This window comes from Eurosta solidaginis, chromosome 1 (genome assembly GCF_040869045.1).
Source record: "Eurosta solidaginis isolate ZX-2024a chromosome 1, ASM4086904v1, whole genome shotgun sequence".
Lineage (NCBI taxonomy): Eukaryota > Metazoa > Arthropoda > Insecta > Diptera > Tephritidae > Eurosta > Eurosta solidaginis.
The window spans coordinates 394,183,535-394,244,482 of record NC_090319.1 but is presented as its reverse complement, the minus strand read 5'-3'; the positions used below and the strand labels follow the sequence as shown (position 1 = coordinate 394,244,482).

General features: G+C 36.2%; 3 protein-coding genes across 3 annotated transcripts; 1 reads left to right on the top strand and 2 right to left on the bottom strand.

Moving 5' to 3' along the window:
- The first annotated feature begins 256 nt into the window (after window positions 1–256).
- On the top strand, window positions 257–775 carry LOC137245782 (cecropin-A2-like). Its single transcript, XM_067776952.1, has 2 exons — window positions 257–451; window positions 534–775. The coding sequence occupies exons 1-2, from the start codon at window positions 353–355 to the stop codon at window positions 624–626; spliced, it is 192 nt and encodes a 63-aa protein (XP_067633053.1). The 5' UTR covers window positions 257–352; the 3' UTR covers window positions 627–775.
- Window positions 776–2,915: 2,140 nt separating this feature from the next.
- Window positions 2,916–3,487, bottom strand: LOC137238530 (cecropin-1-like). The gene is made up of 2 exons (XM_067763636.1): window positions 3,312–3,487; window positions 2,916–3,223 (listed from the first exon to the last, which is right to left on the bottom strand). Exons 1-2 carry the CDS (start codon window positions 3,408–3,410, stop codon window positions 3,131–3,133), a joined length of 192 nt encoding a protein of 63 aa, XP_067619737.1. The 5' UTR covers window positions 3,411–3,487; the 3' UTR covers window positions 2,916–3,130.
- Window positions 3,488–13,721: 10,234 nt separating this feature from the next.
- Window positions 13,722–14,350, bottom strand: LOC137238529 (cecropin-1). The gene is made up of 2 exons (XM_067763635.1): window positions 14,093–14,350; window positions 13,722–14,000 (listed from the first exon to the last, which is right to left on the bottom strand). The coding sequence occupies exons 1-2, from the start codon at window positions 14,189–14,191 to the stop codon at window positions 13,908–13,910; spliced, it is 192 nt and encodes a 63-aa protein (XP_067619736.1). The 5' UTR covers window positions 14,192–14,350; the 3' UTR covers window positions 13,722–13,907.
- Window positions 14,351–60,948: the final 46,598 nt, after the last annotated feature.

Sequence of the window (60,948 nt, the reverse complement as noted above, 5' to 3'; positions counted from 1 at the left end):
TACGAAAGCAAACTATATACCGAAAAAAGGTATTTTCTTTTCATTTTTGTTTATGATAAAACAGAAAATCATGAAATAAACTTTAGGACAAAGAACAAAATTTTTTTTGTAGAGTCGTGTTATTGAATACATTCACACTAACATTGTTTAATGTCATAGGTATTGGTTATCCCCCTATTCAAAGAAATAGTCATTTGTTTGTGTAGTTCACTCATCTTTGCTCAATATAAAAGTAGGAGCCGCTAAAAGTGTTGGTATCAAATCATATTTGAAGCGTTCTAACAAGAGCAATTAGTGAATCCAGCTAAATTTTATATTTTATGTACATAAAATAAAATTAGAACTACAAAAAATGAGCTTCAATCAAGTTTCCGTCTTCTTGGTTCTGTCTTTTGCCATTTTTGCTGGACAAACGGAGGCGGGGTGGCTTAAAAAGATTGGCAAGAAAATCGTAAGTGTTTTTAAAATCCCTAATATTTTATTCTTCTCGAATACCGAGCACTTATGTAAACTCGTTCAATATTTTTCTATAGGAACGTATTGGCCAGCACACGAGAGATGCCACCATCCAAGGGCTTGGCATAGCTCAACAGGCGGCTCAGGTTGCAGCCACAGCTCGCGGCTAGAACTGATTTGTTATTCGAAACCGATCTATTATTTTAGATTATCTATAGTTGTTTGGTTTATTTATTGCACTAAACTAATTATTTATTGTTTAAGAAATAAATGTATAACGAATACGTTTTTATTTATAATGATTAAACTAAAATATAAAACCATTACAATCATATTTTTCTGTTTTATAAGTCCATCAGACTTTGATTGAGCTACACCTTCGACCTTCATTTTTTCTTAACCCGTAACTAAAAATAAATAAATGTAAGGCGCGATAACCTCCGAAGAGATCTAAGGCCGAGCTTCTCTTCCAATTTGCGTCGTGCTCCTCTTGATTTTCCCTACAAATTGGCCGGACGGGACCTATATGTTTTATGCCGACTGCGAACGGCATCTGCAAGGCAGATGAGTTTTCACTGAGAGCTTTTCATGGCAGAAATACACTGGAAGCGCTTGCCAAACACTGCCAAGGGGCGACCCCGCTTAGAAAAATTTTCTTCTAATTGAAAAACCTTATTTCTAAAATTTTGATGTTGTTTTGCCCGGTGCGCGAACCCAGAGTATACGGTGTGGCATGCGGAGCTACCATCACACCACGGTGGCCGCCAACCCGTAACTATTTGGGTATAATAACAGAGCCTTGATGCTGCTTTGTCCTTGATGATGGTTTGCTCATTGCAATTTCTTAAAAAGGGGTGTATGAGTAACATTTGTTGGCTTTTTAAAAAATGTAAATTCTACATTCGTAAGATTTTAACGATTTTAAACACCTCCCGCAATAATTTTTTTCTTTTAGTATTTGCTTTATATAATGAAATAAATAAATGTAAATAATGTAAAAGAAATGACCTAAAGAAATTCCATTTGGTCATGGTGGAATAACCAGGTGAAATAATTCATCTTTGGTTCATCATTCGGGTATTTCAAAATTGTTTACGAATGTTGTTCCCAAACAGGTGTTGTTTGTTGCATTTTTCAGGAGTGATTTTCTGCCATGAAAAGCGTCTCAGTGATAACTCATCTGCCTTGCACATGCCGGTCTGAGTCGGTGTAAAACGTCGAGGTCCCGTTAAGCCAATTTGTAGAAAAAATTAAAAGGGGCATACACAAATTGCAAGAGAAGCTAAATTCTCTTCGGAGGTATATCGCGCCTAGTGCTTTATTTTTGGTTCAAGGCTCATACGATTTTCTCTCGGCAGCGTCTATTATTCGGAACTATAAATCGAATTGGAATGTTGAAAGATTGAAAGACCGGAATTTTTGTTCGAAGGGACAGTCTAAAGCGGCTCTTTCTGGCAACCGTCATTTTCGCTGTTAATGCTGGTTCGCAATTAGACAAAGACATTCACAGTTTCGAGTGGCGAGACTGCCAAAGGCAAAATGCGTTGATTATTTTTTTCATGATAACAAGAAATTTGTCTTGCGCTCATTCGTTTGGATTCGGTGAAGTACACATTAATTTCAGTCTGGCGGCATGGGCTGGTGTGATCTTGTTTTGCCTAAGAGCTGATACAGAGACAAACAGAATAAGTGGTATCTCCATAAGTTAAGCCAACTTTGTACGACGGCTACCAAGTTACATTGTCACACAAGAATTTTTTTCGGTCTTGAACCCTACCGTATTTTATGGTAAAATTTTCGGCCATAATTCCTAACAGACAGAAGATGAAGCTCGAGCGTGATAAATGTAACGAGCTTCGATTTTGAAAAGTTAACAACTGCCATTGTTTAAATATCATCCTTATCGGAACATTTCTAATCTATAGGGACTCTAAGTAATAAGCAACTCGGTGATGTGCGTTTCGCAAGATCTTCCATACTGCATTTTTTCCTGTGAATGCTAAGCTTTTTTATTTTTTTAATTCGTATTGTGGTTCCGAAATTTTTTCCCACACTGCAAATCGTAAACTCACCCTGAAGCTACTAGCATAATGTAGTTCGAGTAAACGACGACTTTCACCCAAATTTCCCGTGAATGAAATACACTCCTTATGCGATTTGGCATGTGTCGCCTGAAAAATTTCTTGGGAATTTTTTTATTTGGGATGATACATATAGCTTAGAAATCATGGGACCGAACTTCGAAATTGAAACTTCGTACTCTTTAGTGCTATTTATAAAATGAGTTTAAACCCAGTACCTGGGGAGAGTTGTTGTTCCTCAGCGCTACCAAGAAGGGGATGGATTTAAGTTGACTAAGGTTCTGCCCAGCTCCCTAAATAGTTTCCACACTACGGTTCCTTCCAAAGAGGAATTTGTATGAAAGTATTAGAATATCTTGGGCTGATTGAAGACACAAATTTCTCTCTTTACATTTTAGTTATTAAGTTCTTTATTAAATTTAAATTTAATTAGCTGCTTATTTTACTTAATTTTCTAAGTGAATACAAATATAAAGGATTTGATGGAAAAATAAATAATAAAATAATGATAATATTTAATACAGCATGTACAGGAAATAAGTTGGATACATCTGAAAAGTTTGATGATTTTTTAATGCCAGGAAATCAGCTCTCTAACCCCTGGCGGTGTCTGCAACATTGGCTGCTTGTTGAGCTATGCCAAGCCCTTGAATGGTCGCATCTCTTGTGTGCTGGCCAACGCGTTCCTATGAAAATACAAAAACCAAAATTAGTTTTGCAGAAATATTAAGGTTTTATTTAACTATTCGTAATATGAATATGAAAATTACTTACGATTTTCTTTCCGATCTTCTTCAGCCAACCGGCCTGAGTTTGTCCAGCGAAAATGGCAAGCACAACAGCCAATAAGATAAAAACTTGATTGAAGTTCATATTTATGTTTTTTTATTAAAAGGTCTTATTATTTCTATTGCTTGATTCCTCGGCGGCTCTTGAAATGAGTTTGATGAAAGTCGATTCATGCCGACTGTTTTATAGCGAGCAGAGGTGCAAATGATCCCCTAAGCGTAGCGAATATTTTCTTTGTGATACTGCACGGGGGATCACAATCATGTATGTATGTACATGGCATACGCTGATAATGCAATGGGTTTTTATTTCTTTTCGTCATTAATTTTTTTGTCTGAGTTGCTCATAATGTTATGGATAACAATCTTTATACATGTAAATATTTGTATGAATATGTATGAGATACAAACATTTGTATGTATCACACACATATTTAGCAGGTGAGGCTCTGGCGACCGCAAGTTACTCATGAAACTAGGGTGGGGGCGGGATGGCCTAGAAGCTTCAATGTGGTCATATTAAATCGTTACCGAGATGGTTGGACTGGTACCTTAATTGTGCTTGTTACCGCAACGTACCGGATCTATATCCGACAAAAGATCATCAACATCGATAACCCTCCCCAAAAACAACAACAACAAGGAAAGTTCTTTACAACCACCACCTCTTGCACCTGGGGCTAGGAGACTCTTTAATATTAACGTAGGATTACTCCATTAAAAGCACAAGTACATAAACAAACCTTATAGTCTGTGATTCCGGATACGCTTAGAGGCTCGAAGACACTTGAAAATCTGCTTCAATAAAATTAATTAGCGTCGACAAATTGTCATCAAACTAACTTAAAACGTCTGAGTAAGAGCAGCAATGGTCTCAGAGCAAAATTTTAGCTTCCGCTTTAATTAAAAAAATATATATAAATATGAACTTTAATAAAGTTTTTATCTTATTGGCTGTTGTGCTGGCTATTACAAGCCCTTATGCATGTAAAATTGTTTAACTTCATTTGAATCGAATTTATATGTGAGGGCATAAGGGAGTACTATGAACATTTTTTTTATATACAAAGTGTGAATTTGTATCTGTGCATATTCTTCAGGGCAAAACAAAAACAAAAGTGCTATAAGTGTATAGGAGTTGAGCAGCTCTGACATTTCACTTTATTTATACTTGCTAATAAACGAAGCTTATGAGTCAATATAGAACTTTTTACTAACTAATTAAGAATTTAGAAATAATAAGCGGTAAAACCACTTTCCACTTCACTTTCCTTAGTCATTCGTTTTTGGACATAAAATGTATGTATATCTTCAGGAAAACTGCATTGTGGCGTCACAAATTCTTTGCCTACAACTACAACAAAATAGCAGCTTCGCGTAAAACTTCTCTTCGATCTTACTTAGAGCGCTTTTTTTCCTGTGTTTTAAAAATTCAGATATCTCAACAAATATCAACCTGCCCAACACTTTTGCGCTGGATTAATTTGAAAGGAATACAAACGTTTTTGCAGTATTTGTCGTTTGCCTGCTTATTGTTTTGCTGGGATTCACACAAGCGGATTAGTTAGATACACTTGATGATGGCACTGTGGGTTGTTTTTTTTTATCCACGCTTCGCCTACTACACCGAATGTCCTGGGTTCAAGTCCCGGGAAAAGCAATATCAAAAATTTTGGACCAAGTTTTTCTAGTTAAAAAAGAATTTTTCAAAGCGGGGTCGCCCCTCGGCAGTGATTTGGCAAACACTCCGAGTGTACTTATGCCATAAAAAGCTTCGCACTGAAAATTCATCTGCTTTGAAGATGCTGTTCGGAGTTGGTATAAAACATGTAATCCCGTCCGGCCAATTCCTACGAAAAATTGAATAGGAGCACTACGCAAATTGGAAGAAAAGCTCGGCTTAAATCTCCTCGGAGGTGAATCGTGCCAAGTATTTTTTTATATCTTTGGGAAACTACGATAAACCTTATCCCAAAATCTCGTATGAATTTTCTAATTATTTCGACCCGTGAGTCATTTAGCGGACATTCCTCTTCTTTGACTATTTCACATTTCTTGTCAAAATTCAACTTGAGATTTATTTTTATTTTTTATTAGTCAAAACTAATAGGTAAAAATTCACAATTTTTTTGTTGAGCATATCAAATAACTATTTTTAATTATTTCCATTTGTGGTTGTCTCCATGAACCAATAAACAGATCCCGCATTAAAAAATGAGAGAGCAAAAAAATCATAGTTGGCTGGGAAATAAATTTCTCGGTGTGACGTCACGCTTTTGACAACATGTTTTATTGCTGACCCAGTGTTCATTTCACTTCACTTTATTCCAATCGGAGTATTTTGCTCCGCTCTTACCTCCTACTACATTTTTTATCTTAAAGGTTTATTTGAGTCGAGTTGAAAACTAAATAGTATTACTACCTAATATCTTTTGGTTGAAGTTTTCAATACATATGTACGTATGAAAAGCTGATTGTTTACAAGTGACGATTGGAAGAAATGATTGTTCGTGTCTTAAGACATGTTTGTTCACATTTTTCGAATGGAATCAGAATAGAATGTGTCCGGACGCGATCTGTAAATCCTGCCTAAATTCAACATACTGCTCTTCTTGAAATTTCATATAAAAATGAAGTACGTTGAGTCAGTGATGTCAGCTAACCCTGTTTTGCGATAACAGTCGCCAATTGGGAGCACCAAGCGAGGTCAAAGGTTCCTCCAACTGTCTTTTCAAACTCAGTGAAGGTCTTCTCTTTCCTATGTTTACAAATTGCCGGATCATATTCGTTCATCCGCATAACATGACCTAGCTAGCGAAGCTTTCTGTTTTTATTGGCTGCACTATCGTCATATCTGCGAAAAGCTCATATAGCTCATAATTATACCTCCTTCGATACTCGCCGTCGACATCACGGATAGGACTATAAATCCTCCGGAGAACTTTTCTCTCGAATACTCCAAGAGCCATCTCATCTTCTCTCAACACCTTCCATCATTCCGAGCCATACATCAGGACAGTTATGATGAGTGACTTATAGGGCGAGAATTTTGTTCGTCGAGACAGGACTTTACTTTTCAATTGCCTAAAGAAGCACTTGTTGGCAAGAGTTATTCTCCGTTTGATTTCTAGGCCGACAATGTTTTTGCTTTTGATGCTGCTTCCCAAATAGACGAAATCCTTCACAGTCTCCAATTTGTGGTTACAAACCACACGATGACAGCAAGTACTTCGTCTTGTCCACATTTACTGAAAGACCCACTTTTTTACTTCTTTATCTTATACCAGCTCTCCGCCTCCATGTTTGAACAGACCGGCGGGTATCCCGTCATTACTTGGCACCTTGTGATTTTTTAGCCGTAATATTGCCATTCTCACTTCGTCAAAGTTGGATGCCGAAGCGTGTTTTTCATCATCGGCAATCGGGGTATTGGGTTCGTCTTCCGCCACACTCTGTACGTCAGTTACCAGGTCGCCATTATCATTCCTACAGAAATCTGTCCCAGTCTTGAAACCTTCTGTCAGTAAAAGAGTATGAAAAATGTATGATAAACCAAAAATAATAATAATATTTTTCAAGGTTCGATTCGAGCTCAAGGCCAGAACAATAATTTTTTTAGAAAAATTTAAAAATAACAATAATTATCATTAGAAAAAAATTATTGTTCTGGCTTTGAGCTCAAATCGAACCTTGAATCATTTATCAATAGGCCGAAACAAAGAAACAATTGATAATATTCTTCGCGATATATATCCGGGGAGATAGAGCCCACTTTTCTTTCAGAATGTTGTGTGCTAATGGGAGCATTATTTGTTAATCCTACACATTTTAGGCCGACTCCATGTGCATCTGATAAGGTAGATAACTTTTTTGCTGAGAAACTTTTCATGACGAAGGATTGTCAAGCCACCAAATCAATTTGATGTTAGTTGTTCGTCCGCTTTTAAAAAGAAAAAAAATATACTCCGAAAATTTTATTTTTACTCCGCCGTAGTTGTCTACGCAGTACCCTGAATGCAAATAGTTCTAAAAATGTTCATTTGCAACGTGGCAGTTGTGATAGTTAGATAGTTTATTATGCAATAAAAAAATGCCCAAAAAACGTATAACTATATTTGTTGGCGCAGCCCCGATGTGCAAGATCTGGAAAACTAAAGATTGTATCCTTGATCATATTTATAAATCACACACTTAGATCAAGACAGCGATCAACTAAAAAAATCGTAATGTTCAGAAAATGAGAAAATTGACAGCCTCTTCCATATGCGCCAACGCAATTTTCAAATGAATCCTCCAAAAAGTCTTTTGTCGTTGATTATTAAAAGGTATTAAAAATCGAGGGTACAGTTCGGTAGGTATTGAATTGGGAACTCCGGAGATACTCAAAACTTCGAAACATCAGATTTTTGAGTTAGCTCCTTGTTTATTTAGGTGTACAATATATTTGGGCCTCTTCCCCTCTTTTGCTGTTGCCTACTCAGTTGCTGCATTGGATTTGCGATGTATTAGTGAAACGGTTTTTAACTTGGCAAAATGAGAATGGGCTATCCACAGCCCTACAAGTGTTCTGCTCTTCGTTGGACAAAACATGCTGAATGGGTTCCTTCAAGCTACACTTAAACGGGCCAAAATTTAAATGCTTATCTTGATAATTTTCCATACAAAGCCGTGTACAACAATATGTCAGTTAATCGAAATCAATAAAAATTTTCTTTTGACTTGACATTCTTCTGCACGGCGAATTGGTTGAATTGTGTGGTATGGATTCGCATTGGTTCAAACTAACCAAGCGTAAATTGCGTTGGACGATTATTGCTTGACCCCAATTGAGATTTCAGCATTTTCATAGCCAACACAAACAAATCATCGATTTACTTGTTTTATTCAAGCTAAAATAAAATAAGTAAGGAAGGCTAAGTTCGGGTGTAACCGAACATTACATACTCAGCTGAGAGCTTTGGAGACAAAATAAGAGAAAATCACCATGTAGGGAAATGAACCTAGGGTAACCCTGAAATGTGTTTGTATGACATGTGTATCAAATGAAAGGTGTTAATTAGTATTTCAAAATGGCGTGGGCTTAGTTCTATATGTGGACGCCATTTCGGGATATCGCCATAAAGGTGGACCAGGGGTGACTCTAGAATGTGTTTGTACGATATGGGTATCAAATTAAGGGTATTAATGAGGGTTTTAAAAGGGTATGAACCTTAGTTGTATATGTGAAGGTGTTTTAAAGATATCGGACCAGGGTGACCCAGAACATCATATGTCGGGTACCGCTAATCTCTTTATATATATAATACCATGAACAGTATTCCTGTCATGACTCCAAGGGCTTTGGATTTCGCCCTGCAGAACTTTTTCATTTCTTCTACTTAATATGGTAGGTGTCACGCCCATTTTACAAAGTTTTTTCTAAGGTTACATTTTGCGTCAATAAACCAATCCAGTTACCATGTTTCATCCCTTTTTTCATATTTGGTAAAGAATTATGGCATTTTTTTAATTTTTCGAAATTTTCGATATCGAAAAAGTCGGCGTGGTCATAGTCGGATTTCGCCCATTTTTAATACCAATATAAAGTGAGTTCAGATAAGTACGTGAACTAACTTTAGTAAAGAACTATGAATTTTTGGTCAAGTTATCGTGTTAATGGCCGAGCGGAAGGACAGACGGTCGGCAGTATATAAAAACTGGGCGTGGCTTCAAACCGATTTCGCCCATTTTCACAGAAAACAGTTGTCGTCATAGAAGCTATGGTAAATTTTGTTCGACTTATGGCATTAAAAGCATTCTAAACAAATTAAATGAAAAAAGGCGGAGCCACGCCCATTTTGAAATTTTTTTTTTTATTTATGTATTACCTTCTTTTAAATGTGGGCCGTGCCATGCCCATTGTGCAAAATTTTACTAATTTTCTATTCTGCGCCATAAGATCAACGCACCTACCAAGTTCCACCGCTTTATCCGTCCTTGGAATTTTCGATATTGAAAAAGTGGGCGTGGTTATAGTCCGATTTCGTTCATTTTAAATAGCGATCTGCCGTTACAGGGTACCGTTATACGAACAAAATTAATATACTCTGTGAGCTCTGCTCAGCTGAGTATAAAAATGGGTTTTCAAAGAGTTTTGCATTCATTCATTACATTCGCATATTTACACGTACATATAAATCCAGTGTATTTGCAAATATTGATTTAAGAATTTGTTGATTTGTGTCTTATTTGTACACATAGCTAATAAATTTTTCTAGGGCCAATTAGAGATGCTTCAGATTAAAGGACTTATAAATCTTCAAGTTACATATTTAATTCAGATATGAGAAACATTAATTGAATTACTTGCAATAAAACAGCAGATGTTGGTACTTTTTGTGATTTGAATAACCACAGAAGCTCAATTTTCATAAAAAAGTACCGAATATTAAAAAGTATGACAGCTTGCCAATAAGTTTTTCATTTTGTTTGATCGACTGACGATCATTAATCTAAATTGCAATCAATTTTGAAATCATCAACATTGATAATAATAACAATAAATATAGCAATCATAATGACAATACCAAATGCGAACATGTGGAGAACAATTAGTAAATTACAAATTTAGGTACAAACCTACATACAAACATGTTAATATATGTACTCTATGTGTATGAATGTACGTGCATCTAAAGAAGATCTTTTTATTGTCTTAATCACGTTTGATATTTTTATGAATGAAACTCGGCTTTGTAAATTGGGATTTTTATTGCTGATTGTATTTTGATGAAGCATCGTTCAAGCTAAGTAAAACAAAGCGACATTTGAATTTAGTGTAAACCACCGCACACCGCACACTCTCGCGACATTTGTCACAAAGCTGTAACAGTTGCTAGAAGCTAATTTATTTTGCAGTCAATAAAGACCTTACTTAGAGTGAATGTGTCAATTGCGGGGGTGCACAACGACAGTAGAGCTTCGACAACATTTTTGAAAGTACAGGAACAATGGTGAATGAAAGCTTGAGCTTAGAATTTCAGCATGACATGTTTACTTTTCTCGGCAACCCGCACTGCCTTGTGACGTCAGAATGCAGTGCTCTGTAATGACGACGTTCCTGAACCTCAACGTTTTATTTCTTTTTTGCGTTATTTGTGAAATGTATTTAATGTACTTTACAGAAAGTAAATACCACGACCGGCAGTCCTAGCAAATAGTACCCTAGTACCTTAAAACTTCCATCATATTGTAGTGAGTTTCCAGTAGAAGTTATCGTTATTTGGCAGCCCTAGGAATCACTTGAGGATAGGAACATAACTGGAAAGCGTACCTATCTTATTTGACAGTTAGATAGCAACAAAAGCGCTAACTGCGCTCCACTCTGACTAAAAGTTACTTATACATGCAAGCAATTTTAAACAACATTAATCGACACTCTAGAAATATTCATTGTGTAGGGCAACTCTGTCATAGGGTTGCCTGCACAATTTATAGCTTCTCCGACCCAATTGTCCACCTCGCCTATCGACGAAGACTGTCTTTTCAGCAGGTGAGGTTCTGGCGACCCCAAGTTACTAACAGAAGGATGGTATTGAATGACTTAGAAGGTCCAACGTGTTCGCATCAAATCGTTCCAAAAATATTTGGGCTAGTGCTGTAATGGTGCTATATTCCGGAAAATACCGGGCCAATAGCCAGCAAAGGGCCATAAAGCTCCACAAAACCTTGGGAAGTCTCTTTATCGCTTCAAGAAGGAGAGAAGAAGATGGCTGATCAGTTGATATGGAAGGTTCAACGGAAGGAAATTAAAAACTAACCAACATCGAAAATCAAAGTGACCCAAGGGCGGAATAATATTTAGATCCACATAGCTCTGTTGGTAGATCTATAGAGGATAATCATAAATTTCGCTTGTTTTAGCATATCCGGTTTGATATCGCATTAAACGTCGTGTTGTTGTTGTAGCAATGCTTGCCCCACCTAATAGCCGCGACCGATCACAAATTGTCATCAATATCCTCTAACGGGAGTCCAAGGAAACTTGCCGTTTCAACAGGGGTGGACCATAAGGAAAGGGGTGTTAGAGGCGTTGGTTCCACATTACAATTAAAGAGATGGTTGGTGTCATGTGGGGACACATTGCAAGCGGGGCATACATTTTGTATGTCGGGGTTGATTCTGGATAGGTAAGAGTTTAACCTGTTACAGTATCCAGAACGAAGTTGAGCAAGAGTGACACGCGTTTCCCTGGGGAGTATGCGTTCCTCTTCCGCGAGTTCTGGATATTTTTCTTCAAGTACTGGATTCACCGGGCAATTCCCGACATAAAGGTCCGACGCCTGTCTATGGAGTTCACCAAGGACCTGCTTGTGTTTTTTCGCTTCATACGGCTGGGTTCTCAGGTGCCGTATTTCCTCAAAATGCTTACGGAGATGACTCCTTAGGCCCCTAGGCGGTGCTGGTTCGTCAATCAGATGTCTGTTGGGATGCCCAGGTTTCTGGGTATTCAACAGAAACTGTTTGGTCAGCATCTCATTTCTCTCCCTGATGGAGAGTATTCTCGCCTCATTATGCAGATGGTGTTCTGGGGACATAAGAAGACAGCCCGTGGCGATTCTGAGAGCAGTATTTTGGCAGGCCTGTAGTTTCTTCCAGTGGGAAGTTTTTAGGCTTGGCGACCATATGGGTGACGCGTAGCACGTAATCGGCTGGCTAATTGCTTTGTATGTAGTCATGAGCGTTTCTTTATCTTTTCCCCAGGTGCTGCCAGCGAGGGATTTGAGGATTTTGTTACGGCTCTGAATTCTCGGAACAATTGCGGCTGCGTGCTCACCAAGATGTAGATCCTGATCAAACGTCACACCCAAGATTTTGGGGTGTAGGACAGTCGGTAGCGTAGTGCCATCTACGTGGATGTTCAATATGGTCGACATTTGGGGCGTCCATGTTGTAAATAAGGTCGCGGAAGATTTAGTCGGTGACAATGCCAGGTTTCGCGAGGCGAAAAAACTGGAGATATCAGGGAGACATCCGTGTATTTTATTGCATAGCTCATCGATCTCTGGGCCTGGGCCTGTGGCCATTATTGTGCAGTCATCGGCGTAGGAAACGATTGTGACTCCTTCCGGTGGTGAAGGTAGCTTAGATATGTAGAAATTAAACAAAAGTGGGGATAGGACACCACCCTGTGGCACCCCTTTTTTAATTCTCCTTGGTTTTGATGTTTCGTTTCTGAATTGCACCGATGCCTGCCGACCACCCAGATAATTTGCGGTCCACCTTTTAAGACATGGGGGAAGGGTAGACCCTTCCAGGTCTTGCAGTAATGAGCCATGGTTGACCGTATCAAAGGCTTTTGATAGGTCTAGCGCTACGAGTACTGTTCTATGGTGGGGGTATTGATTCAAACCGCAATTTATCTGGGGGCTAATGACATTTAGCGCGGAGGTAGTGCTATGGAGTTTTCTGAAGCCATGCTGATGAGGGGCTAGCAATGTGCTTGGAAATAAGGGAGCAAAATGGCTTCAAGCGTCTTTGCCACTGGCGATAGGAGAGATATCGGACGATATGACTCACCTACGTTAGCTGGTTTCCCAGGCTTTAGTAGCGGGACCACCTTGGCCATTTTCCATTTCTCGGGTATGGCAAAGGTGGAGAGAGACAGGTTGAAGACATGCGCTAAATATTTGAAACCCTCTTTCCCTAGGTTTTTAAGCATCGGCATGGCTATGCCGTCTGGGCCCACTGCTTTGGATGGTTTAGTGCGACCAATGGCGTCCTCAACCTCTCTAGCGGTGATGGTGATTGGTGACGCGCTGAATTTGTGTTTATGTGCGTGTCTATTGGCTCTCCGTATATCTTTGTCGACCGTAGGATGCATTATATATTGTCGGCAGAAAGCGCTCGCGCATTTTTTCGCATCCGACAGCACCTTATCGCCAAAGGCGATGGAAACTTTGTCTTTGTGCTTAGTCGGATTCGATAGGGACTTTACGGTGGACCAAAGTTTACCTACACCGGTAGAGAGGTTACAACCTCAAACGTCGTCCTAGGTCGCAGCCACTGTGCCTCCCTAATATCTTATAAACATGCGAGTCTAAGGTCGAGCTTCTCTTTAAATTTGTTATGTACAGGCCTTATAGTTTTTTTTTCAGCAAATTGGCGGATCCAAATGTTTTGTAACGCACGTTTTAACCCTGTATACCGAGGGATAATAAACAATTCATTTTTTAAAGTGAAATGAAAAAAATAGTAAAACTTGCTAATTAACCCGAACACAGTTAAGCAGCAGCCGAATGTAGGGCTAACAAAAATTTAGTGCTTGACCCGGGTTGTTATTCCTCGGAATATCCTGGGCTGACTCAAACCCCAAAAATTATTCCTTTTCAATAAATCATCACGTTCTCCATTGAAATTTAATTGAATAAGTGAGTTCACTTTATTTTAAATTAAGATTTAAATTATTTACATTTCTAAATTCTTACAAACATGAATGTATTGATGGTAAAATTAATAAGGAAATATTGATAATAATAAATGCACTAGGTACAGGAAATATGATGGATACAGCCCGAAAGCGTTTAGTATCAGCAAATAAGCTCTAGCCCCTTGCAGTGGCTGCAACATTGGCTGCTTGTTGAGCTACCCCAAGCCCTTGAATGGTGGCATCTCTTGTGTGCTGACCAACGCGTTCCTATAAAGAAAAATTAAAAAATATTACAAATATAAGTTGCTAAGGTTGGTTTTTGAGGAGACAAAAATAATGAGTGTGTGAAAAATACTAACAATTTTCTTTCCAATCTTCTTCAGCCAACCCGCTTCAGTTTGTCCGGCGAAAATGGCAAGCACAACAGCCAATAAGAAAAAAACTTTATTGAAGTTCATATTTATATATTTATGTATATATTTTTATTTCTTTAATTTTTTGTGATGCAATTAAAGTTCCGTTTGATTGATCTTAAGGTACGACTCTTGCTCTTATTCAGGCGCTACAAGTGAGTTTGACGACAATCTTTTGACGCCGATTGCTTTTATAGGAGCAGAGATTCGCGTGTCTACGAACCTCTAAGCCCATGCTGTAAGCGTAGCGAATATATTCTTTGTGATACGGTACGGGGAATCACAGTCATCGGTCATTTATTTCTGTGTGATTTTACACTCTAAAGTTTATTTACGTATGTATGTATGTATGTATGTACATGGCACAAGCTGATAATGCAATGGTTTTTATTTCTTTTCGTTATCATTTCATTCATCAGATTTTTTCATAATGTTGTGTGTCACACTGTACATACAGACATAAAAAAAATACTTACGAGCATATTAAAAAAGCATTTATAAGAAAAATAATCTGTAAGTTTGCTTTTGTGGAGTGTTATGGGGTGCGGTTGTACCGCTGGGCAAGCAGTTCCAAGAAAACGACACTTACGTCCCCGTTCGTAAATTCTGGACAACGTGAGGCGCTAGAAGGAGGGAAACTGAGAGCACTGCGAAATACTCAGCTTAAGGGCCCCCTGAGGCTACAAGCGGGTGTGAGGATAATTACTTAACAATAGGGCCGTATCGGAGGTCGTGGGCGCCCTTGTGCAAAATTCACAGGAGCCCCTTTTTCCAAAAAAAGGGGCTATACGGCACAAAAGGTTTTGCTTGTAAGATATTTTTATATTATGTTGCATTTTTATATTATGTTACATAATTTTTTACAGCCAAATTGTCGTACTACACACAAACGATTAGCGTTACACAAAAATAAATATTCGTATATCACTACATTTGACAAGTAAATGAATGACTAATACTCAATGTAAAATCTCAAAAATATTATAACTTCAAATTTTCTTGCACATATTGTGAGTTTCTTGTGTCTTGCATTCTAGAAAAGTTTTTTCTACTTTTCATATATTTTTCGGTGAAAATTTTGCGACTCGGGGGTTTGGGAGCCCCCGGAGTGGGGGCCCTGGTGCACCGCACCGCTTGCACCGGTCTCGAAACGGCTCTGCTTAAAAATATGCTGTCCGGGTTGCGCGCTGGTCTTGCTAACTGCCACGTAAAAACCAATTCGAAATCCAATGAAAATCAGGCATCGGATCAAGACTTCATTAAGTTTAAAGGAAAATGTTTTAAGCGTATGTAAGTGAAATTTCCGGACTCTTTTAATGCGTTGACTGCCCATGATCAGAATCAAGGCGGAGTTCTTCAAGACACTCTTTCTATAAGAAACTAGAAAACGCATTCAATGACTTTACCATCATGACCTCAAAATAATGCTGGTCGAATTTAGCACTATTAAGAAGCTAAGCACAAAGGTGATTTCTGTCCCACAGGAAGAAAACTTAGCTCCACAATATAACATCCCTCAACCGATGTTGGGCTGTAATATGGTCATATGAGGTAGTATAAAAGGATTCATCAAGATATGTATTTGACGGTCGTCTCTTCAAAGAACACAAAACCAAATTGATCATACCATCGTCAACGGAATGCCTAACTTGTGTGTACTGGATTCATCCTCAGAGGCACAAAGAAGGTTTGAGATGTTGAAAAGCTGTTCACGAAGCAGACGTCCAATGATTACTCTATTCGGCATACATATTGCAATAACTAAAACAATAACCAACCAACAATACACATGAGAGAAAAATATATTACCCTGCAAAATATTGTGCTACTAACCTCTAAAGAGAGTCATCCCAAACACCTTTTCATCCGGAATAATTGGGCAGCAATTAGCCTGCACTAACGCAGTTTAGGCGCAATTGAGGACTCTTGTTTCAATCTGCTTGAAAATATTTATCAATTAATTAGAAAGCTTTAGCCCTATCAAAAATTGGTTTTCAGTTTTTCTTATAAAAAATAATCCAATATATATAAAAATGAATTGCTGCGCGTCAGTCTTGCGAAAACTAAAACACGCCTTGAACGATTCCGATAATTTTTTTTGCTTCGTTCATTACGGCTCAACGATGGTTTTGGGGAAAAAGTTTGAAATTGTCACGCCTCCTATTAGGAAACTTTAATATCGGGTTATCTCCGCAAGAAGGTGTCTAACTAACATTTATAATAGTAGAGATTCCATTTATGGTTGGGGGTCGAGCTGGAGGGGGAGTGGGAGTAAGTAGTAGAGTAATAAAAAAGAAGATCTATGTGATAAAAAACGAGGTCCCTTAGTCTCTTCGCACTCGAAGAAAAGAGAACAGTTTATTCCGTTCAATCCATGCAACTAATTATAGACGCATGCCGCCCTAATCGCATTTTCTGTAGGGTAGGTAATTAGATAAATTTATGACTACAGGTGCTCCTGAAAATACTGCATATTATAGTTGTATCCACGTTTTATATTTTTTGGAATGAAACTCGATATAAGCTAATTAACACAAAGCGGCATTTGAATTGAGTGTAAACCACCGCACGCTGTACGTTCACATGACTTTCTTATCGCAATTGACACAGTTGCCAGAAGCTAAACAATTTGCTGACTGTGGTTTGAAAAAGGTTCCCCCCAAAAAGATGATAACAACAGCTACAGCTTATATTAATTAAGCTAAAGCTGCTATAGGTAGTCATCGATCATCTCATCGAAAGCTGTGTCAAACACCCACTGGGTTAGGGTGCTTAGAATATACCCCCGGCAGGTACGAGTATGCCTGTCGTAAGAGGCGAGCAAAATACCCAAATGTTTCATGGGGTTGTGTACACGGTTAGAAATTTGAGCCTTAATTTTAAACCATTCATTGGTTTAAGCCACTTTTTAAGCTTTTTTATACCAAAATTGAAACCTCTCAATTTACTACTGTGCTTTGTAATTTTACTCGGTTTCGGCATTTAAACAATAAGTATAAAATCTTAAAATGGTTTAAAAACAAAACCAAAATTGTTTTCAAAATCTATAAAAAGGAACTTGTGTGAAAGAAAAGTATCAAAAATCTAAAAATAGAAGCTTGTATACACGTCTGATTGTAAAGCAAGAGTTTAAACTTGATGCTGAAAATTTAATAATAAAAAATTTCATTTGTGAAAACTGCTGCAAGTCATAGATTCTTTTTCGAAACATTTTGTTTTACATATAAGGTATTATATGTTTTCTTACAAAGATGTGATAGCTCAGTAGGTAGAATCAGTGGCACGTCGGTTCGAAACCAGTTTACTGCTTATCCAAATCCAGGCGAGCCTCGGGGGCCCAAGTGCTTTATGTAACTAGGGAGTGGTGCGGTGGGATGGCCTAAAGGGTTCAATGTGATCATATGAAATCGTTCCCGAGTTGTTCGGGCTTGTACCATAATGGTGCTTGTTACCGGAAGGTATCGGATATATATCCGGCAAAGCACCATCAACATCTATAATACTCCCCAAAACCTTTAGGGAGTGTCTTTATCGAAAGCATAACACATACTGCCACACGTTTCGAAATATATAAGGAAGAGCACCTTTAAAATTCTTAGTAATCAAAACAACTGAACAACAATTTGTCTCATAAAACCAAGATATTAAATGAATAGAAATTCTCTCGCCTATAAAATGGATTCCAGCGTACTGAAGGCTTTTGAAGGTATTGCCTAATCTCTGAATATTTGTATTTGTATTTATAATCTGTAATTATCACAGTATCTACAAATTATCTACAAATTTTGCAGGAAAAGTTTTTCAAAAGCACGTAAAGTATACGCCCACTTGAAGCATTAATAAGGCGTGCCCGAAACTTCAAATGTGTGAGTAAGCCAAAGCTTGGACTTACAAGGATATAAAAATATAGATGAAGTGTCTATGTATGTAAATATGATTTCGTTGTAGTAGGTATTTCGCGCCTCCTGGGAAATAAACATATTGTCCCAGAATTTCTTTTTTTTACTTTTCGCTGTGCACTGACGTTCATACTGCAATGTAACTTTATTCATTACAGCCCGAGGCTTTGTTTGTTCTACTCAATTCGCCTCATTTGGTTTAATTTTTGGTACCATTTGTAAAACTCGCAAGCAGATTGAATGAATTATTGACAGCTTAAAAATGACTGAAAAGCGCGGAGATGATTACAAATGAAAGAATCAAGTTAGATTTTGAAATACAAAAAAACTCCATGAAGATATCAACCAGCCCAAGGGTGATAATTGACTGTAGATTTTGTGTGAAGCAGATAGAATATACATACATATAGAATACATAAAAACATATGCACCTTTCAATACCTCAATTGAGCTTTAGCTGACGTTTTTGGTTTGTGACTGTTGACAGACTGACAATTTTAAAAGCTTGCCTAATCTGGATTAAATTGACAAAATGCGCAGCCGAAAAAAAAATTGATTTGAATAATAATGAGGAAGCTGATAATGTTCATATATTATTAGTGCATAAATATGGTGGGTATCGGTAAAGTACAGTTAAAAATCGAGTGAATACTTAATTTCCAAAATGTTTTTTTTTTTTTTTGTATTTTGTTTCAAATCATCGAAGGAAGTTGAATTTTTCACAAATTTCCAATATCCGGCTGTAATAATTTCTTTTCATTATTAGCAACAATGTTAAATGAAATTCTTGCGTTTGTTCATACGTCCATTATGTATATTTATCGTGATGTATTGTAGTTGAATCCACGCATGTATGACCTCGTTCAGATTCATATTTTAATATTTTATTGGGGGTTAAACATTGATTTAAAGTAATAATGCTTAACACTTGAAAGTATGTCACATTTTTCATTTTCAAATAATTGTATTGACAAAGCAACCAATAAACAAATACGCATATTGACGTACGCAGGGAGGAGAGCTTAAAATGTAGGTATTTCACTTGAATGGAATGAGTTTCTGGAAAGATGTATGATTGAATATGTTCTCGATTCCCCGCAGTGAAAGGATATTATGACTCAGTAGGAGTTTAATAAATTCAGCTTAGAAGGTGTGAGCATTTTATATCCGTTCTTCGTGTTATCCTGCATAAAGGCCTTTATTTTATTATATTTATACATTCACTCACAAATACATACATACATACATACTTGCTGCCATATTTTTACTGAAGTGTTAATGCGTAATGTAAGCATTACTTAGTAAAACAGTATAGCCTTGGGCTTACATAAATCGAAGAAAAAAGATCGAAAACGCATGTTGGGTGAATAATTCACTTGAAAACAAGCACGAGCATATATTTTTGTTTTCCTATTTATTAGTGCCAATAAAGGTTTGTAATTGAGTTGATTTTCAACTTTGCACCCTGTATGCATTGTTAACCATTTTTAAGGGGTTACAAAACTTTCAGGCCGGTAGCTGATCTTCATCTTCCAGACTTACGCATCACAGCTTACGCTTATACTGATTTTATAGAGCAAGCGAATGTTTTAACGAATGTTTTCGAAGACTCATCGTCAAGTAAAAGGTAGTACAGTGTTACTTTCCATCCTTAACTTTCCCTTTCCAAGCTCAAAAATCACCCCCGAATATCGAAACAAAATTTGAAATAATACTGAAAGTTTTGCTTTTCAGAAAAAAATTGTAACCTTCTAACTTTTTCAGTTTTGATATTTTCTTTTAATAACATTCATGAAAAAGTAAACAGCTTTTTTAAACTTAACTAAACATGTCTGTTGTTGGTGCCATATTTATATATAGGCGCTACTTCTACAATAGCATAGACAAGTGAAGATTGTATCTCTGCCTGCCTGTTCGGATAGCTATACCCTCATTTGAGAATGCGCGTTGAAGATCGGGGGTAAATTGTGCAGCAGTTTTGCCTTTAGCTCTGCTAATTTTGCTGCTGCCTGATAGTTTTGTAGGGACATGTGCAGCTATAAGTATTTACCTGGCAGCTGAATGCAGCGACTTATGTCAAATTTTCACTCTTATTTTTTAAACTCACTAAATATTGATTCTTTTTATAGATCCAAAATCATATATTTGTTAGTTGGCTGGCTCGAAGTCAATAAAACACAGGTTTTAAATCTTTTTCCAATATATTTCGGCTACTCTACGGGGTAAATAAATGTACACGTCCGTATGGAGCCAGAGCACAGCTACACGTCAAAGCGTCGCTAAAAAACTTCATCGATCCAAAATCATTTTTTAATCAAAAAAATGGTTTTGAATATACATTTTTTATAAAATAGTAAAACAGCTGAGATGACGGAAAAATATTTGTTTATTTGGCATTTTGTTTCGTTCGTGCTCTTTGAGGTTTTTCATTACCCAACACTGATTCTATGCATCAAATTTTGTTTTACATTTTGCGGTACATGTGTTTACATAAGTACATACTTTCAATTGGTGTACATGTGTATGTAAATTTTTATGAAAATTTGTTTTCGTGGCAAAATTACTTAGTAAATTCAAGAAAGGTTTTTTCGAACCGTTATGCAAAATCGGAACCAAGTTAAAAAGATTAACTTGCTTTTCATATTCAGAGAACCGACAACCTTAAGATAATTATCGACTCATTCCTGGGTCTGGATTTTTTTTTTGAATTTTGTCGGCCTGTCTTATTAAAGATTTTTTTGCAAGGTAATCTAAACGCATAATCATAACTGGAGTCGCCTCAATATGCATCAAATTATATTTTTTCCCGAGGGTTACAATCAGTGAAACTTTGTAACGAAGTGCCCAACAATTTTAGTCAATGCAAAGATTTTAAAAATTATAAGATGGTACATTGTAGACTTGTAAAACTTTGTGGAATTTGTAGGACGGCTGCGCGAAGAATTCACCATACTTTTTGCTATGCTGTCCGCCTCAACATAGCTAATTTTTAAGGCTGTTTAACTCTGTAATCTTTGGTGCAATTTATTTTGCTTTTGGAAAAATTACTTATTTGAAATAAGCAGGCTGAAAAATATTGGCATGACAGCTTAAGTTACATCAACAATGGAAAATATTGCAAAATTTGAGCAGATGTGGCAAATTCGCGCGTGCGTTGAACGAAATATTGACAATCTATTGATCATCGCTAGGATATTAGCTACATTCCCTCAACTCAGCAGCACTTTAGCAATACTACTGTTACACTGTTATACTACACACCCATATTAATTGTGCATTAAATCTGAAATATAAAACTCAAAAATGACTCCGGTTGTTTATGTCCGCAGCATTTATTTGGTTCAAATACACAACCAATAATAGCCAAAGCGATAATAATTTACACGGGTCATCAATTCTTTCTCTGTTTTAAAAGCTGAACTACCAGAGCTACCGTCATCAGCTCAGTGTCATCATTGCCAGTAGCGCCAATAACACCAAACTCGTGCCTGACACACAAAAATCGTTTCACTCAATGGCGCAAGTGAAATATACTACGCACTCACTACTAAGTAGCGTCAAAAATTCGCTTGGAGTCATTGCGTCAATGAGCTACCATTGAGCTGGCAAAACATTGGCGCTGGCGCCATGCAATTTACATCACTAAAATTTCGCGAATACCCAGGCCATGACCTTTTTATCCCGATGATGAAAACGAAACAGGGGCAAAACGTATGGTGTATTCCTGGCGCAGCCGTCCCACTTTGTGGAGAATGAACGACTCTACAATGCTCCCTCTTATTAATCTACTCTCTTTGGTCAATGTGTAAGTTGTACATGACTGGCTGAGTTGTGGGTGTGTCGATGGGTGGATTTTGCTAAGCACCAAATATTTATATATACCTATCTTGTTGCGCGTATTATCTTTATTATCCTCATTCCCTCTTCCATATATTTATTGCTTCACCATTGCCACGGTTTCATTCATTTCTAACGACATAATTTGGAATGAACAAACTTTACAGCCGATTTATCATATTTAATATGCAATTTATGAACAACTTAAAATCAAATAACGCACACATTTTATATATTATTTATAGCGGTGTTGTTGTGGTTCCAAAAAAATACGTACAATACATATGTATGCAAGTATGTGTGTGTATGGATACGACAATGGAGTAATAATAAGAATAGATTCAAGGAACAATATCGGATTCTGAGGAGACCGGATGGAAATGCGTCGCGTAACCAAATGAAACCAAAGCAAATTAAAAAACACATGAGTAATGGAATAATTTTTTTAAGAACAAGTTTAACCGCTCACATCAACAAAAATAATTTAGTTTGTGAAAAGCAGTATTGTTTGTACAATATCAATTCAAGACGGAAAGTTATTGCTGTGAAATATGTACATAAATACATATATGCGTGTATTGTTTTATCAAATATAAATATGAACTACAATACAAAAGAAGGCATGCGAAGCCTATTTTGTTTGTGTTTTTTTTTTAAACCATCTCTGTCAATAACAAAAAAACAAGCAATTTTTGCGAACAGAATTATTTTCTTTGGGGGATCAATCACAGAATTAAATTGATCAGATGGAGCGAAAAAATGATAAGTAAAAGCCACGTTCATATTGAGGGAATATTTATCAAACTAATATGATTACGGGGTTCTAACGGGATCGCCCCTCGGCAGTGTTTTTGCAAGCATTCCGAGTGTAATTCTGCCATGAAAAGTTCTCAGTGAAAACTCATCTGCCTTGCAGATGCTTTTCGGAGTCGGCATAAAACAAGTAGGCCCCCTCTCGCCAGTTTGTAGGAAAAATTAAAAAGGAGCACGACGCAAATTGGAAGAGAAACTCGGCCTAAAATCTCTTGGGAGGTTATCGCGCCTTATATTTATTTATTTTTTAATATGGTAACATTAGAAAGATTAAGAAAAAAAGTTTTAGATATTCTCAATATCGACCTATTCTAATAGAAAGATCAAAAGTTTCGCTAAAAAGGACGTATCTCAGACATTCCGTTAATAAGGCCATATCTGGGCGAAGTTGTTAATACAGCTGTTTCTCAGGAGATCGGTCAAAAAGGTTGTAACTGATAAAATTATTTTTTTCTCAATTTAACTTAATTTATTTGCTTTTTACCTTTTGCAAAAGACATAAATTGGTTAGCCAGAATATAGATTCACGTATCTTCTATAGTATAGCTCAGCATTTTAAGTCGTTAACGAATTGTGGAAAGAAATTAAACTAAATTTAGTTCATATCTCATCCTCTCAAACATTTTTTATTTCAAATACAACCTTCTTAACTGGCCTCCTGAAATATTTATATTTATTCAATACTGTCTATGAAAGAACATTTCTTACAGACTAATAACAAAGGTATAGGTTACAAAATAAAGCATACCTACTTAAAATAGGAGATTAAAATATTCAAAAAAGCTTGTTTTCCCATGGAAAAATCAAGGGAAATACTCTGAGATAGAATATTAAATTAGCGCATAGATCTTACAAGAGGAGCATTACTGGCAAATTTAGTTTTGACTTTTTTCCAATAAAAAGGATACGTGACGCGAAGATTTCGCTTTGGAATGTTAAAAGTAATCCTTTCCAGAAGATAAGGACAATCTATGGTACCATGAATAACATTAAACATGAAGTCAATGAAAGGATTGACCTATGGGTTTCGAGAGATTGTAGGTCAAGTAGCATAATACGGGATGCATAGGGTGGAATGGGAGTATCAAATTTGAGGGACCGTAAAGCGAAATTAATGAACACCTTTTGAATACGTTCTATTCTTTTTATTGATACTTGGTTATACGGCCTCCAGATAAAAATGCATATTCAAGGTGTGAGCGAACAAAAGTTATATACAACATATTGAGTATAAGGGTCTGAGAACTTGGTGCAGTTCCGACGAATAAAGCCTAGAACAAAGTAGGCCTTCCAAATGGTGAAATCAACATGTTTGTTAAAAGACAGTTTCGGGTCAAAAAAAAACTCCTAAGTCCTTTACTTCCACAACATTCTGAAGTACACTATTAGAAATGTGGTAGGACGTACTTCGAAAATGCAAAATTTTAGCAAATGTCATTTTAAAATATTTCGTTATGTTTAAAGAGAGATGAGAACGAAGACACCATGAATGAACAGCGTTGATGTCGCATTGAAGCTTTGCTTCATCAGAGACATCAAAAAGTAAAAAATTTGCGAAGGAAAAGCAGCTACTAATGTCATTGATGAACAGAACAAATAGTAGAGGGCCTAAGACGCTCCCTTGCGGTACCCCAGAAGAAGCAATGAAAGGTTGTGCGAACACACCATCAATGGTAACAACACAACGTCTATCAGTAAGATACGATTTTATCCACTCCAAAAACCAGGAATGGAAGCCCATATATGCTAGTTTTTTAAGTAGTACTGTATGAGAAACTTTATCAAAGGCTTTCGAAAAGTCTGTATAGTCGGTGAACACAGCTAAGTTCTAGGCTGTGAAACGCCCTGGTATAAAGCCATGTTTATTATGGCAAATAAGCGACTTGGTTGCAAAAACAATTTGTCTTTTACGATGCACTCTAAACGTTTTGAAACGGAAGAGAGCTTTGAGATGGGTCTATAGTTCCGAACATCATTCTTTTTACCAGATTTCAAAATCGGAACTATATGTGCTATTTTCCAATCATTAATGAAAGTACCTGATGAAAGAGATAAATTAAACATTATTTTAAGAGGTGCGATGAGAGCTGGGCATTTCTTTAGTAAAATCGCCGATAGGCCATCAACGTCCTCGTCTGAAACCGACAGTGAACAGACAATGCAAGAGAACCAAAATTTATTTATGACTTTATTGAGATACGGCACTATTAACAGAATATCTGATATACTTCTTTTATAGCGAAACTTGTATGTTACAACCTTTCTATTAGGATAGGTCGATATAAAGAGGTTCAATGTCTACATTTTATATCTATACAGCAAGAGATGGCAAATTAATTTCGATACGCCGCACTATGGGGTAAACTGGAAAAAGTTGTCTCAAATAAAAATTTATTCGCAATGATTAAACAAGTAATGCTTGAAATGCCCATTTCCTAGATGTGTGAGAAAAATTGGATATTGGAAAAAATGTCACATAAAAACATTATTTTTGAAAAAAAACGACTGCATTATTTTAACTTTCTTTTCTTATAAAAGAAAAAAAAAGTTTCTGTTTGTTAAAAATCGAACCTTTTATAGATTTTGAGATTCTGAACTCGAATATAAAAATAACTATACGAGTACATCTTCAAGCAATAGTTTTCGCGAAAAGTACCAACAAAATGCACGCCATTCTTGAGGTGCAATTTATATGAACGGAAATGCCTTAGATTTTCTGGTTAATTTGAACGTTTGATCATATAAAATGCACTGAAAACCTATAAATTCTATACATTTTGGCGACCTTTAAAGTGGAAATTCCTGTTGTAATCTACACTTTTTTTTACAAATTCTAGTTCAGCAACTAAAATTATAGAAGGATTGATTTTAAAGAAAAATGAGGTTTTAGTTTATTTATAATAATTGAAAAACAGCGAAAAACACAAAATGATTTTTTTTAAAACGTTTCTCAATATTTTTATTTGAAATTTTTATCCATATCAAACTTTTCTCATATCGACAAAGAATTGGCCTATCGAGCTTTTTTTGTTTGACAGATAGATATGTTTTAAGTTTAAGCACTGTGACCTATTGGTCTATTGTGTCCACATTCTCTTCAAAGCACCTTGTCCAAATCGAGTTCTTTGAGAAAATCTAAAATGATTCTCGGCTTCAAAGAGTGTATGTGGCTACTTTCTAATTTTGGCGATCCTAGGATCCTAAGTCTTCTTCTCGCGACTGCATCGCATTCCTTCATCAATCTTCGCGATCACAGAACCGACAGAGGCTACTAGACGATATACTTAGTTTGTGCATGTGACTCTTTAGCCTGCAGTGACCTGTGAGTACGCCTGTTAAAATTTTAAGGCTGCTTTTTGGGAGGTTAATAATGACTTTATATCGCTTTGAGTTGTACCCTCTTATTAGTGCCTTTGCCTGCCGAAGTCCTAGACTTTTGCACCAGTGTTGTTCTCTGAGGCACGCCTCTTTTTGCTTGAGCTCTTCCCTTATGGTATGTGACCCTTTCGGTATGATGGACTTAGGTCGTGTTGGCTTTCCGCCCGCTGCGAACCTGGAAAGCTCGTCCCATTGCTCGCTACCATCCACTCCTCTATGTCCAGGTACCCAGGCTAAACGGATGGTGTTATTGGCCCCTAGACTGTTTAACCTCTCTACGCCCTCAAGGACGGTTGATGATTTAATCTCAACTGAAGATAGTGCCTTGAGCGCAGCCTGACTGTCGCTGAGTATAGCGATTCTCTCGTTTGTGTATCCCCCCTGTAAATTTATCTCTGCACCCCCACTTATGGCGAAAATTTTGAAAGTCATGAAAGCCGAAGTTGGACAGAACAAAGTCAAAGCCGAGTTTTCGTAGAAAAAAAAATGTTCCTAATACCCTTGCAGCGAATAGATCTAGTTCCGAGCTAACGCGGTATTAGTTCTGATTCTGTTCCTTCGCAGTGCTTTCTATTAAGAAGTCTGCAAATAACTACATTTTCAACGTGTTCTTAACTGCTTCAGTCGTAGATGGTTCTGAAATAGTCGCTGACTTTGGGCACTTTTGGTTCAAGGGTGGCTACCAACTCTCCTGCTTCGCATCCGAGTAGCACCAGTACAGAGGTAGTCAATAAAGCAGAGCAAACCTAGAGTTTTGAGTGACTGACTTTGCTTCATTTTATTATCCTTTTATTTATACGCTGCAAATTCATTTACGGTTGAAATAAACACAATTGAATAAATTAAATTTTTTTATGTAAGTATGGATAATTTTAAATATATCAAAAACAAAATCATACAGCAAAAACAACTCGATTTTTGAGATCACCAAGTTTTTACAAAGTTATCAGCATAATTCGCAATGATTATTAGTATTTTTTTTTTTTCCTTTAATCAGAACCGTGCTGGCCCTTCATATCGATTCATGTAGAGTGAAAACCAAAATTGAGCACGCAAACCATTTCTGTTCCATTCTTACATTGAGCTTGAACTTCCTTTAAGTGCGAAGGTATTCATAGGAAATTAAAAACTTTGCCTTGAGGCAAACGCAATATAATAATTAACACCATCATTTGAAATCCGATATCTCCGCTTAACATTTCCATCATTCGACGTGTTGCATAACAATTAATAACAATTTACCGTCCAATAACTTTCTAGCGAGTAACGGTAGGTATATCTGCGGTTGTAATTATGTCTACGTCTGTTTGGTTTATAAGGCTCATGTGCATTTGATATCCTGGCAGTGCACATCGTTGACAGGGAACGTCAAATCTTAGCCAGCCTCAAATTAATCTTCATACAACAACAAACCAACTTATAACGAGGATATCTGAGCGCCAAAATAAATTTCGTAATAGAATATTAATGGCGGTTGCTTGACACTCAGTACCAGTACATACATATTTATAAGATTGTACATCCGATTGGGTGGTGGGAGAAACTGCGCTCATTAACCGGAAATTTTTTCTTTTTCTCCATGTGGCCGTTTTTCCAAAATTTTACCAGAAATTAATTGGCGGTAAAGCAGTTGCTTAATTCGTAGATACGTACATATGTACGAGTATGTATGTAAGTATTTGGGTTGATGATTTGTTCTACATTTAGTCACTTCATTGGTGTGCTAAAGCGTCAGCCACTTTTTATGAACATTTAATTTTCTTTGGTGTCAAAAACTTAATCAAAGGAAACAACAATGGCACACACCAGCAAAATACACGCAATCAACACTTCAATGTGCAGATGAGTTCACTTAGTCGAGTGGGGATACAGTGGTTTAGGACGACAAAAATTAATTTTCCTTGGATCCGGAAAAGAACAGGCAGGCGTGGCATACTTTGGATTAAACGAAGATAACTACCTATGAGCCTGTTTGAATCAACGGGACACGTTAACCAGCTCAACAACATCAAAATTTAGTAAAACATTTGTCAAATAAAGTTGAACAGCACCCTCAGCTCCATAAGTAGTATGGATAAAACTCTTAACTTGCATTTTCAGTCTGATGCTGCAGAAGATAATACTAGCAGCAGTGCGAAATTGCATTGGTACAACCTTCTATGAGATCATACATTTCGAAAAAGTTGGTCTTTTCTGAACGAGGGCAAGGCGAAGTACTTGTTGCTATAAAGGTAAGAATCGTTATCCTAACAACCTCATTACTATCGAAGGATAGCAATTCGAGATTGTGAAGAGTTTATTAACTCTGGACACAGCGATAACAGTGTGATTCTAGAAGTTGAACGGAAAGTCACCTAATAAGTGTATGTACTACCGAATATGCAATTTAAATGAGAGGTTCTCTCTCGATGAATAAAGTTCGCACTCTATAAGTCTCTCATCATAATGTTCTGATACATGGCTCACAGTTATGGACGGCGTCTAAAGAAGATGCGATAACCGCTGGAGCATTTGAGATAAAAATTATGCGTAAGATTTATGTTGCCAGCCGTTATGCCAACAGAATGTATTGCAGACAGTTTCATAATTAGCTGTATCATACTTACGCAGATGTATACTTGGTGTAACAAACAAAAGTCCTCAGGCTTCGTTGCCTAGGTCATGATATGCGAAAAAGGCTCCGGATCACTGAAGTGGGAGGAGCATGTCTAGGAAACTTTGCTATCCCGTGATGTTATCAATTAGAGTCAGGAGTTCAAACACTCTTTTTTATTTTTGGGGTTTCAGACGTACTTGAACAAGGGATAAGACCCTATCGTTGTGGTTTTAAATGTAAACAAATAATTAGCCCCCGGAAATTAGGGGAGTGTTTGGACTTTCGACGGTCTTTTCCCGATCCTCCCATCTTCTGGTGACTGCCACGGGACATTCTTTACAGGCGAAGCCAATTTTATATAGTGTAACGAATTTAGGGAAATTCCGCTAACGTTGGAATCGCTAAACTGTTGAATAAATCACTCCAATATTCTGTTTTGTAAAATGGTCTTTATTAGACTACTTTGGGAGTAGTACAATTATACTTCACTTCGCAATTGATAGCGTGTTTAAATCAAATTGATTACTGAATACTAAGCTTGCGCTGCTTTTATACTCTCTGTTGCTTCATTCGCATATTTCTACTAAAGTCTAGACGTGTCGCCTGCTAGAACTGCTATATCTCCTGCTTGGTAGTTGTGCTACATATATGCGTGTGTATGTGTGAGTAACAACTTCGGCTGATGACTACATCTGTGTGTGTGAGGTATCTCTTCGTTGCCTTGTACATAAGAGTGGCTGCTTAATTTTTTTGTTGTTGCGTGATTAACTAGCCAAGTGATGTCAACATTCGCAACAATAGGAAGCTTCGGGTTAGAGGTTCGGGTCAATGATAAGTTTATGTAAATTTTACTATAACTCGTAATAAACTTTGAAAAGTAGCGGTGTCGGGAGACCAGGTTATATTATTTATTTATTAAAACGTTCCATTAGGCCTGACCACAGTGTCATTGTTTCCTTTTCATTTGCTTCTCACAAGATTTATGTCAGCGTCTGAAAATGCGTCATATTTGATGCACTGTTTTGTGGTGTGGTGTGATATGGTGTTGGGTAGCTGGTGACACAAATAACAATACAAGGACTATAACATTCCAATTGGTTTGGTATTTATTATTGTATGTATGTGATTAAGATACCCACGGCGAAGTGAAATGTTGCAAACATTTTTCAGGTTTTGTTGGTTTTTTTTTGTGCTGAATTGAAGTGTATGCGATTAGAGTAAATTAACGTTTGGCCCTTGGATAAAAGGTGAAATTAAGTAAAAATTCACGAAATTAGATCCATAAGAATTAGTGATAAAGCACATATTTTCACACTACTGCTCACTGTACGAGGTTTGGTAGAAAACCGTTCGGGCCTAAATGCAAAAGATAATTTGGAATTCGTTTGTATTTGACAGACTCGTGATTTTTTCAAGTTCCTGTATGTATAATTGTCTCAAGTTGATTTATATGAATTATGTATGTATGTATTTGCGTGAGTGGTGTGCAAAGGACGAAATGCCTTTTGTTTGTGAATTAATTTGAGGCATTTGACTGCAGTTCCCCCTAAGTTTTCCATGGCACACCAAATTACCTATGCATTATGCTAATGAAATAGAATGTGATGAAGAGGATTATAGTGCATGGTACACTTCATTCTTATCCGTCGTGATTTTTTTTTTAGATATTTTTTTCATGAATTTACAAGAATTTCACTGACAATTTCTGTCCTGCCTAAAGCAGTTGGTGATGAGCCAAGAGAGGTCGAATATCTGTTTGTGATTAGCTTTTATATGCATATGTATGGGTGCATTTTACCTAAACTGGGATATAGCTGTTTCTGCGAGTTTTATGAAATGAAACGCTAGAATTATTTCGATAATTTTAAATCAAGCTATAGTAATTTAAAACGCATATATTAATAATAATTTTCCCCTTAAAATTTGCACTTCTAAATTACCTCTTCAGTGTTTTAGTGTTTTAGTTTTAGTGTTCAGTAATCTTAAGAAATTTCAATGTGTCTTTGAAAATAGGACACAGAAAGGATTTAATTAGAGTATTGGATAAAAATAAGTGCCATGTTTAAAATCACAATCTATACAGCTATGGCCTTCCTTATCCATCCTACTGTAGCTTATTCTTTTAATTTGTACAAAAATACGCTATGAATAGGGCAACCAAAAAAAAGCGATTAAGCCCTTCACTTAATTATAGTAGCAAAGCGTTTCCATGTCGTAATTAAAAAAAAACATCATAATTAAAAACTTTAATTTGGAATTTATTGAAAATAAAATTTAATAACCCTTAGTTTTTAAGATAGGCAAAAAAAGCATTTGTTGCGAAATTTGTTCTAGCAAATATTACTTAAACGCTTCGTCTTATTATAACCAGCAGCAGAGATAGAGTAAAAGAAAAAGACAATATCGAGCATATTTTTGTCTATCCTGATTATGAAATTACAATCTCACTATATATATGTAAATACGCAACACGCAAATTTTTTGAATCCTCTATTGGACATACCGATCAACCAATTTGTAGGTAATATGCGCTTCAGTGCATAGGGAAAATTTTAGTATTAAGAGGGCGTGGCGTGGCATATGCTGAAAAATCAAATGATACTTGTCAGGCAGATGCGCAACATCGATATTGCATCAGTGGAGAAAAGTTGGAGCAATTCGAAAAGGGGGGTGTGGCACCTCCCACACAATTTATCGAAAATCTTCTGAGCCGCTTAAATCATATTACTGATATTTGTTAATGTAATAGTTTTAACGAAACTTTGGATAGATTGGAATCTACATCACTAGAATTCACTGGATATTGCTGAAGGAAGTGTGCGCTCATAAAATTCTTTTATCATATATATTAATTTTTTTATGTTCATTTAAGTTCAACTAATTCGTAAGGGTAAGCCTATTTTAATAAATATAAATTGTAAACTTTTTACAAAGAGCTGTAATGTCAAACACGAAACACTGCTAAAATCAGAACGTATAATAGGAGTGTCACAACATAAACACCGAATTGTATAGAAGGGTTGAGTTTATGGGAAAGGGGCTAGGCCCCATCTCAAATAAAAAGAAATTTGCAAGTCACATGTCTAGAAATTTCCAAACAAGATTTAGTTTTTACATACCTTATCTTAGATAAGTCAAGTTTTCGACCCCGGGTGATACTAGTATATTTAAAATGCGCTAATGCATCACTGATTACTTGAAAAAAAAGCACGAAACTTGGTGAAATATGAGAGAAACTTATTTGCACAAACACAAATATCGCGAATTTTAAATGAATTTTGGGTGAATGGAAAAGGTTAAGGACTGTTAGTGTTATACAGTGATCCAAGTATTACGATCTTTAGGGGTGAGGCTGGAAAAATCGCTTATTTTCTGCATAAGGGCTGCCCTAATGAGTATATTATATATCACGACAAGTCACGCTCTTACAATTAACCTCTATGCTAAGGAATATTATTTCCCATTATATTATATATCTACCAAGTACTACTGGGTATACTAATCGTACACATTTACCTAATGTTGGCACTTAAATTAATCGCTGCTACTTTTAAAGGTGTCCACAAAAGTGTTTTTCTTTAATTTTCCTGTATTTCTATGTTTATTTATTTTAAAAGCTATCGTTCGTTCAACATTCAAAATTTCTCATTACTTACAAATATTCTTACGTACAAATCTACCCTTAGCCATGTAAAATATTCATAGACTTTATTTTACAGCTGTTTGCCTTTCGACTTTATCGATATTGTTTATTATTGTAATATATAATTTCCAATCGCTTTATTACTTAACCAACAAATTTAAAGAAGGCACTACAAAGCATCCAGGAATCAGTTGGTTGATTCTTCAATTACAATTACCATTGACTTTTGGGTCTGCGAGGGAATCACTTTACGTTTCGTCCTTTTCCTTTGTTGGTATTGGAAATTCGCTTCATCTCAAGGGAATGCCTGCCATGGCTAGCCAAACTGCGCAATTTGTTGTTTTATTTTGTCGTGTTTGCGTGTGTTCTTCAGTTAGGCTTTAATACTTTGTAACTCATCATTATAATTTCGATAATGGTAGCGTAAAAAATTAGACCATATTGAATGTCAATTGTTTGATTTTTTGATTAACATTCATATTTGTATTTGTCTTGATGCCTCCCAATCCGTCTTGTGGATGGATATTGTTTTTCTTCCTATTGTTGTTTTTGGTCTATTGATCAAATATTGAATGAATTCATGCCGTCAAGGTACTTGTTTAATCCTTGATAAGAGCGAAGAAGGACGTAATATGAAGCGACTCAGCCATCACTGCACGCACTTATGTATGTATGTATGTTTATTGTGCATGTGTTGAGAAGATATATTATATTGAAATATTAGATTAGTTTTTTCGGATGCACGCTTGGTCTTAGCAGTTATTGCATGTCAAAGAAGCTCATTATTAATATTATCTGAATGTACGTCGTGCGTTATATGAACTCAAGGTCCGAACTTAAGTAATAGTAAAACTCGTCAATGATCGGTACACAATCTAGTGTTGTTGTTGTAACCTCAAAAACACCTTCGAAGGTTTAAAGAAGTGTTATGGATATGGACAGTCCTTTGTCGATTATGAATCTGGAACCATCCTCCTAAGAATGTGTTGGGACAGGCACCGATCCTATATTCTATACTCCTGAGCCCTTTGGGGCTGTAGACGCTCTGTCTAACATCTCTAGTGTAAATTTGGGGGCTATATTCATATCTCTACGAAATATTTAATTTGCCTAAACTTAAATTTTCGAGATTTTTCCAAATGGTGATCTACTAAGTACATATGTATGCAGGGGCGGATTAAAGATTTACGAGGCCCGCGACTAAAATGAATATTGGGCCAACTTAAGGGGAGCAAAATATGATCTTTTTTTTAAATAAATAAAAACTGTTATAATTATTTTTATAATTTATTCTCGCAAATATTTTTTTCTTTGGTACTTATATATTAAAAACTATAAATTATTATACAATTAAAAATATTTTTTTCTTGATTTTTCTCTGGCAAAGTCCCTTATCAAATCATCAAAATCAGCCGATCGAAGTAAATCAACTTCAATGCTTAACCTCATCAATGCGGACAACCGTTCATCTAACATAGTTGATCGATACATATTTTTTATTCTTTTTAAACCAAGAATGACCTTTCAGATTCGCAGTTTGCTATTGGAATCGTAAACAAAATCCTGTAAGCGATATAGATATTCGGGAATACTTCGATCATGTTCACATTTACAATCCAATTAAGAAAAGGGCACAGAATTTGTTCTGTTTCGTTATATAATTTTTCTGTTTTATTAGAGAAAAAACCTTTTGGCTGTAGTTTCAAGCGGGATATAAACTGTTTGAGTTCTAATAATAAGTCATTTTGCAAATCATCGGAATAAACTTTTATCAAATCTGTTGCTTTAGTTTCCAATTCATCTGTTGTTATGAATAATAATTGAGTAAGAAAACTAAATAAGTTGATAATATGGTTATACGCTTCACTTCGTTTTTGCAACTCGGCAACAAGTTTATCTATAATAACATAAAATGTATTTATCCTAAAATTATCAGTCGCACTTAAACTATCGACTTGTACTTCCTTGTATGTAAACTTACGAGTGATTTTTCTTTTATTACAAGCAGAATATTCTTGATTTACAAAATCACTCAATTGTTTAGCTTCTTGCTCAATATCAGAAAATTTATCACGCAAATCTTGAACAAAATCTACTAGTGAAGGTAGCATGTTATTAGCAGAGATTAAGTCTACATTAACTTTTTGAAGATATTGACTAGTCACGTTAAATCTTTGAAAAATGCTATTCCATCACTAGTACGAACTTCGTCATTTCGTCTTTCGTTGTTTTCCCGGGAAAATAATTAAAACAAGTATATTAATATATAATATTAAACAAGTATCGAGTCATTGCGGAACGATAAAAGGTGGCAGCATGGTGACATACCTACAAACATAAATAAAAATTCCATGTACTTTGTTTTTGAAAATTCGATGGACAAATGTCAAAATCGTACTGCGTCGGAAGTTGATGTATCAAATCAAATAAAAAAAGCGTATAATCAGCTGTCGCATGCTGCCACCTTGTATCGTTCCGCCATGTATCGAGTGGTGCCCGCTCGTCGAACGGCGGCGCCTTCTGAAGCGCCGCAACTATGGCGAACTAAAACATACATCGACGTTCGACCGGCTTCTGCGGTAAACCTCCAAGTGCCATCGATGGTGTTTTTGTGATAATCTAAGCAAGTGGGTTCAGATTACAATGAGTATATGTCATGATATACTTACTATAGTCCGAACTCTGAACGTGCTTGCTTATATTATCTTATTCTTAACGGGTGCGTGTATCCTTTTCCATATTACTATTGTATATAAATTTTCAGGTGCAAAATTAAATTATGTGTACGCAAATACGTAATATGATATTATTTATTCGAGCTTGCAGGGTCCTCCCGATGCTGGGGCCCGGGGGGATATAGCCCCTGATAAAAAATAAAAAATAAATGTAAGGCGCGATAACCTCCGGAGAGATCTAAGGCCGAGCTTCTCTTCCAATTTGCGTCGTGCTCCTCTTGATTTTCCCTACAAATTGGCCGGACGGGACCTACATGTTTTATGCCGACTCCGAACGGCATCTGCAAGGCAGATGAGTTTTCACTGAGAGCTTTTCATGGCAGAAATACACCCGGAGCGCTTGCCAAACACTGCCGAGGGGCGACCCTGCTTGGAAAAATTTTCTTCTAATTGAAAAACCTTATTTCTAAAATTTTGATGTTGCTTTGCCCGGGAGTTGAACCCAGGGCATACGGTGTGATAGGCGGAGCACGCTACCATCACACCACGGTGGGCGCCAGCCCCTGATTGCCCCTCCTTTAATCTGCCCCTGTATGTATGTACATACTAAGTACGTGTGTATGACACTTTTTACTTTCTTTGCATTAGTTTCGTTTCACGTTTTTCCTTGAATTTTATTTCTATTTTTTAATGTACATAACATGAAAAGTCACTTACGATTTGACTACTTTAAAGTTGACAAGACATCGGCTGCCCTCCGATTCTCATCATTAATCAAAACTCTTTAGTTGGCGCCTGTCGACTTTGTCGTCACGATTCGAGCAAGGCTGAGCAAATTTACCATATGTAATAAGCGTAGAAATGCGGGAAAATCGCATTCGCGAAAATCTCAAAGCGTTGAAAAATAAGCCTACCATACAAGGCATCGTTCCTAATTTGAATACAACACAAACTTTTATAAATATTTATATAGGTAGCTTCTTGTGTGTGGCAATATGAATTTAGACTCCTGTTTTTTCATAATTTTTATTCTAAGGAAAGAATAGAAAATATAAACGGATATGAATAGTCACACATGTTTGCTGTTCCCAGCTGGGGGGGGGGGGGGGGGGGGGGGGGGGGGGGACATTTGCAAATATTCATAAACCTACAAATGTGATGATGCAAACACAAGTACATACATTTTAGAAAGGCAGCTCTCGATAAAATGTCGGTCACCTATACTCCACTATCAATTCACTTACAACAACAGCGCTTTCGAATTAGGGGTGATAATACCGGTAGGTTATGGGAATAGTCATGATAACGGAGCCTACCGCAGCCCACATCCGTAACACTTCCACAAATTGTTGAGAAGTTTTTTGCGATTACAACAACAACAAATTTAAGAAGCTTCCTAGCCTCTCCCTCGCATCCACTTCTTCTCCCATTATATTTTTTCTCCCTTTTCTCTCTCTGTCTCATTTTACCTCTGCCTTTTTTATTTATTTATTTATTTAGTAATTTGATCAGTTACAAATTAAAAAACTAGTCTAGTACAAAAATATACTTACAGACTACGTAGAGATAAACATATGTAATACAAAATAAAAAAAAAAAAATATAATATAATTATGCATGAGCAATTACCGCTTTAAAAATAGGTTTAAATAATGATAAGTCGATTTCTAAAGAATTTGGCGAAGATTAAATTCTGTTAATGTCCGAGAAATGGGAGCATTAAAAGCATAGAGGGTCCGAATAAAAACCCCGTATAAAACATGTTGCTATTTCTAAGCGGCCTATTGGTACATGGAATCGAATACCCTCGAGGAGAGCTGGCGCATCGTTTGAACCGTTGATAATGTCGAAAACAAAGGTCATTGACAGCAAGGTTCTTCTAGATTCTAGAGACTGTAGGTTGATGAGTGCACATCTGGCTTCGTAGGAAGGAATCGGGTCGGAAAAATTCAAAGAACGCAGTGCAAAACGAACAAAGATTTTTTGCACACTTTCGAGCCACTATTCCAACTTGGAGCGAACAAGTGAGGTGAACAGTAGCTTAAGAGTATAAGGATCCGTTAAATTTGAGCTAAAACGCCGGATAAAGGTAAGACGTGAATATGAGATAACGCGATTTTGAAAATGTTACGTGAAAACATTTACTAACGTTTAGCGGTAGATTGTTTGAGTTACACCAGGCAGCGACATTGTCTTAGTCGGATTGTAACTTATCTGAATCTTACAAGTTTGAAATGGTAGGTAAAACCTTTAAATCATCTGCATATAGCAGAAAGTTTGAGTGTTGAAAACAGACCAAAATGTCATTTATAAAAATTATAAATAGTAATGGTACGCCTGAGGTGGCAACAAAAGAGTTCGAACGCGCATTTTCTATCACAACTACACAGTTTCGCTGGACAAGATACGATTGAGTGGAAGCCTACACCGGCCAATTTTGAGATCAATATGGAATGGCTGATTTTGTCAAATGCTTTAGAAAAATCAGTATATACTGCATCGACTTGAATATTCCACTTTGCCGCCTACACCCAAAGTTAGAGGTTAGAAATATTAAGAAATAAATTTTGCAGGAGGAAACGATCGAGCACATACTGTTCTCGTGTCCTGCGCTCACCAAGCCAAGACTTCAGCTAGTAGGAGTGACATAGCCATCAGATCTAGAAGGAGTTGACAGTATGGGTCCTAGAAAGCTTTTACTACATAATAAAAAAATTGTTTCTGCATATATAATCATCTCATTACCTTGGATACTCCCTATATAAATTTGACCTCAAACAAAAATGGCTCTCCTTTGATTTTCTAAGCGCTTCCACACATGTGGGAACCTGACGGCTTGGGGGATTAAACGTTTTGGAAAAGGTCTTTTATTGGTAATGACAAAATACTTACCAGTTCCAACGCTGCAAGTCAATAAATAATATTTTTGGTGTTACTATAATCAAGATATTGCGTTTATTAAGTGACCTTTCTAACCAGGGCATACTGTAGATGAACATTCAGGCTTTGTAAAGCAGTATGAGTCAGATTAATCAGTGATTGCGGCAACAATTTTTACAGTTATTTGTGACGCATCCACTTAAGCAAGTGCAACAGGAGTTTTGATATTTTAAAGCAGAAGGAAACTCGTCTTTGTCACAAATATGAACATCATTAATTTAAAATTCGGTCTTTTTGTTACAAAGTTGATTCTATGGTGTTCAAGTTTTAGACGAGGTAGGGGACATTGATGATGATAGTGAAGTCGTGTGCTGCTGTTGATGGCATCGCCGTCTGATGGTTTGGAATCATCTTATAACGGTAAATGTGTATATCTGTGTTTATTTTCCTTTTTTAAATTTCGCACTTTCATTTTCTCGCACATATCTTAAGCTATGTATGACGCGCTTGAGTTGCTGTGTAAACGGTTTGCGATTTGATTTTTTACAAAATAAACAATTTATTTTTGCGGCAATCGCTCGTATGGCGCCAATGAAGGGCCGGAAGTAGCACTCAACATATGTTTTGCTGGAAAGTGTAACAACGCCCATACCCCCACCCATCGACGTCACGCTAAGTCTTGAGCACTTTCACTTATTCATGTTCTTGTTATTCTTGTTGCCAAGCAAACAATTTTACATTATAATACTGTCAACATGTTGCATAGCGATTTTCATACTCGTTTATTTTATATTATTGCAATCAGTTCTCCTTCTCTCCTCGCCTTTTCTTAATGAATGCAAATTTACTTTTTCGATTTTTTTCTGTTCATTGAGATATTTTCGCAACAAAGATGTCAACACGTCGCTTCCGTGAATGGGGTGCCGATTTGACTGACAACTGATTGTTGGCTATAGTTTTTGTTGTTACTGTAACGTTTGTGGTGAAATGTGCAAGTGACACTTTGGTGTATGAAAAATGATGTGTCTCAATCTGGGTTAAATTGCAAGTACGAGTTAGTTGAGCAATGATATGAATGCAAATTCGTAGAGTAGTGGAATGGGCTAAACGACTATGCGAATAAAATTGGGGAAACAAGGCTCGAAATAAAGTGTTCGATGATGATGTATGTACCTACATTTGTAATATATAATCAAACGCTGCTTCCACGCTAACTACCAAAATCGGATTGAGCGTAATCTGTTTACCGCGACATTTAAAGGCAAGCTGCGTTCAAATCTCAAGCGGAACATGTAAATTCTACTCAACTCACTTCGATCTGATACGAACTGATTCACCGTGATTTAAGTCAAAAATGACGTAGAAAAATAGTAAAACTTAATTCACAGTGAATCAGAATTAATAGAGAGCTCAGGATAATTTACACTGGTTGTAATTTTTGGCTAAGGGCGCAAATCATCGCTACCAATATTTTCGATCCACTCAACAGTTGGGATTTTATGTCAAATTACTCAACGTGTGAGTTCGGATGTCTGGCAGTTCTTATACATTTTAAAATAGTTAATTATGAATGTAATTTTTTCTCTTAATATTATTGTGTAGTGTAAAAAATTATTTAAGAAATAATAAAACAATAAACAACTGATGGAAATATGTCTGCAACCTTTCTATGAAAATTGTGTTCTCTGAAAGCCCCCAATAATAACGAATGACATTTTATCAAGATAGCAATTCAAAATAAACAAAAAATCCAATTGTAGTCTGTTGAGTTTAATGTTTGTTGCTACTTGCTCTAAGCTATGAACTCTGCACCTTTGTCTTACAGTAAGCAGCCCAGTACTCTACACCCATACAACAGCGGCTTGCTAATATTAACGTAATAGTTTTTAAGCTTCCACATGCATTTCCCACAGGGAATTTTCCCATTATGCAAATTCAAATTTTACAGAAACAAATCGTTAATCATTATTTTATTACGAAACAACTTTAAATTTTTTTTCTTTTGTGTCTTTTTTGTGTCACATAAAGAATGCTTGGCACTCATGTCCGTGAACATTAATATGGATCGCTTTAAGTAAACACATTGAATATAAGGAGTTGGTATTTCCGAACGCAAAGAAGCACAAATTCTATCCGTAGTTATGGTGTAAGATTGTTTAATAAACTGCCTAATAATGTTGAGATATGTGTCAATATTATCGACTTCAGGAGGCAAGTTAAAATTCTCATTTTACATAATTAAAATTTTGATTTGTAAAGCATGGAATAACACATTGACAGAAAAAGTTATAACAATTATCACATTAATAGGTAAGAACTCAATACATAGTTACTTACTTACGTGAAATCAATCTTTAATTTTATCGGTTAATTATAAAAACTTGTACAAACCACATATGTGACCTGGAATCATGAAGGCAATGTCCATTGCTTTCTGTTCAAATCTCGAGCTTACATTAACAAATGAACAAAAAAAATCTTTAACCATTCTAGGTTTACAGTCTTTAACAACCCTGCAAAATCGTTGGATCATGTGGTCCACTGGAGTACTTACATTTATACTCCACAGTAATGCAGCAATGGACCAACTCATGTTTCTACACGAACATATTGTAAGCCGATCATTGCTCGTTTTTAACGATTGTAATCACTACACGATGTTTATTGGACTGTGGGTACTCCATGGATTACTCTGATGTAATGCGGAGATGGAATATATGGTCCAGTCCTAGGACATCGCAATGTTAATTGGACCATATTTTTGGTATGAATTGTGGTTAATTTTGGAGTACTCGGTTGGTCCATAGCGATTACTCCATACATGCATGCATGGAGTACTCGCGATTTTTGCAGGGAACTTTAGGTCCTTTGACATTTTTAAGAGTAATATACATTTCTTAGATGTAAAGGTAAGTTTCCAAATTTTTAACAAAAACGCCAAAGGTTGATGAAAGCGTGCTCTGCCCATCACGCCGAAGATCCTGGGTTCACGCCCCGAACAAAGCGACATCAAAAATTTAGAAACATTTTGTTTTTAATTAGAAGAATGTTTTTCTAAGCCCCTCGGCAGTAATTTGGCCAGCACTCTGAGTTTATTTCTGCCATGAAAAGCTTCTCAGTAAAAACTCTTCTGTCATGTCGGTCCCGTCACGCCAATTTGCAGGAAATATTTAAAAAGGCGCTTGACGCAAATTTATGGAGAAGCTCGGGCTGTCACGCCTTACATTTTTTTTATTTAACATTAAGAAGGTTTTCGTACGATCCCTCCTAATATTGTTTCGAAGAGGTATAGATGACAATCGAAGAGCTATAAAATTGAACGACGCAAGTTTGAGTACCTGCAACTGACACACGCTGTTTCCAGAGATGGAGTGTTGAAATCCAAACCAATTTTAGAGATATATGACTTTTTTTTTAATTTTCACACATTGTTGATGGTGAATGCAACAAACACAGCGGGTAATATTGAACGCCGCCACCCTTCAAAACGCAAGCATTCGAGAGGCGCAGAAGGTGAACATCGCATATGTGTGTATGTGTATGTACTTACACATGTGCTTGCGTTTTAGGCATAAGACAGGAGGTCTATGTTAACTGATTGAGCACAGCGCCGCACGACTTTGAATTGTCGCCTGTTGCAGTCGCTAGCCACCATCAGCTCGTTAGGCATCTGACACTGTGTCAACAAACTAAAATTCCACGCATTTTCCCAGCTTAGGTATGGTGAAATCGCTTTCTGTAGCCGTCTATTACTTATTTCCATCACACATGCAAATAATCGTAAAAAAATTTGCCTAAAATTTTTGGGTGAAAAAAAAGTTAAATTTTACGAAAGTCTTACCACCTCCCAAAGGGTTCGTCGCATCAGTTACGCAGTGGGAGATATACGTATTTGCAAAAAAAAAAAAAAACACACATAATGGAAAATTTTTAACTTCAAAGCTGCATGCATTGAAATAGCGCGGAATTGTCACTGAGCTCAGAAGAGCTTATGTGAAGTCATCGCGAAAATTACACCGCCAATCCTTTTTGCCTTGCTTCCTGTTCGTGTAGCTCATTTCTTTGATTGATGTTGTAACGCTGTGTTGATGTGTAACAAACGCGATTTGACATTTTATGAATACATCATACATTATCAGTTACACAAGCTTACAAACACATGCATTTGCTACCCAATGAACTACATACAAAATATTTTCATTTTCAACTCACTTTCAACTGTAACATTATGATCCAAGTGGAGAGTTCAAGTTTTTTTTAGTTTGGGAATGCTACGAACAATTTATTTGAGGGCCAACGTTTGAGATTGGAGCAAAGGAAAATACTTCTTCTATTGTAAATGAACAAAAATGTTTGTTGGGTGTATATAAATATTTAGCAATGACATGATACAGCCCAATGTCATCGACGATAATCGTATGTGCAAATATAGTAAATATTTTTTGTTGTTCCGGTCGGAAAAAAGTTGCGGTTTGACTCCTCAGTTGTTGATCTTTGTCAATTGGAAGGGTTGATACAAGTCCGACCCCCTTTTTTTAAACACAATGACAGCTTAAATTGACATTATTTTGAGATTTAAAATTTTGAAGTAAATTTTAAATCTTTCGGTGGAAAAATCATCATTTATCATTAGCTGCATTAACAGCAGCGCTCGGAAATATGATATTTATCTACATATCGTTAGCTTAATGTGAAATTGTGCTAAGTCACTTTTTTTGAAAAATTGTATTTTAATGCAGTTTTAAAACTGAACTCAAAATACAAGGATCAAAAAAAAAAAAAATTATTTTAATTTTAAATTTTTACGTGCTGTGGGCAATGATGTGTAAATGTGCTAAGTCGTCAGCTGTTCAAAAAAAATGTGCTAAGTCAACTAGTCAATAATATCAATCTGAATTACCAGTCATTTCTTTGTGCGCGCATTTTATTTACTTATTTAAATCATTCAGTCTAAAAGTACATGCTTTGTTTTTGTTGTTGTATTAACGATAAAGACACTCCCCGAAAGCTTTGGGCCGATGTTGATGGTCCTTTGCCGGATATGATCCGGTACGTTCCGGTAGCAAAGCACTATTAAGGTACTGGCCCGACCATTTCCAGAACGATTTATATAACCACATTAAACCTTCCAGGCCATCCCGCCCTCCCCACCCCCTGGCTCCATGAGGAACTTGGGGTCGCCAGAGCCTCGGCTGTCAATGAAACATGATTCGACACGGGTAGGTGAGGTTGGCAATTGGGTTGGAGAAACTATATATTGCGCTGGCAACCCCTTTGAGAGGGTTGCGAACACAATCCCTTGAAATTGGATTCACCTAATTGAGACATGCCTTTGGTGTTTGATAAATGCTTTGCGCTGACTTTTATCTACTTCAATTTTTACATGTCGATAACTACATGCTTTCTTACAGACTAGTTAAAAATAGAAAACAATTCAAGCTTAAACTTATATAAGCTGTATTAAAATTAATAACACTACTGAATCTATTTGCTATGTAGATGTATTGTTATTTCGATAAATAACACAGGCCGACAAAATTCAACCGTTATTCGGACCCAGAAACCAGTATATATATTTCCGAAGGTTTATGATGCGCTGAATCCAAATCTGGCCTTGCTCTGTCAGCTCTGGTTTTTGAGATATCCTAACCTAAAAGTGCAAAAACCACCGGTTTTGCCCATATTTGAGGTTAAGTAGCCCTGCAGATGTTTTTTTTCACCAAAATTAAAGGATGGCATCTTTGAATACAAGTCTTATTCTTTCAAATGGCGTTGAGTTTGCCCAAATATCATTTTCTTTCGCTGAGATATCGCATTTTGAAATTTTCATGTTTCTAAATTTCCCTACACCTGAAAATCGATTGAGATAATATAGGCATGAAATAGTCGATTACTAATTTTCTTGAATTGAGTCTTATTTTTCTTAAAATTTTGTCTCACACCATAAGTTTGCTAGCTCACCACACACCTACACTATCTAACCCTCGGCTACTAAGTCACACACAGCCCTAACCCCTAGAAACCACCCCTATCAGACCGGAAGCAGGCGAACCCACTTAACCCTGGGGACAGCGTTTACTCGCATATTTTTCCTAAAACAAGTCTTATTTATCTAGATATCTCACTCCACAAGTGGGCTAACCAACTTAACTGTTAACCCATCAACTTCCGTATCCTCTAACTACTAGAAACCTTTCCTACCACACCACAAAATTTCAAAATACGATATCTCAGCGAAAAAAATTATATTTGATCCAACTCAACGACATTTGAAAGAATAAGTGTTAATAAACAACATTGCTTAATGGCACCACTATTTAAAGATATGCCACTCCCTTGATACGTGGTATATTCTTACTCGGCATTGTATTCAGCTACTTAATTTCATTACTTTCTAACTGTTATTTTTCTTCATATATACTTATACAAATATGATCTGTACATTTATTATATTACTTCACTTCTCATCAGACCGCGTGAATAAACGTAGCATATATTTTGTACGTGCTAAGTTTGCACTTGATAGCATTTTATTTCATTGTATTCAAAGATGCCATCCTTTAATTTTGGTGAAAGAAAACATCTGCAAGGCTACATAATCTCAAATATGGGCAAAACCGGTGGTTTTTGCACTTTTAGGTTAGGATATCTTGAAAACCAGAGCTGATAGAGCAATTTTGAGGCCAGATCTCGATTCATCGCATCAAAATCCTTCGAAAATATATAGCCCGGTTCCTGGATCTGAGATTCTGTCGGCCTGTGTAATCTATTATGACGAAGATCACGCATTGGAATATATGGAATGAACAAATTAGATAAATCAGAGCAATTCGTGCTAAAATTTATTACATTATAGGCAAGCATGAGTGAGATAATTGTTCTTCTGTGGTGAGAGGCCGTCTGGCCACTGAAGCATACGTAAAGCAACATTTGTAAACAATTTTTGAGTTCCCTCAATTTTATAGGAGTTAGATTCATAGAAAGGATTCCATATTATTGAGCTATATTCAAGACCACTTTTGACCAAAGATATATAAAGTGCCTTCAACGTCATAGGGTCGTTAAAGTCACTGGTGTTACGTCTACTGAACACAACCATTGCAACAAATTTTGAAACAATGAAGTCAATGTGACTAGAAAAAGAGAGTTTGGAGTCAAAAATTACACCCAAGTGTTTACTCTCTTGACAATGATTCAGAGATTTAGCATTTAGTTTGTATATAAAGTATGTGGACGTTTTTTTTTTTTTGGAGTAAGACAACACAGCATTTGGTTGAATTTAAAAATAAATTATTGTCTGCGCACCATCCGCCAAAAGAGTCCAGATCAGAACAGTTAGAAATAGTTTGACAAATAAATAGTATTTTTTGTCAAATATATAGTTTTAGTGTTATATTCCAATCATTAAAGGGGAGGAGTGATTGGAAAACATAGTGAGTAAAAAGTGCTTAGTCAGGAGAAAAAATTTGTTTTGAGTGCGGAAATTGTGCTAAGTCATAAAATAGCTGCTGGGTTGGCATATATGATTTTTATTTATCTTTTTCAAAGCTTCTACACTCAAAAGCATTGCAATTAAGGTATCCTCATTCACAGGTTTGAAAAAAGAAGGGTATTTCAAAAATTATTCAGTTTTTTTCGTCTCCTCTAAAATTCGTAAAAGTTGATTTAGTACATTTTCACATTAAGCTAACGATATGTATGTATATAGTTACAAACTCACATATACAGATGAACGGCTAACAATACAAAAAGGCAATTACAGTGAAGTTCTATGAAATAGAGCGGTATCAATATCGTTTAAATGAAGAAATCTCATGACTTTTAAATGCATTTTTTTTCTTGGAATGGTCAAGAAAGGTAAACATTTCAATGTGAAATACATTAATTCAACTCATAAAGCATTTCTGAACCATTTCAGCATTTCCATAATATTAAGGTCTAACGAATCTATCAGAGCCATCGTTTTCGTAGTTTACTCATAAGTGTGGATTCGATATTCAGCTGAGGCATTAATAGAAAGGATATGCTAAACATGGCTTAACTAAAAATCTAGGAAATAAGTTAAGTGATTTACGCGAATCACTACGACCATAATCCAACAGCAATGTTTGCCATTTTAACAGTGGTATGAAGAAAGAGTTCAGTGTTGAAGGATCTTGATTTAAAATTGGTTTTGTCAAATAATAAGCTCACAATTGCTCCCCGGCCAATCAGTTAAATACAAAAATATAAGAGTTTATTCGCAAATATTTTGGTACCTAATTCCAAACTGTGATTCGCTGAGTAGAATGTAATGCTTCGCTGAATATCAAGCAGGATAATGAAATATAATTTTCCCGTGTAAACGGAATCGGTAATGGTTCACATAATACATGGTTTAAGTTGTAGGCTCATCTTCACAGTTATTTGACTTTACTCTGATGAAGACTTTTGACTAGAATGTGGACTAGATTTCTCTGACAGATATCCAAATAATATAGAGTAACTTTAGAGATCAGTAATCCTTGCCAAATCCTACCAACAACTATTGGATTAGTGCCCCAGGTACTGCTAAGCAGTACTCAAATATATATATGTATATAGCTAAAATTTGGTATATTTCATACATTTCTACTGAACTTGAACTTTAAGTCACATCGAAAATAGGATACTCTAAAGAATTTTGAATTTTCTGAACTATAGTCTAAGCTTTTTGTATCCAATTTGGGTATCAGTGTTCAACATATTAAATTACCTGGCCTCTCAAAGCAAATAAAGAATTTTAAAAGAATATGATTTTGATGCTACCAGGCTCTATTGTAACTGTAAAAATAATGAACATATCCGTAACAACGAAATAAACAAATAAATTCAGGAAAAAATTTTAAAACTTATAAGCCTGGTTCTCCTATAATCAAGAGCTATAAAAAAATGTCTCACTTATAGGGGGGGAAAAAATTCAATATCTACGCCTTTATTTACTCTTTTATTTTTCAAAATTGTAGTCTTTTTTTAGTACATATATACTAACTTCCGGCTTCCGGTGACCTAGAAACTTGAAGCATTGATGTAGCACAGTACAACGCTTAAAACAGAAATACCGTTGTATCGAGGTAGTGTCCTCGATACCAGGACATTTCGGGGCTCGATCGGGATACGGGGACAAATAATCTTAATAGAGGTTTTGAATAAAGTACATCAGTTTTTCTGAGGAGATTTCATACACTCGGATGGCAAAACCTCCATTCCTGACGGAAGACACCGTTGATGCTTTTCTCTCATGATGTTTGCTTGCAGTTGTCTTATTGTACTTTTAGCTCGTACATCCCAAAGTTTCGAGTGAATGGCAAAAAACCATTATACTACGCAAAAGTGTAACCGATTTTCCACAATTTACCCGAAATTTTTTAGGGTTTTCCAGCTAACCGGGCCTTAAATTATTCAGAACCTCGGAGTACACTTACTATGTGCTTACATATATATATATATATTTAGTCAAATATAGAGGCTACTTTTTATTTCAAGAGTCTTTCATTCCAAAGTTTATTAATACAAGAAAGTATGCCACATTGATCTATCAAATTATAAAAGTTTGGCTTAATTACATATAAACTTTTAACTAAAGGCCCCCCATCCCAAGATTTGTAATTTATAATACTTCGGTTGAAATATTTTATAGTTTAGCTATATAATCATTTCCAATTTCCATTTGTTTCGCTGTGGGTAAAATCAGCAGAAAAAAATTACCATTCTGGTATTTGAAGAAAGAATTGCGTACTTTTCGCAGAAATTTGGCAGCCTTGGTCACTGTTTCATGATCACGGTTGCCACATCACATCTTTTTTCTGGACAAAAATTCCTTTAGAAAAAACAAAAGGACCAATATTTTTAATATGTTACAAAAAATTATTTATATAGGCCTTCGCGAATTTCAGTCCCTGCATCGCGTTAATATTTTATTATTTGGCAGCAATTACTGCCATGCCAGGAAATCTCCATTATTTTGGGAATTGTGGCACGCTCTGACTTATACTATACATAATTCTACATAAAGATAAAAAAATATGTAAAATTAAGTCAACCTATAGTTCTTTGGGCAGCTCTTAGTAGTTGATGGAACCTATCTTCCTCCGGTCCGAAATTCGGTGAATGCAGCAGAAATTCTTTGAAAGTCGAGGGCTCGTACTTTATGAACAATGTGGAGAGTTGCTTAAATGTGGATAAAATTTTAGTATTTTTCAGCAAAGATAACTAATAAAAATAGTCGTCAATTAGCCTAATTGACACATTTATAACGTTTCAAAACCTGTATAAGAGCTTTCAATACACGACCCGAAAAACGGAATAATAAGATATCCGTTCCAACAGCGTAAATTTTTCATGAAACATAAACTTTCCCATCAAGATCAATAAAAAATGAAGGTTTTGCCAAAACAAAGTGAACACTTGTTATTTTCATCTTATAATTATATAACCGGAATTTGAGCTTAACTTATTGCTTTTTCTGGTTCAAGACTCTGGCGGCGCCGGTGTAGTGGTAGCGTATTCTTAATTTTAAAATATGAAATACGCATAAAAGCAGATATAAAAAAAAAAACAAAAATTTCAATAAGCCCTTTTCTGAGACATAAATTCTAAAAACTCTTACTGAAAGCTAATAATTTGCATGAAAATTCGCAGAATTTTCCGGAATTTTCTAAAAAGTCTTAAGTGTATATTTGGATTGTTGGTGTTATATAACAATACATATTTTTATAAAAATATCGAAAATAATGAGGGTCGAAGCAAAACTTAGTAAAAACTGGAAAAATCTGAGTGATGATGACTTTCGTAGATGAGTGTAGATATGTATGTGTGTGTGTTTGAAACATTTTAAGGTCACTTTACCTTACCTAAAAAGTTGGGCATAAATCGCTCCCCCTTCCAAATCGTGCTGGATCTGCCCCTGTGATTTATGCTATAAGCTCGAATTTTACAATTAACCCCCGTTACAAAATGGCATTTGGCACTACCAGCGCGATACATTTTTTGTACCACGTGACACCCAATTAACATCCCACCCTTTAACTTGCTACACATTTAACTCGATTCTTCTTACTTACATACATATATATCTATGAATGTACATATCCAGGTTAGGCTTTTTTTGTAATGAAGGGACGAATTGGTCAACTATAAAAGTAGCCATAATTGAAAGTCATTGAGTGTAAATAAAGAAACATTTTAGAATGACCATTTGTCATCGTTTTCACATTTAGCACAGCTTTTGCTTGTAGCAAAATTCATTCGCAGTTTGTAGACAGCTCTCACTATGGAGTTACACATTCATGTAAGTACATATGTACATATGTGAGAGTTCCTTTTACACGAAGGATAACCATATTTGTTTTTTAAAGTGCTCAAATAACAATTTCACATGACTGCACAATTTTTTTCTTATAAGCATAAATTAGAATATTTAATTTATTAAATAGTTATCTACTCACGTATATGTAATTAAGGTTACATCTGTAAACGTTTGGGACTTAACATTTTACGTATATCAAAAATGCAAACAGATGTTTGACACAATTCGAAAGTTTCTGCTCAAGAGTGAAGAAATTATTTGAACACATGTATATGTGGGCGTGGTTAAGCTGAATTATTAGGATGACCCTACAAATTTCGATTATGATTCCGAGAATTGCCTGGAGGTACATAGTAGGTATGTTTTTTTCTGTTAAGGAATAAAAAAATATTTATTATAGATATTAACGGGTTTGAGGACAAGACATTTTAGGTGCGAGTTTTATCCGCAGAATTGGAGTCTAAGCTCGGTTTTTTGGTTAAACCTACTTCTTCAACAAAAAAAACTTTAGTACCCCAATTGCTATGTACATATATATGTATATGTTAAAAATAAATAAAAAACAAGTAAGGACGGGACTTCATACCTTTCATGAATGGGGCTGAACAATAATCTTATCCCGTTCGTAATCTCCAAATAATCGGATGTATAAGATAAGAAATATATAGCGCACAGATGTACATACATACCTAAACAATTTTTAAGATAAATATAAAATAAAAAATGGCAAAAAACCCCCTTATCTGAACGATCGGTTGTATGGGATATATACTATATATAGCTCCGGTCAAAGTGATTTTTTCAGAAAATCTTCAATGATATATTAAAATATATATCACCGAGTTTCACATTTATACTTTCTAAATTAAGGCAGAAATGGCCAAAAATCTTTCTATCTGAAAGATCGGTTGTATGGGGTATAACTATATATAGCTCCGATCAAAGTGATTTTTTCACGATATCTTCTATGATATATTAGAATATATATCACCGAGTTTCACGTTTATACTTTCTAAATTGCGGCAGGAATGACCAAAATCGTCTTATCTGAACGATCGGTTGTATGGGAGATATATGTTATAGTGGACCGATCCTACCGGATCCGACAAATGTCTAATATAATACAAAAATACATCCTTGTACCAAATTTCATTGAGATATCTCAAAATTTGAGGGACTAGCTTGCGTTCAAACAAACAGACGGACGGACGGACGGACAGACGGACATGGCTATATCAACTCAGTTCGTCGCCCTGATCAATTCGGTGTACTTAATGGTGAGTCTATCTTCTATATTTCTCAACGTTACAAACATCGGACCAAAGTTAATATACCATTTCATGTTCATGAAAGGTATAATAAAGGAACACAAGGTGCGATATACCTCCAAAGAGATTTAGGCCGAGCTCTGTCCCATTTTGCGTCGTGGTCGCAACAAGGAATGGAGTCTGAAGGGCAGGTGAGTTTTCACTGAGAACCTTTTCATGGCAGATATACACTTGGACTGCTTGCCAAATTACTGCGGAGAGACGACTCCGCTTAGAAAAATGTTTTCCTTATTGAAAAAACTTGTTTCTAAATTTTTGATGTTGCTTGAACCGAGGATCTTCGGTGTGGTAGGCGGAGCACGCTACCACCACACCATATTTATATATTAACATGCATATAAAAACTTCGGCTTTCTTTGAGTGCCCAAATAGCACAGAAAATATATAAATTTAACAAAAAGGAGTTGGTTACTTTACCACGTAACTCTTATGTAAACCGTCAACAACTTCATTTACCAAATGTTAGGTAGCTGTAGTCCCACTAGTGATTACTAATATATAGATTTTGAAGTCCTACTGACGTCATTGCCACAAATAAACTAGCCTTGAAGATTTCAAACCATCGAATTACTTTTACCGAGGTTCTAGTTTAAAATTATGTCTACGTGACGTTCTGGTTCGATCCAGTATCTTTCAAGTATGTGTATCTAAATTTTCTTCTTTTTAATCCCATTTGTGAAATTGCTCCAATTGAGGCTAATAACCTCATGAGTAGTGACAAAATCAGAAGTAAAATACTTGGGAAAGAAAGGAAGTAAGTGAAAGTGGGGCACCGTCAGCAAAAGGGTGCGAGGGAGAGAGGGCTGTGAAGAAGCTTTTTAAATAAAAAATTACAGGAAGGAATACAAATTGCGGTCAAAACGATGTCTGCAGACCCCGCCTGTAGAAGCTCAGTTGTTTATTAAAGGGTGCTTTCATCATAAATAGATTTCTTACTTTAGAAAATTATAATGAGACATTATTAAATGATGTTTTTACAATTAAACTGTAGCTACTCTTTGTTGCTCAGCATCAAACACTACTTCCAAGCATACATAAAAATGAACGTATGTGTTTATATGTATGTGTTTCATTCATCAGATTGCCCACTAAGCTATCGAATCAACGGTTATTTAAACCCATTGAACCATATCCACATCCATGACATGCATTGAACGCTTTTTGTTGTTGTTGTTGTTCTTCATTGAAGTAACCAAATTTGCAAACTAGGAGTAAACAAATAAGTTTTCTATTCGAAGCGGAAAGTCAAAAGAAAGACACACCTACATACAAACATAAATGAAGGAAAGGTGAATCACATACCCTTTGGCAATGGCAATAGAAAATTTAAAATGAGTTTGACAAAATGACAACAACTACATTCCTTATGCCTGCCCATTCAACTTTTTGCTTTATTGGTTTTGAGTTTTCGGTTTGTCGTTATTGACAAAGCGTACAACCGGTGGGTGGGCGAAACGTTTGGTGGCTAATTTGCAAATAATAATATGCAAAAAAATATAAAAAGCACGAAGGGCGAACGGGACCCATTACGCGGCACGCTACTCCATATCTTCTCATATGTAAATTTATAAGTGCACACATGAAAAGGGACTAAAAGGGTGCTACGGTGTGTGGGATGTGCAAGTCATAGCAAGAAGGGGGTGGGGTACATAGCGTTGCTGCGCTTCCTGATTTTATTTATTTTGTCTGCATACGAGTACACATATGAATTGCCTGAAATTAGATTTTAAAATCCTTTCATTCTAATTTTTTTCTTGTTCTTTTTTATGCTTCAATGATTTTGTTTGGTTTGCCAAATTAAGGTCACAATTCGTCTTGTCTTTATGGCTTTGTATGCAGGCAACGGATTTGCTGTCTTTTTGCAAAATTTTTTTCTGTGATCTATTTTGTTTGTCTTTGATGTTGTCGTGAAGGAGTTTAGTTCCCCACTTATGCATATGTACCTACGTTTATCTCTCTTATTATTATTTTCATGTATTGGTTTTGTTACCGGTTCTTGAAAATTTAAATAGAAAGGAATCATGTTTAGAATTTGGAATTTTTCGCTAGTATATTAAAACTGGTACACCAGGAAGTGCCAACCGTTAATACAACAACAACAACAACAAGAACACCAACAACAGTCATCTAAGCAAAGCTATCCATATCAACCCAGGCATATTTTCAGTTTTGAAGAGCCCTGCACTCCATAAATAAAAGAACATTGCGAATTTGTCGATGATGAAACAATTCTTTATTATGGATTGCACAAACTAAAAGTGGACAAATTCTTTCATTCAAATAAGAAACTATACCCAAAAAAATCCAAAAAATATTTTGAAAGCAAGCTGTGTATTTGAACTATGCATTAGATTGTCGCCAAAAGCTACTTATCTACGTTCAATATGGAAAAAGATGTGTCCGTCAATGTGCCACTTAAAATTAATGGAAAGCGCTCTTCGAACAATAAAATTTAAATTCTAGCTTTGTTCAAATCATAAAAAAGTATAAATGTTTGACGCACTATCGAAGCATGAAACATTGTGCCATTACCATGCAAAGAACAGCAGGATAATTCGGCAATGAGCCACCACCAACCTAAAATATATATTTGCATACGGTCAGCCCCACCCCCTCAAGTTATGCCATGACGCTTATCAATGATGTTCAAAATTCAATTTGTTCAAGTAAAGTATACCAACAACACTAATCAAATATATTTCCCAACAAAAGTATAAGAGAGTGGAAACGCGTGCATTCAAACAAAAGGAATTTAGACAAAAAATTTAACAGAACACGAATTTGAAAAACGCGCTTTTTTTTGTTACTAAAATTTCAAATTAGCTTCTTACATAACTCACTAGTGGTTGTCACGGTGCAGTAAAACAAAACCAGGATAAGTGCGTAAGTGATTCAATTCACTAATTCATTTTGGTATAGCTGCACAGTGGGCTTTTGGCTCAGCGATGCATATTGGTTGGGTATAAAAAACGATGAAATATCAAAGTTGATCCAATTTTAATAAAACCAGCCGCATATTTTAATTGGCATATTATTGGTAAATATTTTAGTCTATTTTTCGGCAGAAGGCGAACCAAAACCCAACAAAAATTGTTAGTGATCAAAATTTAAACCAAAAAAAAAAAAAATCATACCCACTTAAGGAGAGCACCACCAATTTCACAGTATATCGATCAAATGATGGATTTGGACTTTTATGTCTTATATTAAAAGATTAACATGTTTCTCTAAAACGAAAATATTTACTTGCGAAAAGAAAAATATCAAAAATAACCGTTATTTTTCAAGCGAATTTCGATAGTACAAGATATCATACCGATTACTTTGCCAGTAATAAAAATAGTAATTTGGCGATCATTTATTTACCTAATTGGTTTAAACAAATTTGGGCGCCTGACAGATCGCGAGTGAGCTTTCTGGCGCTAGTTGATAACTCTGAAGGATTTTAAATCTCTAACCCCGGTCGTTCCCGAGGTTTGGGAACCGTCCTTTTCCTCCGCTTCCTTAGGCAGATGCCTATAAATCTGCAATCAGCTCATTATTAAATCTTCATCGGTAACCGCCGCCGCCAAAGTGTATAGGTTTCATGAAAATTCCCATTCCCGCCTCATTTGTTGTTGTCAGCGTCCATGCTTCTGCATCATATAGCAGGACGGGTACGATAAGTGACGCGGTTTTCACGACGCAAATGCGTTGGTTTTTTGCTCAGTTTTGTCCTCTTTCACTATCAAATCCATTTTTTCGCTCCTTTTTTCAGTACGTAGTGAAAGTCTGGTCGATAGTAGATTTACCAGGTCTGAAGCCGCATGTTAAGGTCCAATCAGGCGGTTCACCCTTGACAAGTTCTTATAAGCAACAATTCAAATTATGGTCGGTCTCCAACATCATTCAATCAAATAACACAAAAAAATATAGAAAGTTAGAGCCTTCGGATGGTAGGTAAGCACATTAAGCGGCAAATCTGTGGCGAATTACTAGTCGAGGTGCTAAAATTTACAGTCGTACATGTAAATATTGCGAAAAATATTCAATCAAGCATTCTTGATTGGAAAAATTTAAGAAAAATGTTTCCTCAAATTTATGAAAAGTTGTAACAAAAATTAGAAATTCCCACTCATTAAATGGATTTTTTGTCATTTTAAGGAAGTTTTTGTTTCCTTCTGAGTGTGGAATAGAATTTGAAAATATGCCCTTTGGTTTTAAGCCAGTTGTAGTTCTCCCTTTTGCCGATGTACGAGCCATTACCAAGTTAGCAGATTACAATGAGAGCAATCCATGATTTAACCAAGAACTCGACAGGCTTGAAACCTAGACGGCGAAAGCATCTTGCGCAGAAATTTGTTAGATTTATTGATCGATTTAAATAGTAAACAAATGTCGTAGAATTAAATATAAGTTTTTCTTCGCCAAGCTCATCAATTCACTGTTTTTATATTACTTATTTTTATAAACAGAAGAACGTATTTCTACTTTTCGTGCTTCAAAAATACACAGACTTTCTACAAAGGTGCTAGCGCTCAGTATTTTGGGTGGAGGACGTGCAGCCGACCAAACCCAATACGAATGGACCACCGCGGTGTTATTATCCACACTTTGGCGGATTGGAATTCGATACTCTATAAGGTGAAATGTGTGCATGGCATCTAATTACAATAAAGTTTTTTTTTATATTTGAATATTATACAATTTACAACAAAGAAAGTGCCAAGTTAAAATTCTTTTAAGCTGACAAATGAAAAACATAAAAGCATTGAAGCACATTCGTTTGCCAAGGAAACGGAAACTGTGAATGACATCCGCTGTCGAGTGCTGTGGGTCAATGAGGTAAGTGCTCAACTCAACTCTCAGCAAATCCATACTTTTACTATTGAAGCCAATTGGTGGTTGGCTACTGTCACTGTCAACTTTTGTCCTGTCAATAAGCGTTATGACATTGCGACTTCAACTGCTATTGTCGGTTGTCATAATGACGCCGAATTAATTTATTTATTGCCATACATAAATATTAACAATTGCACGCTCTCAAACATTCGATATGACGCAGTGTTGTGAATTTGCACTCAAAGATTGGCCGGATTTAATTTTTTTTGGAATGCAATGCAGAAGTGTTACAAGTCATTAAGTAGCCAAAATGGCCCGAAAAAGGGCGCAACAGTAGATTAAATGCTCTTAAATAAATTCGTATGCATAGATTTCACTTTATTTGTTGTTAAATAATTTTATTTATCAATATGAGAGTGGTTCAGAACATAACAATAAATATTTTATATGGCTTCCCCTCAGAGAAAAATTTGTATTGTTGTCCGCCATCGCAAAAAGATTGTTAGCCGAATTTGTAGTGATTTTCGCACTTTTGCATAGAACGGTCGAGTATTGGACGATGAGTGTGTCAAAGTGCTCAATCTGAAGCGACATGAACCAAAATTGTTCATCAACCAAAGCGTCACACTCTGTTGCCATTGCCATTTCCGTTTATCATAAAAGGAAATGACTTTTGCGAATCCTTAAACACCCAAGAATGTACATACATACTAGAGGTTTACGCCGATCACTTTATCGGCGTGGGCGTCGCGCCGGCGTACGCCGGTGTTCTTACTTTAAAAAGCTTGATTTTTCGAATATAGTATTTAGGAAAGGTTTTGTTTGTATGTATTTAAGGAAATCAACGTGTTGGCCATTTCGGAAAGATCCGAGGTTTTTGCCTCAAGATCTCGCAGACTGTTCAACAATTTTCAGAAGTAGCTACTTGCGGAGGGATTGTCCCTCGTTCACTTACTCTAGAGAGGCTTCGAACCTAACCCCGGTCTTTGGAATTGGTTCTGCTGCGAATGATATCAAGTATAGCACATGCATAATTAAAATTTTACAAGGATCCTGGATAAAATTTTTAAAATGTAGACCAGAGTTTGCAGACGTTTGTGTTCACATCATTGATTTCAATAGTCTTCGTTAAATCAAAACGATATTTTAGAATGAAAGTCGACCGATTTTAAGTTGAAAGATGTTTACTGCTGTTTTTCGGCCTAATGATATAAGAGCTCATTATGGATGACCGCGTAGCTTCAGTTTTCAAACTAGTTCGACTGTCCACTACGTTCGACAGCACGCTACCATCACACCACGGTGGCCGGGTAGTAGCACATACGGTGATTTTTTCGAGTGTCTTGGGAAAGCTTTTGCTTCACCACTTTGAGTGTTTTTGCGAAGGTAAATACATATATTGGCCTACGTATTCACATTTGTAAAAGGAGCCGTACCGTTATTTAAACTTGGTTGATAGGCTATAATCAATGTGATTCACTCCAAGGGACCAGTTTTTGATAGGGCCGCCAACTTTATGTCAAACCGGGAGACTTAGGTGTTGAAGGATGAAATGTGAAAATTAAAATTAACATTTTGAATGTAAGCCCAAATGATTTTCCAAAACCTTCTCATACGTACATATATCCTGAACTTAAGTATGAGGTAAGAATCATTTCAAAGGAGTGTTTATGCCCCTAGAATCTACTAAAGGATTTTCCATCACTGATTTGGCTTATTCTTTCAGCCAATCGCAATATAAAATTTAAAAAAAAATCGGCACTTTTTTTTGCTGTTTTGCTTTTAACAACTTGAGGACAATTTGAAAACAATTTGAAACGCCTTGGGTAATTTTATTTGAATTCATTGTTCATTATTTTTTGGAAAAAATATGCAAAGTTAGCATATAAATTTATTATATATGACTCGGTCTATGAAAAGGTGGCTTATGACTCAAAAAAGAAATTGCGAGAAACAGCTGTTAAAGATAAACAATGCATTTCTTCAGGATGTTTGTGCTCTTCTTTTTTTTGAGTCATAAGCCACCTTTTCATAGACCGGGTCACATATAACGTTTCTTTTAGTGTTTTGTTTTAATAACTTGGTGAATTCTGTGATGCAAAGTCCGTGTTAAACTGACATCGAAAACGCCTGTTTTTTTTAAATAAAATCGAACAGTTAGAAAGAGTTAAATTTCGCAATTAGTTTCTTATAACTGGCAGTGATGCGCATCCGTTGATACCACTTTCGACCATATCCGACCAATTTTCGACATGAACAATAAATGGGCTAAACAGTCTTAAACGAGTAGAAAATATAGTAACGCGCCGGACGCCGCCGCCGCCGCCGCCCTCCGATATTTTTGACATTCGGCGGCGGCATGCGAAAAACGACCCTAATCGGCGGCGGCGGCGGCGTTTATCGGCGGCGTATATCTCTAATACATACGGACATACCAAATATAGCCGTACGGCGATAAAAGCTGCTAACTCCATTCAACCTAATTTTGAAATAGAACAACTCAGCCTTCAAAATTTCTTCATCAAGTAGCTTTTTATAATTTTTTTTGCACTTAACAGTTTCGTTTTTACTAATTTGTAAGCGATTTTGCACATTGAACGCATACTTTTCCTTTACTTTAAAAAAAGTCGTTTTGAGTGAAAAAAGGACTTAACAGCTTTTACCGCGGCTTCGATGACATATTTAGTCACATGGTCTTGCGTTCATGTGATTGTACATTTAAGTTAAGACTTATAAATATATATATATAAACAGATGTATCCCTGACCCATTTTGTTGTTTCCCACAAGCTTAACGTACCGAATTTCCGCTTTCGTTTTTCCTATTCAGTGGCTGACTTTTGCAGACAATTCAACATTTTTCATAAGTTCATATGTGCGGGTGTTTGCTGGCGTTACGCCTCAATCGCTAAAGGAAATGAAAACCCATAAAATCCTTTCCTACGGTGATTAGTTAACATATTTTGCTTGAATTTATGCTAAAAGGAAACAATTATTTATATGAAAATATTATTTATTAAAAACGAAAAACGAAATAAAATTTCGATTAAGAGAGTTTGGATGCAAATGCTAAACTTTCTTAGAAGGGTGAATATTAACGCAATGATATTAACGATTCTCCGTTGAGAATTTTGGATATACCTAGTACTTAAAGGGTATTCCAACAAGAAAACATTTTAGCTTTTTCAAACTACCCAAACATTTTTATATCAGTATAAATAAAAATAGTCCCCTTAAACGCGAAATTGGTTAGAGTATTTTTGATGTCAGTTTTCCACATTCACATCATTGTGTATAAAACAGGTCTTATACGTATCTTATCCATCAAACTAACTGTCAGGATGTTAAAGAATACTTTTTTTAGCATTTTGGAAGCGTTTTGACAGGATGTTCAATATGGCGGCGCTTACGGTCGCTTACCTTAACCAAGTGATAGAAAGAGATGCAGGACGATAGTGTCTTCAAAAATCGTGTATATTTGGTATTTTGCCGACTTTGCCTAGTAGAGGCTTACGCCGATCACTTTATCGGCAGCGGTACGTCGGCGTACTTAATTTAAATAATTTGATTTTCTTATTTAAAAACATAGTATTTAAAGAAATCGACGTTTTGGCCATTTCTTTTCTACATATTGGAGTGATACGGGGTTTTGGACAGGACCAATGGCTTGCCAGCGAAATATATAGCTTCTCAAAGCCCAATTGTCAACCTCACCTATCCGTGGCAGGATGGTCTAGAAGCTCGCATGTAGTCATAACAAATCATTCCCGAGATGGTCGCGCTTGGTACCGGAACGTACCGGATCTGCATCCGGCAAAGGACCATCAACATCGATAACACTCCCCAAGGCCTTCGGGGAGTGTCCTTATCGCTATAAAACAACAACGCCAGAATACATGAAATTAGACAATTATAATCTCTGCACTTTATTCCACACATTTCTGGCTGGGTTGATCACATGTGACTCATATCTTTTTTTATTTTTCTCAAACGTCCTTCTCAACCAACTCATGCGCTCTTTTATTACCCTCTATACCCTTATAACTGGCAACACAGTATAGATATTAATTCCTCCTTGAGCGAATTCCCTCTAATCCAGATCTAATCTAATTCGACACACACTGGTACTGATTTGTGAAATTTGTTTTGTGAAATTATTGACTCCATAACCTCCTGGCTGTCAATAAAAAGCAAACACGAACTAAGTTTATCTGGCTTCCATCCTGTAGCTTTAGCTTTGCTGCTTTGGTATCGGCTATCAGTTCTGTCTGAAGGGCGCTGCAGTGATCTGCGAGCTTATAGAGGACTATTTAGATGAAAGCCTCTTTTTTACTAGAACAAGTAATGCGTCCAGGCTATTTAGAAGTTGGTCCTATCTATCTATCCTATCTTTTCATAATAGATAGTATCTACAAAATGTATAGACATACCTACTTACAAACATATTTTGTGTTAACTTACGAAAGTGTGGCAGTTGCATAGCCTTCATGTGATATATTTTCTGAGACAGTCACACAAATTAGTTTATAAATCAGGATATGCGCCGATGTACCACTTCTTTGACAAATAATAGAAATCAATCATAAAATCGTTGCGTTAAAATTGTGACCTATAACTCATAGCTTTCCAACCCTAACCATAGCCATCATCAGCGAAATGCATCACTCCAACGGCAAAATATTAATTTACTGAAAAGCGTTTTCCATCATCTAGCGCGTGTGTCCTTTACAAAACTAATCAAAATTCAATTTTGTATTGTCAAAACACGGCGTTATTTTTGTCTGCTTTGCATTATGACATCATTAAAATCAAAATGAGCAAATGATGCGAGTAATAAATTCGTGATGAACAAAACCAATGTTCGGTGACAGTACCTTTTGAGTTACAAGCATACATATATACATATATATACTATATGAATAGGCGCATGTGCATTAGACCGTATAAACCAAACAAATGCTAACGTTGGAAGACGATTCGAGAAGCGCTGGAGAAACATATCGTTCTCAAAATAAATGTGTCCTAACTATCAACTCGAGAAAAATTATAGTTTTCCAAGCGAGCTCTGATGTATTTCTCTAATGGGACGCTAGTGTGAATAATTCTTCTAATTACACAGTAAAATAAAATTAAAACTTTTTGTTGCAAGAGAGTAAACATGGTATTTGCAATAAAACAGACTAATGACTAATGATCATTTTTCGCTTACTCTTAGAGTCCAGCACGACAACGTTATTTGTTATTTTCACTTAAATATCAAGTGGTCACAAGAGGCTTTTTGTCAAGTTCAAACAAATCTGGAAGATATACATCTTTGATGCCCTAGAATATATTGCCCATATAACAGAGCTTGACATTTCATAGCAATACTTCAATTTCTACGATTTGCTTGTCCGTAGTTTTTTTTTTTTATCCCAGAAGTGAAAATGCAGAGTAAAACTTTGGCAACATGCTGCATCAACTTTCTCTTTCTGATGCATCAGGGATCAATATTCCTTAGGAACCAAAGCTTTAGCTCTTAAGGATGCTGACCGAAGGACATCTTGTGACTATTTTAACCTTTAAATGCAAAATAAAGTATAAGTTTGTTCAAAAAATGTATCTAAG

Bases quoted from the DNA above. Each gene is read 5' to 3' on its own strand.
- LOC137238530 (XM_067763636.1), bottom strand. From the start codon at position 3,410: ATGAACTTCAATCAAGTTTTTATCTTATTGGCTGTTGTGCTTGCCATT. The intron at 3,224-3,311 runs GTAAGTAATTTT...GTATTTTCATAG, and splicing joins AGAAGATCGGAAAGAAAATC to GAACGCGTTGGCCAGCACAC.
- LOC137245782 (XM_067776952.1), top strand. From the start codon at position 353: ATGAGCTTCAATCAAGTTTCCGTCTTCTTGGTTCTGTCTTTTGCCATT. The intron at 452-533 runs GTAAGTGTTTTT...ATTTTTCTATAG, and splicing joins AAAAGATTGGCAAGAAAATC to GAACGTATTGGCCAGCACAC.
- LOC137238529 (XM_067763635.1), bottom strand. From the start codon at position 14,191: ATGAACTTCAATAAAGTTTTTTTCTTATTGGCTGTTGTGCTTGCCATT. The intron at 14,001-14,092 runs GTTAGTATTTTT...TTTTCTTTATAG, and splicing joins AGAAGATTGGAAAGAAAATT to GAACGCGTTGGTCAGCACAC.